This window comes from Zosterops lateralis, assembly GCF_965231275.1.
Source record: "Zosterops lateralis genome assembly, chromosome: 24".
Taxonomy (NCBI): domain Eukaryota; kingdom Metazoa; phylum Chordata; class Aves; order Passeriformes; family Zosteropidae; genus Zosterops; species Zosterops lateralis.
This window is the reverse complement of record NC_139784.1, coordinates 1,799,221-1,868,402: the sequence shown is the minus strand read 5'-3', so window position 1 is coordinate 1,868,402 and position 69,182 is coordinate 1,799,221. Positions and strand designations below refer to the sequence as shown.

At 49.1% G+C, this 69,182-nt stretch overlaps 7 protein-coding genes across 9 annotated transcripts; 4 read left to right on the top strand and 3 right to left on the bottom strand.

Annotated features, from left to right (window-relative positions):
- Positions 1-1,360: 1,360 nt before the first annotated feature.
- Positions 1,361-1,666, top strand: LOC310918577 (feather keratin Cos1-2-like; the record flags this gene model as incomplete). Its single annotated transcript, XM_083877478.1, has 1 exon — positions 1,361-1,666. The coding sequence occupies one exon, from the start codon at positions 1,361-1,363 to the stop codon at positions 1,664-1,666; it is 306 nt and encodes a 101-aa protein (XP_083733604.1).
- Positions 1,667-6,314: 4,648 nt separating this feature from the next.
- LOC310918718 (feather keratin Cos1-2-like) lies at positions 6,315-6,611 on the bottom strand (the record flags this gene model as incomplete). The annotated part of the gene is made up of 1 exon (XM_083877668.1): positions 6,315-6,611. The coding sequence occupies one exon, from the start codon at positions 6,609-6,611 to the stop codon at positions 6,315-6,317; it is 297 nt and encodes a 98-aa protein (XP_083733794.1).
- A 3,197-nt stretch (positions 6,612-9,808) lies between these two features.
- LOC310918524 (feather keratin Cos1-2-like) lies at positions 9,809-10,105 on the top strand (the record flags this gene model as incomplete). The annotated part of the gene is made up of 1 exon (XM_083877402.1): positions 9,809-10,105. The coding sequence occupies one exon, from the start codon at positions 9,809-9,811 to the stop codon at positions 10,103-10,105; it is 297 nt and encodes a 98-aa protein (XP_083733528.1).
- Positions 10,106-13,075: 2,970 nt separating this feature from the next.
- On the bottom strand, positions 13,076-13,372 carry LOC310918509 (feather keratin Cos1-2-like; the record flags this gene model as incomplete). Its single annotated transcript, XM_083877384.1, has 1 exon — positions 13,076-13,372. One exon carries the CDS (start codon positions 13,370-13,372, stop codon positions 13,076-13,078), a length of 297 nt encoding a protein of 98 aa, XP_083733510.1.
- A 3,380-nt stretch (positions 13,373-16,752) lies between these two features.
- On the top strand, positions 16,753-17,049 carry LOC310918492 (feather keratin Cos1-2-like; the record flags this gene model as incomplete). The annotated part of the gene is made up of 1 exon (XM_083877360.1): positions 16,753-17,049. One exon carries the CDS (start codon positions 16,753-16,755, stop codon positions 17,047-17,049), a length of 297 nt encoding a protein of 98 aa, XP_083733486.1.
- Positions 17,050-19,728: 2,679 nt separating this feature from the next.
- Positions 19,729-27,996, top strand: LOC310918639 (gametocyte-specific factor 1-like). Its single transcript, XM_083877565.1, has 7 exons — positions 19,729-19,865; positions 21,821-21,918; positions 22,184-22,310; positions 23,767-23,853; positions 24,528-24,588; positions 25,345-25,425; positions 26,209-27,996. Exons 1-7 carry the CDS (start codon positions 19,844-19,846, stop codon positions 26,258-26,260), a joined length of 528 nt encoding a protein of 175 aa, XP_083733691.1. The 5' UTR covers positions 19,729-19,843; the 3' UTR covers positions 26,261-27,996.
- Positions 27,997-34,924: 6,928 nt separating this feature from the next.
- Positions 34,925-47,588, bottom strand: GOSR2 (golgi SNAP receptor complex member 2). 3 transcript variants are annotated; one of them, XM_083877376.1, is made up of 6 exons: positions 47,456-47,472; positions 45,968-46,032; positions 43,843-43,951; positions 42,430-42,562; positions 39,576-39,716; positions 34,925-35,501 (listed from the first exon to the last, which is right to left on the bottom strand). In XM_083877376.1, exons 2-6 carry the CDS (start codon positions 46,005-46,007, stop codon positions 35,340-35,342), a joined length of 585 nt encoding a protein of 194 aa, XP_083733502.1. In that variant the 5' UTR covers positions 46,008-46,032; positions 47,456-47,472; the 3' UTR covers positions 34,925-35,339. The 3 variants fall into 3 exon arrangements, with proteins under 3 accessions (XP_083733502.1, XP_083733503.1, XP_083733501.1); XM_083877377.1 differs by lacking the exon at positions 47,456-47,472 and adding an exon at positions 47,406-47,416; XM_083877375.1 differs by lacking the exon at positions 47,456-47,472 and adding an exon at positions 47,506-47,588 and having other exon boundaries at positions 34,926-35,501.
- Positions 47,589-69,182: the final 21,594 nt, after the last annotated feature.

Genomic DNA, 69,182 nt, shown 5'->3' with positions numbered 1-69,182 from the left:
CTGTGTGTCAGCCTTTTTGGCATCCTGTGTGCTGGCCCACATCCCACACTGAATTCCCCTGCTGTCAGGGCAGCCCCACCATGTCCCAGTTAAACCATCTCTGAGCACTGGAGTACAACTCCAGGCAGCCCCACGGCCATTTCCCTCTCCATGACCTGGTTGTCAGCATTCCCTCAGCCCAGGGGGCTTGCAGGAGTGTCATTGTGTTTGCAAAAAGAGTCCAGGTCTTTGCTCTGCTCCTTGCTAAAGCTCATAGTGGTATCAGGAGAGGTCCAAGGTTTATTGAGGAATCAAGGAATTTGAAAGAGCAACATTTTTCTGCAAACCCAATGATAATATAGCTTGTGGACCCCAGAGACTGCCATGAGGAGGGATGACTTTCAACTGGCAATTGTTTCCTCAGAAGGAGATTTCCTTGAGTGAAGGCATCTGACAACAGCAGTGCAACCCACCTGTTCTTAGAGGCAATGCCCAGGGGCTCCTGCCATGAGCAGGGAAGCAGCAGGGAGGGAAAGGGATGGGCTTCATAGTCTGACACAGTGGCCTTTAGGTATCCAAGAGCCAATGTGTTGGTGGGACGATGTGCACGGTATCCTGCACAGGGAGCTGAAAACAGATCTGCCCAGACCCCCACCAGATCTCCACAGACCTCAGGCCCCTCCAGGGAGTGGAACACATCTTCTGCATGTGCTGATGTGTACCTGAGCAGGAAATCCTTGGGCTCCTCATCCAGGTACTTGAAAGGTGCCTCTGTGACCCAAAGGGTGAGTCAGAAATGACCAAATGAAATTGCAGCGTTGATGGAAACTAAAACACGCCCTGGGGCATTAGGTCAAATATTTTGCTTTAAAGATGAGTCTGTTGGAAAATTACTGTCCCCATGAAGTGACTATGGGCCCAGGGCAGTGTTGGGACAGTATAAAAATGGGCCCTTCTCACCACTCTCCCATCCATTCATCTGTTCTCCATCCTACTGGGAACAAGGTGAGTTTGGAGCCGTTTCTTGTCCTCCTTCTCACTCTCCTAATTCTTCTACTCCTTCTACATAATCCTCTTTTGAGACTTCTTCTCACATTCCCAAGACCCAGTACTGGGTCTTGAGGCTGCTTAGCACGGGAGAGGAAAGGTTTACCATGGGAGAGGAAAGGTTTACCATGGAAAAAGGATGGATATAGAATAACGTAACTCCTACCCTGTGGGCTGGCTGGGTTCGTCCATAGACTTGATTATTCTTGTTGGGGCTCACTGGGGCTGAGAGAAAGGATCTCTCTCATTTTGGGGTGACAGGTTACACTTCAAACCCCTCTCATGCCTTGATTCTTCCTTCCCTCTGTGCCAGGTGCATCTGCAGCCTCAAGCCATGTCCTGCTACAGCCCGTGCCGGCCCTGCCAGCCCTGTGGCCCCACCCCGCTGGCCAACAGCTGCAATGAGCCCTGTGTCAGGCAGTGCCAGGACTCCACCGTGGCCATCCAGCCCTCGCCCGTGGTGGTGACCCTGCCTGGCCCCATCCTCAGCTCCTTCCCACAGAACACCGTGGTGGGATCCTCCACCTCTGCTGCTGTTGGCAGCATCCTCAGCTCTCAGGGAGTGCCCATCAGCTCTGGGGGCTTTGGCCTCTCAGGCTTGGGCAGTGGCCTCTGTGGCACGAGGTGCTTCCCCTGCTAAAGCTGCTCCCTGCACTGTGCCCTCTTCCTGGATCCCCCTCCTCTCCCTCTTTTGACTCATTAAATTCTGCTGCAACCCAGCCCGTGCCTTTGTGTCATCCTTTGCCCTGCAGACACTCTCCCAGGGCAGAGAGATTGCCCAGGGCTGTTTCTGGGAGGGCTTGTTGGGGCTGGTTTTGCACTGGCTGTCAGCACAGGCTGGCATTGGGTGTGCTCTGTGTGCACTGAGTGAACCTCTGCGTTCTGAGTTTCCCTGTCCCAATGGATCTGAAAGGAATGAGAAAATCCCAGAATGGCTTGGCTTGGAAAGGACCTTAAAGATCACCCAGGCCCAACCCCCATGCCATGGGCAGGGACACCTTCCACTATCCCAGATTGCTCCAAGCCCCATCTCAGCCTGGCCTTGAACACTTCCAGGGATCCAGGGGCAGCCACAGCATCTCTAGACAAACCGTGCAAGACATCACAACACTTGCATAAAAAGGATTACTTCTTGATATCCAGTCTGAATCTACTCTCTGTCAGTGTGAAGCCACTCCCCCTTGTCCTGTCACTACATATTCTTGTAAACAGTCTCTCCCCATCTTGACTGTAAATTCAGGTTACTGCAAGGTCACAATTACATCACCCCAAAGCTTTTCCTCTCCAGGCTGAGCATTCCCAATTCTCCCGGCTTTTCCTCATAGCACAGCTGCTCCATCCCTCTGATAATTTTGGTTTCCTCTGGGCTCACTCCAACAGCTCCATGTCCTTCCTGTGCTGGCACCCCCGAGCTGGAGGCAGCTCTGCAGGTGGGATGTCACCTGAGGGTGTCAGAATCCCCTCCCTTGTCCTGCTGCCTGAGCTGGTTTGGATGCAGCCCAGGACACAGTTTGGTTTCTGGGCTGCCAGAGCACAGTTCTGGTTTGTGGCAGGCCAATCATCCCTCGGGCACCTCCCTCTTGGCAGGGCTGCATAGAATAGAATCAAATCAAATTGAATCAAATAGAATAGAATTACCCTACATAATCCATGGACAACCATGAACCTCTTTTCTCTTTCCTCTTTAAACTGATCTTTTGACCACAGCAGTGAATGTGTTACTGACAAGACAAACACACTGGCTTCCCATCACACTCCAGCAGATCCTATCCTAACCACTGGATTCCCCAAAGGAGGGACACAGTACAGTGGGCTGCCTTCTCACAGACCCGTGTTCCCATGGAATCACAGAATGGGTTTGGTTGTGTTGCCCACAATACAAGATTTGTTACCCACTGTGCAACAACTCAATAATCACACACTCAGAAGAGGCATTGATTGTTAAAATGTGCGGGAGATTATATTTTTCTCTTTAAAATGCCTTTATTGATCAGCTCTCAAAGGGATAGCTCGAGGGATGGTCAGCTCTTCCTGGTTCACCCTTGAGGACCAGGGTCTGTTATGGCTTTGCAGCCTTAGGTCACTGCAGAGCCGAGAACCCCACCCTCGCAGGTGTACCTGCAGCTCAGTTTTGCCGGGCCGATCTGAGGGTATCCTCCTCCTCAGGCACTTTTAATTACAGCGAGATACAAAAAAACTGTTTATCAACACTTTAGGGCATAACCAGTTCAGTACTGTCTTTTGTGGGTCCAGATTTTACATTGGTTTGTTTTAGCGGGGAACTTTTGGTGCTGAATATGTCCCAGTTCACAGCGGGGCTTTATGGGTGTTCTACTCATTTCCATGCCAATGGAACGCACGCGGTTAGGATGCGCCGGTGGGGCGCACATGGTGGCTGTGCTTGGGAACTTGGCGGGGCGCGGGGCAGGGCTTGGCGGCAGTGGGGGTAGATCCACGCCGGCGGTGGCGGCTGCTTCACAGCGGCTGTGGGGGAACGGGCCGCTCTCTGGTGTCAGGGCCAGGCCGGCGGCGGGGGCCTCTGCAGGGGTGCACGGCGTGGCCCCGGCGGCGGCGGGCTGGGGGCTGCGGTGGGGGAGCGGGGTCGCCGGCAGGGGCTCGGAGTTTCACGACGCCGCTGAGAAGGACGAAGAAGGAAGCAGCTGTGCTCTGGCCTTTTCCGAGGCAGCGGGGGGGGAGGCCTGCTGCTTTCGCCCTCGGTGGCTCCGCAGCGGCAGCGGTGGGGGGGGCGGCTTTGGCCTCCGGCGGCTCAGTGTCAGCAGCGGCGCTGGGCCGGCTCCGGCGGCCCGGGGGCTGCTCTGGCCCCGGCGGCGGCTGGGGTCTGCCGGTTTCTAAAGAGCAATTTTGTTCCCCGCCTTTGCAGGGAACTTACAGAGGTGGCCCCCACTGCTACTTCACAGGGACTTACAATTACAAATTGTTTAGAACATGAATACACTTGTTATACAACAATTAAGACAATTTTAACACTTTAAACTTTTAACATATACCCAGGAGGGGTTTTGGGGGTTTTTTTTGTTTATTTGTTTGTTTTTTTAACTTTATTTCTTTCATCGATTGTTTATGTCAGAGTGGCGCAAGTCTGGGTGCTTGATGGAATTCCCCAAATCAAACATACCCACTAGACTTTTCATGCCATTTTCTGTACACAGAAATCAGAGTTAGAAGCTTTCCAAGTACAGCCTCTCTATTGGGATTGGTTCCTGACTTGTACACAAGTTACAGCACCCCAGCTCAATTCTACACATGCTCAGGCAAAGGGTCTTCACCTGGGCACAGGGTCTTTTTGACCTGTAAGTGTGACTTTCTGTATTGCAATGAACATAATTCAGCTATAGGATACATGGTCCTTGAATATTTTGCCAGGTTAGCAACATATACATAGACACACATCAACATCTTGATTTACTACATCCTTAAAAATGAATTTTCCAGGATGTCCAGAGATGCTAACTGCAATCTGCTCCACTGACACACAACATCTTGGTTTATCACTGTGGTGGTTGAGGGATAGTATTCTCCAATTCAGTATTTCTGCTCAAAAAAAACCCAAACATCCACACCAACACTGGTTTCCCCTTTCCCTCCAGCTGGAAGCACAAAAGTCAAAGATCACAGTTGGAGAAAAGAACAATTTACTGGAAACAGCAATGAGATAAGAAAACAAACAGTAACAGCCACAATATTAATAACAAAAGCTATGAGACAAAGAAACTATTTACATGGAAAGTAAACCAGGTTTATGTGGTTTCACCCCTCAGGCTTTTTCCCACTGGAAGGAGCAGCCTTCTTCCTGGAAGAGAGAGAATCCTCTCCCCCATCTTGGGAAGGACATGAGATGGTATCAATGAACATGCAGGTCTTGCCCATGCCCCCTCCTGCTCACCTGGGCTAAACCATGACAATTATGACTTAAAGCTTGTTAGTTCCCAGATGTCCTTGGCTGGGGGAGGCAGCTGCTGCCTGTTCCACTGGTGAGGTCTCCTTGTTTGCTGATTAGGCTGCAAAGTACAGAAAGATCTCTGTCCTGGTTTGGCAATGGTATCCTCCAGTTCAATGCTCCAAATAAAACCATGTGCTGCTCTTACCCCTTCCCCACATTCTCCACTGTAGAGGGCTGAAGAGAAGAATTGGAGGCACAAAAAGCACCAATTACAGGCTGAGACAACTACAATTTACCAGAATGAGATAAGAAAATTAACTATAACCACAGCAAGATGCATAAAAAAAAGAAGAGCAAGTGACTCACCTGCCACTTTCAAAGCAGCACATCACCCTGTCAAACAGGGGCAACTGCCCCGACTGTGCCCTGGCACCAAGGGCTGTGTCAGCAGCATCCTGGGCTGTGCCAGCAGGAGTGCCACCAGGAGATGGGTGGGAGCAACGATGCCGCTCTGCTCAGCACTCGCCTGGTGCCATCCCTGTGTTGGGCACGGGCTGGAATGCAAGAATCACCTGGACTAAGTGGAGACACTTTGGTGTAACATGGCCAGGATGGTGAGAAGATCAGAGTACTTGGCTGGAGAGAAGCTGAAGGCCCAGGAAGTGTAGAGAAGGCCCATTGCTTAGTGTAGAGAAGAGAATGCTTTAGGGGAGACCAAAAATCATTTTTCTCATCTCATTATGATCATTGAAGAGCATTGGGCCATGCTGTCCAGCCCCAGGTCAGTAGAGAAAATTAGAAAACAGAGTTACCTATTGCATTACTGAGAATATTTAAACTGAGCCTGTGTTAACCCCCTGTGAACAACCATTCCCCACAACCCGTCCCACAACCAGCCGTGAGCAACATCCCTCTTTCTGGGCATGTTGGGAGAGGATCTGTAGGGAAATAAATGAGATGAAAACATGGGCTTTGATGCAAAATAATTTTATTGAGTCAAAACAGGAAAATTAGGTCAATCCAAGCAGAGATGCCAATGCAGAGAGCACCAGGGACAAACAACAGTTGGTTTTTCTCCAAGGCGTGTTTTCCAAGCAGGGCCCCACAGAGGGGAGCAGGGCCAGCAGGTGCTCCCCAGGGTGGCTGTGTGGGGCTCACAGCCCAGGGCAGCATAAGGCAACAAGGACACAGCAGGGAAAGGAGAGAGGGGCAGAGGGCAGAGGCAGGGCTGGGCTGTGCTTGCCAAGAGCCCAGACTGATCCCGTCCTTCTGCAAGGGCTGCTGGGGTTGCTCAGCCCCTCAGGAAGCAACAAGGCCATGCTGCGTCCCCAGGGCGGTTCCATCCTGGCAGTGCCTGGGTTCCTTCCCCAGGGCCATGGCAGCAGCTTTAGCAGGGGAGGCCACAGAGGCCACTGCCCAAGCCTGAGAGGCCAAAGCCCCCAGAGCTGATGGGCACTCCCTGAGAGCTGAGGATGCTGCCAACAGCAGCAGAGGTGGAGGATCCCACCACAGTGTTCTGTGGGAAGGAGCTGAGGATGGGGCCGGGCAGGGTCACCACCACGGGCGAGGGCTGGATGGCCACGGTGGAGTCCTGGCACTGCCTGACACAGGGCTCATTGCAGCTGTTGGCCAGCGGGGTGGGGCCGCAGGGCTGGCAGGGCCGGCACGGGCTGTAGCAGGACATGGCTTGGGGCTGCAGATGCACCTGGCACAGAGGACATTGAGGAGCAGAGGTGAGAAAGGGCTATGTCAGAGCCATTTGTTGGAGCACCATGACAAAGAAAAGCAAAGAGAAGGAGAAGAGAGCAGGAGGCTGCTTCGAGAGGCTCAACAGCCTCACTGTTTGTTAAAGCTCCCAAGGATCTCCTGAAGACTGGCCAAGCCCAGGGACTTCAAAACCTAGAACATGACCCAGTATACATCTCAGACAAAACCCAGCCTCTCTCCATGCACAGCTTCTGCCCATTCCCTCTCCCATAACAAGCTGTTCTCAACAATCCACATGGGATTAAAGCAGAGAAAGCCCAAAGGGGAAAGAAAAGGAAGAACTTCAGACTCACCTTGATGCCAAGGAGATGGAGGTGAGAGGAGTGAATAAGAGAGTGAGGAGAAGGTTCCCCTTTTATACTGTTCCTCCACTGCCCCAGGCACACAGGCACTGCACCAAGGCACTAATTTTCCAACACATTCACCTCCAAAGCAAAATATCCTCCCTAACACCGCACATTGTGGTTGGATCTCCATCAAGGCTGCCATTTCATTTCCTCATTTCTGACATGCTTGGTCAGTGCTGCAGCTCCTTTCACGTGTGCCCTGCCAGGCCTGAGCACAGCCGAGGTCAGAGCGTGTCCCTGCAGGCACAGGATGTGCCCCCCATGCCCCAGGGGCCCGTGCAGGCCGGGGATGTTGGCTCAGGGCAGTGCCTTGCCATTGTTGGCAGCTGCCTGTGCAGGGACAGCCCCAGCTCTGCCCTGCCCCACACAGAGCAGCAGAGCCCCCAAAGGCTCCTCTCCTCACAGCACGTCCTGCCTGCTGCTCTCTCCTCCCTCTCACCTTCATTCCAACGCCCACTGGACACTGCTTCTCCAGGGAAATGCTTCCCTCTCTCTTCCTCTTGATGCCCTTTGCTGATGCAGAAGGTTTGCCAGGCTGAGTATTCCAGGGCTGGGCTTGGAAAGCCAAAGCCCAACCTGGAGCTGAATCAGGAAATCGATCTTGTGGTGGCAAAGAAGATCTTCCCCACGGGGCAACAGGAAAAGGGAGGCTTGAGCCAAAGCTGACTGGGGCAGCTTCACTGGGGGCAGGTGTTACAGGGAAGGTTCTCCAAGGCTTCTGGGCCTTGGTCTTCATGGGCAACATTTCCTATCACAGCATAAGGCTCCTGATATTCCTCAGAAAAAGGGGTAGGGAAAACCTCCCCACAGCAGAGGAGGAGGAGGATCAGCTGTGGGAAGATTTAAACAGACTGGACTGACATGAGTGTGTGCAACCGGGTGATGGGCACACAAGCCTTGGTGTCAGTGAAATCACCTCCAAACTCCCTTTCGGAGATGCTGGCAGTGAGGGAATGCAGCTGAGGACAGACAGAGATGGTCAGGGAGGATACAAATAGCAATGTACAGACTTAGGTCTTGAAACACGCCAACTCTTCCACCCACTCAGGCATCTGGGAGATCAGATGTGCCTTCACAGGCACCTGTGAAGAGCAAGAGATCAGAAAAGCTGGCAGCATCTTAGAGGCATCTTGTGGTTCAAAAAACCATGAAAAGTCAAGGCAAAACACAGGAAAAGAGGATGACATGTGGATGGAGGGACAGAGTGGACACAAGGACTCCACTTATATATCAAAGGCACCTGGCTGTGGAGGGGAGCTCTCCGGAAGCCTCAGGAGCTGAATGAAGGGGTTTCAGAAAACACAGACCTGGTCACATCCTGGAGTCCAAAACTCTGTGGCTTCTGCAGGAAATTGTGACTGAAGCCCATCCCTTTCCAATGCTGCAAATGCCTCATCAGCCTACAGAACAACCCGGGACCTATGCAGAGAAGGGAAATGTTCTCCATTTCCCCAACATGTGAGAGATTTGGGGAAAGTGCAGTGCCACATGCCTGGGGATGCTCAGGGAGGGAATATGCTCAGAAAAGCCCTGGGTACAAAACCCTGTCTGAGACTACACCAAGGGCTGATGCACTTCCCTGCCCTGCAGACATGGAGGCAGCTGGGACGTGTCCCAGGAGGGCAAGGGAATGCCTTCGGTAGGCAAATCTCCAGGGAGAGACTCTCCCTACCTGTGGCAAGTCACACTCTAATTTTGGGTTGGCCTTGTGTCAGCCTTTTGGTGTGAGGCCAAGCCAGGAGTGTGTGTTGTCTGCAGGCCTGTCCAAGGCAGGGCTGAATCCCCCTCCAGGAAGGGCAGCTCCATCCTGGCTCTTATGGGAAAAAGGGATGCTTGGCAGCTCCCTCACATGTCACATGTGTTCTCTGACACATGTGTTCTCAGCACTGACAGCATGTGCTGGAAAAGTGGCCTGTGCTTGTGTGTCATCCAGGTCAGGCTCCACATTGTGCAGCCAAAGGGCACGGTGGGTGAGGAGAGAGGGAGGAACAAGGAACAGACCAGACACCCAACACCAGCTACAGATATTGAGGAGGAACCCAATGGCACAGGGCTCTCTTTGAGACTTGATTCCTGCCAATGATCATAGAATTACTGAATGGCAGAATCACAAGGATTGGCAAAGACCTCCATGGAGTCCAACCATTACTCATGTGTTCCTGCATGAAAAATCATTTGGCTTCTCATCTCTGACCATGAAAGGGATCTTCATGACCTAGTGGGGATGTCAGAAAGGAGGAAATTAAATGACAGCCTTGATGGAGACCAAAACACACCCTGTGGCATTAGGGAGCATATTTTGCTTTGGGGATGAGTCTGTAGGAAAATTGTTGCCCTGTGCAGTTACTGTGGGCCTGGGGCGGTGCAGGAGCAATATAAAAGTCGCTCCTTCTCCTCACTCTCTCATCCACTCTTCCCATCTCCAGCTCCTTGGGAATAAGGTGAGTTTGGAGCATTTCTCCTCCTCCTTGTCCTCTTCCAAATGCATTTCTAAGCACATTACTTGTCTCCAGCCGGGCACTGGGGCTCCTTGCCATGGGTGAGGGAAAGCGGCAGAAGGTGTGACAGACACTGGGGCTTGGCTGAGGTGTCTCCTGAGCTGTTGGAGAGGTGGGGATCTCTATGGACTCTGTCATGATTTGTGGAACCTTTTGCATTGAGAGAAACATGGCCATCCTCATGGTGGGGTGACAGTTGGATCCTCACCCTCTCCTTGTGATTTACTTCCCTCTTCCCTCTCTCTCAGGTGCATCTGCAGCCCCAAGCCATGTCCTGCTACAGCCCGTGCCGGCCCTGCCAGCCCTGTGGCCCCACCCCGCTGGCCAACAGCTGCAATGAGCCCTGTGTCAGGCAGTGCCAGGACTCCACCGTGGCCATCCAGCCCTCGCCCGTGGTGGTGACCCTGCCCGGCCCCATCCTCACCTCCTTCCCACAGAACACCGTGGTGGGATCCTCCACCTCTGCTGCTGTTGGCAGCATCCTCAGCTCTCAGGGAGTGCCCATCAGCTCTGGGGGCTTTGGCCTCTCAGGCTTGGGCAGTGGCCTCTGTGGCCTCCCCTGCTAAAGCTGCTGCCATGGCCCTGGGGAAGGAACCCAGGCATTGCCAGGATGGAACCGCCCTGGGGACGCAGCACGGCCTTGTTGCTTCCTGAGGGGCTGAGCAACCCCAGCAGCCCTTGCAGAAGGACGGGGCCAGCCTGGGCTCTTGGCAAGCACAGCCCAGCCCTGCCTCTGCCCTCTGCCCCTCTCTCCTTTCCCTGCTGTGTCCTTGTTGCCTTGTGCTGCCCTGGGCTGTGAGCCCCACACAGCCACCCTGGCGAGGACCTGCTGGCCCTGCTCCCTCTCTGGATCAGGCACATGGACACCTGCTGAGATCTCTGCCACAGTCATGGGATGGAGATTCTGCCCTGACCCTGGTGCTCTCTGTATTGAGGCCTCCACTCAGAGTGACCTTGTTTTCATCTTTTGACTCATTAAATGTCTGTTGCATCCCAGCCCATGCCTCTGTGTCATTCTTTCCCTGTTGTCTGTGTTCCAAGGTTCTCAGGGAAAGAGGTGTTGCTGTGTGACAGATTTAGGAAAAGGTGTTTGAGTGCCTTTTAAGATGCGAGAGTTGAATGTGCTTTGTATTGGTATTGCTGTTTTCTATCCCTCTCCATGTGTCTGTGTTACAACCCACTGCAGATAGTGAGGGGAAACCCAGGTCCTTGTTAATTCATCCCTTGTGATTGATTAGAGGGAACCAACACAGAATGATGGGTGTTTGTAAGTACACACAGAGGGTTTATTGTAGAACAATGTGATTGCCCAGGAAAACACATCAGTAACCATTTGGGTTATTGTTCGCTAAAGCAATACAACAACATGAAAGCATTGCAATATCCAAATACAACCACAGCACCCAGAGAGATACACGAGGCAAAAGAAAGGAGGAGAGATAAAGGGCAAGATTATGAAGATCTCTCCAGCCATAGCTCCTGTGATGAGACTTGGTTGCTGCACAGTCTTGGTCAAGGTGGTCACAGACTGGACCTGTCAGGTGGTGGGGGAAGTTTCCAGGAAGTGATTAGAGAAAATCCCTGGGAAAATCCACAGAACATACATTCTATTTGGTTTCTATTCACTCAGTTTCAGGTGGGGATACCCAGGTTCCTCCCCTGGAAGGGGGAGATTCACACTGGATCATGTAATGTTTTAGGTCATGGGACTCTTCAGGAGCCCTTGACACCTGCTAAGAGAACACAGCTGCTCATCACACCTAGCACAGTTGCTTTGGGTTTGGCCCAGTATGACCCATCAGCAGAGAGGAACGCTGTTAGGCCACATGTGAATGTCCTGGTGCTTCCCCTGAGGGACGAGAGGAAGCCCCACAACCCAGTGGTCTGTGCAAGGGGGGGCAGCTTAAGGTGACAAGAGGCACCAGCAGCCACCTCCCATCTCATTCAAAGCCCACTATTCACCCTCAGTCTTACTAGATTAGAGGTTGGCCAGTATACATCCAGAGCTCACCTTCCCCAGTTCACCAAAGCACCCTGATCTACACAAATGGGGAAATGTCATTACCATTAAGACTTCAGTGTCTAACAGTCTGCAGACAGATAGAATGAACCAAACCTCTTCACTGACCCTGTCTACTCCAAGGATGATTTTATCTCTCTGACCACACCATTCCTGTCTCCATGATCAGCAATCCTTGGGCCTAAGTCAAATGTTCTGATCTCCTCACTATCCTGGCCACCCTGGACCAAACTCACTCCACTTGGTTCAGGTGGTTCTTGCATTCCAGCCCGTGCCCAACACGGGGATGGCACCAGGCGAGTGCTGAGCAGAGTGGCATCGTTGCTCCCACCCATCTCCTGGTGGCACTCCTGGTGGCACAGCCCAGGATGCTGCTGCCAGCCCTTGGCATCTGGGAGCACCAGTGACATGGACAGTGGTAGTGGGTACACCCTCATAGCACTTGGTGATGTGGTTTGTTTGCCATAGGGGTATTATGTCAGGGTGATAATCTTGGAGGTCTTTTCTAGCCTTAGTGATTTGTGACTCTCAGCAATGACACTGAGGAGAGCAGTAGGGATGGGAGGGTTTAAATCCACAGGGATCTTGTCAGACTTAAGGAATTGTCCCACATGGGACTCAGGAACTTCAACAAAGCCAATTGCAAGGTCCTAACACTGCTTTGGGGCAATCTCAGACATCAATAGTGGCTGTGGGATGGAACAAAAAGGGGAGACACTTTGGTGTAACATGGCCAGGATGGTGAGGAGATCAGAGCACTTGGCTGGAGAGAAGAAGCTGAAGGCTCAGGAAGTGCAGGGAAGGCCCATTGATGAGTGTAGAGAAGAGAATGCTTTAGGGGAGACCAAAAATCATTTTTCTCATCTCATTATGATCATTGAAGAGCATTGGGCCATGCTGTCCAGCCCCAGGTCAGTAGAGAAAATTAGAAAACAGAGTTACCTACGGCATGACTAAGAATATTTAAACTGAGCCTGCGTTAACCCCCTGTGAACAACCATTCCCCACAACCTGTCCCACAACCAGCCCTGAGCAACATCCCTCTTTCTGGGCATGTTGGAAGAGGATCTGTAGGGAAATAAATGAGAGGAAAACATGGGCTTTGATGCAAAAGAATTTTATTGAGTCAAAACAGGAAAATTAGGTCAATCCAAGCAGAGATGCCAATGCAGAGAGCACCAGGGACAAACAACAGTTGGGTTTTCTCCAAGGTGTGTTTTCCAAGCAGGGCCCCACAGAGGGAGCAGGGCCAGCAGGTGCTCCCCAGGGTGGCTGTGTGGGGCTCACAGACCAGGGCAGCACAAGGCAACAAGGACACAGCAGGGAAAGGAGAGAGGGGCAGAGGGCAGAGGCAGGGCTGGGCTGTGCTTGCCAAGAGCCCAGGCTGGCCCCGTCCTTCTGCAAGGGCTGCTGGGGTTGCTCAGCCCCTCAGGAAGCAACAAGGCCCTGCTGCGTCCCCAGGGCGGTTCCATCCTGGCAGTGCCTGGGTTCCTTCCCCAGGGCCATGGCAGCAGCTTTAGCAGGGGAGGCCACAGAGGCCACTGCCCAAGCCTGAGAGGCCAAAGCCCCCAGAGTTGATGGGCACTCCCTGAGAGCTTAGGATGCTGCCAACAGCAGCAGAGGTGGAGGATCCCACCACAGTGTTCTGTGGGAAGGAGGTGAGGATGGGGCCAGGCAGGGTCACCACCACGGGCGAGGGCTGGATGGCCACAGTGGAGTCCTGGCACTGCCTGACACAGGGCTCATTGCAGCTGTTGGCCAGCGGGGTGGGGCCGCAGGGCTGGCAGGGCCGGCACGGGCTGTAGCAGGACATGGCTTGGGGCTGCAGATGCACCTGAGAGAGAGGGAAGAGGGAAGTAAATCACAAGGAGAGGGTGAAGATCCAACTGTCACCCCACCATGACGGAGACAAGGCATGAGCTGGCAATGAGAGCTGGAGGCTGGTTCTGGAGGCATGTGGGCTCTTCCCCTCACACAAACTCCACCCTCAACCCCGTGGGCTCAAGCCCAGGGATGTCCTCAACCAGCCCAAAACTGGGGCAATACTTCTGCCAAGTCCCAGAAGTCATCCACCTCCCACTCCTTTCCTCCTCTCACAAAAAGCATCTGCAAAATCCTGCATGGGACAAAGTCACAGGTATGTGCAGAGAAATCCCAGAGGAGAAGGGGAAAATGGGGAATGGGCTTCAAACTCACCTTGTTCCAAGGAGATGGAGGTGAGCAGAGTGAATGTGAGAGTGAGGAGAAGAACCTGCTTTTATACAGCTCTTGCATTGCCTCAGGCCCAGAGTCCTGCATCAGGGCATTAATTTTACAACAGACTCATCTTCAAAGGAAAATATCCCACATAGTGGCAGCATTCACATTTTGTTTCCATCTGTGCTTCCATTTTATTTCCTCATTTCTGACATTCATGCCCTGCATTGCAGGATCCTTTCATGTTCTGTCATGAGAAGCCAGTGGATATCCCAGGGAGAGCCATGTCAGTGAGGGCACATGACCCAAGGGCTGGATGAAGGCAGGAAATGTTGGTTTAGGGCAGTGAAAAGCAATTCTTTGCAATCCCTCTTGCAGAAAGAGGCCCTGTCTCACACTGCACATGGCAGAGGGCATCCAAGTAATCCACTTTTTACAGACATTTCACCTGCTTCTCTCTTTTCCCTTGTTCTCTGCAGCAGTCACGAGTTGCAGCATCTCCAGGCAGCCTGGCTGTGCCAATGTTTCAGCTCTCTTCTTCCTGATGCCCTTTGCTCTGGAGGGGATGTTTGCCAGGCATTAGAAAAGCCAAAGCCCACCTGGAGTTGAATCAGGCAAAGCACATGGAGGGGCAATAAGAAGTTCTTCTCCAGACTGGTCATCAGTAAAGGGAGCCTTGGACCCAGGCAGCCCCAGTATTCAACAGAACAGGGTAGCTTCCCTGAGGGCAGGGGGTACAGGAAAGTGGGACATCCTCAAAGGTTTCTGTCCTTGGTCTTTATCACCACAATTTGCTGAACTGAATTTCCTGGTACTCCTTGGAACAACTGGAACAGAAAATACTTCCCCAAGCAGAACAGAATCCCATGGGGGAACATTCAAACACACTGGTCTGAAATGAGTGTGTGTGAATTGATGCGTTCACTGGTGTCAGTACAAAGCCTTTCTCAACTCCCTTTGAAATCACAGAGACCACAGAATGCATCTGAGAACTGGAATAAAGCTTGTGAATATCTTGTCTTCAAGAAAGGCATGAAAGAGGAGTCAGGGAATAACAGGCCAGTCAAATTGTCTCGATATCTGGAAAGGTGACAGAGGAAATCACTACAAAATCCAACATGCAGTGCTCAGGGAGGAGGTGTGCTCAGAAGAGCCAGGGACGCAAAACCAGCTTTCAAACTACACCAAGGAGTGATGTACTTCTCTGCCTTGCAGACATTGAGGCAGCTGGGATGTATCCCAGGAGGGCAAGGGAATGCCTTCAGTAGGCAAATCTCCAGGGAGAGACTCTCCCGACCCACAGCAAGTCACACTAATTTTGGTGTGAGCCCAAGCCAGGAGTGCATGATGTCTGCAGGCTTTGTCACAGGCAGGACTGAATTCCCTTCCAGCAAGGGCAGCTCCATCCATAACCATGGAAAACCATCCTCAAGCACTGGGCTGTGCCCAGACCCACAGCTCCAGGCAGCCCAAATGCCACTGCCCTCAGCCTGACCTGCTTGGCAGCACAGCCACAGCTCAGGGTGTTCTCAGAATTGACAATGTGTGGCAGGACTTTATCCAGGTCAGGATGCAAAGGGTGCAGCCAAAGTGCATCATGGAGTGAAGAGAGGGGAAAGAGAAGGCGCTGTCCCAAGAGTCAACACATCCCTCGGTGTTATAAATGCACATTATAAAGCTGGCTTTTCACAAGTATTAAAATGAATGCTATATGTATAATGTAGAAAATTTAACTGTATTTTCTTTTTAACAGTCTTAGAAATGTGATGAATGTATGTTTTCTTTTTAAGTTGTAAAAACCTTTTTGTAAAGCCAGTCAAGCCAGTTGACCAAACTGAATCAAACCCCCACCAGAAGATAAGGGAAGAGAATCTTCCTGATTTCCTGAATTGATTAGATCAAGATAGCAGTGAACCAAAAGCTACAAAATATAATTCATTGATCTCCTGGTATCAGAAGAATAAGACATGAGAAGACTACCAGGAGCCAAAAAGAATTTTATTTAATAAAATGTTAATTTGGTACAATGGGACAAGTTTCTGGAGGGAGGAGGGGCCAAAAAACCAAGACAACATCTGAACCCAAGAAATGTTTGAAAATGCATATGTAAAAGGTTAATCCTTAAAAGCAAGGAATTTGAAGGAGTAGGGGTGCTTTTTCTAGTGAGGTACCCCAGCTGGAAACTTTTTTGCTTTTCTATCTCCTAACTGTCTATTTTTTACTTTTTATTAAACTTATAAATTCTTCTAAAAAGTGAAGCTTGTTTTTCACACTCAAGCAGTAAGGAAGTACCAAACTCCACATAGGTCAACTTGAGGCTTGGTTCCTGCCCATACTAATGTGTTCCTGCACAAGAAATCCTTGGACTTCTCATCCCACTACATGATAGAAGCCTCCATAACTTAATGGGTATGTCAGAAATGAGGAAATTAAATGGCAACATAGATGGAAACCAAACCACAATCTGTGCCATTGGATAGAATGTTTTGCTTTGAGGTGAGTCTGTAGGAAAATTACTGCCCTCGTGCAGTGACTGTGGGCCTGGGGCAATGCAAGAGCTGTATAAAAATGGGCCCTTCTCCTCACTCTCTCATTCACTTCTCTCACCTCCATCTCCTTGAGAACAAGGTGAGTCTGAAGCTTTTTCTCATCCTTCTCCTCCTCCCACGAAATTTCTCAGTCTATACAAGCTTTTTTGTGCCATATGGATTTTTGCCATGGGAATAGGAAGGGGGCAGAAGGTGTAACATGGGGAAAGGCTGGGGCTTGTCTGAGATGTTTCCAGCGCTATGGACAAGAAAAGGGACCTTCTTGGGTAGCTCTTGGCAGGGCTCTTCTGAGGAAAGGAGCCTGTGTGTCCTTCTATACAGCCCCCAAAGCTTGTCTCCAGTTCATGCCCTTGGTCTCTCACTGTGGAGTGACAGTTGGATCCTCACCCACTCCTTGTGCTCTGCTTCCCTCTTCCCTCTCTCTCAGGTGCATCTGCAGCCCCAAGCCATGTCCTGCTACAGCCCGTGCCGGCCCTGCCAGCCCTGCGGCCCCACCCCGCTGGCCAACAGCTGCAATGAGCCCTGTGTCAGGCAGTGCCAGGACTCCACCGTGGCCATCCAGCCCTCGCCCGTGGTGGTGACCCTGCCCGGCCCCATCCTCACCTCCTTCCCACAGAACACCGTGGTGGGATCCTCCACCTCTGCTGCTGTTGGCAGCATCCTCAGCTCTCAGGGAGTGCCCATCAGCTCTGGGGGCTTTGGCCTCTCAGGCTTGGGCAGTGGCCTCTGTGGCCTCCCCTGCTAAAGCTGCTGCCATGGCCCTGGGGAAGGAACCCAAGCACTGCCAGGATGGAACCGCCCTGGGGACCCAGCAGGGCCTTGTTGCTTCCTGAGGGGCTGAGCAACCCCAGCAGCCCTTGCAGAAGGACGGGGCCAGCCTGGGCTCTTGGCAAGCACAGCCCAGCCCTGCCTCTGCCCTCTGCCCCTCTCTCCTTTCCCTGCTGTGTCCTTGTTGCCTTGTGCTGCCCTGGTCTGTGAGCCCCACACAGCCACCCTGGGGAGCACCTGCTGGCCCTGCTCCCTCTCTGGATCAGGCACATGGACACCTGCTGGAATCACTGCCACAGCCATGGCACACAAACATTCATCTGCCCCTGGTGCTTCCTGCACTGCATTCCTGTTTTGGATTTAACTGTTTACCTCTTTTGACGCATTAAATTTCTGTTGCATGCCAGCCCATGCCTCTGTGTCATCCTTTTCTCTACAGGCATGATCCCAAGATGCCCAGGCAGAGCAGTGTGGACCAGGGGTGGTTCTGGCAGGATATTTCAGGGATGTTTGTACAGTGATTGTTTACACAGTGATTGCTAACTCTCCATGCAGGGTCCCTGCCTGTGTGGTCACTCCAGACACACACAGTCAGGAGGAAGAGCATTTCACTGGGAAGGTTAGGGGTGCATGGGGCATATGGAGAGCCTTCATTATTCCCAGCAGGAAGGATGGAATAGTGTATACTGAGCCGTTTTCAGCCTTTGTAAATGAGTAAAACACCAGTGCAGATCGTGTGTGCAGGGAGACACAATCCTTTGACAGATTTAGTCCATCTTAGGCTTCTGGAAATGAGTAAAACACCAGTGCAGATCGTGTGTGCAGGGAGACACAATCCTTTGACAGATTTAGTCCATCTTAGGCTTCTGGAAACAGTTTTTACACATTTTTACAAACAGAAGAGGAAAAGACAAGCTTCTCTGTGCTTAAAAATGTCTTTTGTTAGTATTTCCACTCAAGAGAAACCTACACTGTTTTCCTGTTGTACAGTTATGATTCTATAAACATACTATCTCTTGTACCTTAAGATGATTCCGCTCTTGCTGTTATCAGAGAACACTGGTAAGCCTTCAATCACCTTCTGGAATTAAATTAGGCAAATTTCTGGCTGCTGCCAGAAAAACTTTTTCCTGTAATTCCTAACCAGAACAGTGGGAAACCTTCTAGAGTATCTTCTTCCCCTAAAGGAAATGAGGGAATTGAGCACCAATGCCTTTTGTTCACATGTGTATGAGACTCCTCATTTGAAGTCAGTTCCAAAAGAGGGTGATTGCCCTGAAGAGAGGGGGGCTGTGAGTGTGGATTGTCCTGGGAGGAGAAGAAACAACTGGAGCACAAGTGTGATGAGGAGAAGCTGAAGGAGCTGGGGGGACCCAGCCTGGAGAAAAGGAAGCTCAGGGGAACCTTCTCCCTCTCCACAACTCCCTGACAGGAGGGGACAGCGAGGTAGGGTTCAGGCATTGCTCCAAGGGAGCAAGGGACAAAGTGAGTGAAAACAGCCTGAAGTTGTGCCAGGAGAGGTTTAGGTTGGCCATTCAGGAAAAATTCTTCACTGAAAGGGTGGTAAGTCATTGGAACAGGCTGCCCATGGCAGTGCTGGAGTCACTATCCCAGTGAGTATTCATAGAACACACAGATGTGGTACTTGGGGACACAGGTGGCCTTGGCACTGCTGGGGGAATAGTTGGACCTGATGATCTCAGAGGGATTTTCCAGCCTTAACAATACTCTTAATTCTATGAAGCAGAGGCAGAATGATGGGCCCAAGCCTTGGTTTCCCAAAGCAGAGTCTCAAGGGTCAGATTTATAAAAGCAAATAATTTAATAGCGCAGTGCACAGCAGGTGAGCTCAAGGCAATGATATCCCCGTGACTTGGGCACCTGCCCCCACATGTGCTCCTCTTGGTCCAAGTTTTGGTCTGGGGTGTTCTAACACCTCGCTGAGCTCTTTCCCCAGGTCAGTGCAGGGAGACGTTCTGAGCTCACAGAGCTGGAGCCTCCTGATCTCCTGCTCTGGCTCCTGGTGCACCGGGGGGACTAAAATAGCCCCAGACACAGGATAAACACCACTGAGCACCCAAACCACCCGCGTGTTATTGCTGCAAAATGTGGAGTATGTAAAGTTTTCTTAAGAAATTATGTTATTTGGTGTGTGATCTTTTTAGACTTTCAAGACTAATCGACAAGACAAGGTCTCTTCCAACCTCGACAATTCTGATTCACTGTTGGGGGTCAGTTCATAACCAATCCCTAAAGCAGCAGCAGTCCCAGTCAAAACAAGAATGAGTCCAAGCCTGGCTCGTTCTATCTAAACGGGTTTATCTCGGCTGGACATTCCCCAACACCTCAGGGCGGTTTCAGGATCCCGGGCTGGGGTCGAGCCCGGCCAGGCCGCGCTCGAAGGCGCCGTGGGCGCGGCTTTACCCCGGCAACCCCGGCTGGGCGGGAAGGGCGGCCCGGCCCGGCCCCACAGCCCGCCCCACAGCCCACCCCACAGCCGCCCCACAGCGGGCCCGGCCCCACAGCCCGCCCCACAGCCCACCTCACAGCCAACCCCACAGCGGGCCCGCCCTACAGCCCACCCACTGCCGGCCCCGAGGCGGAGTCGGACCCCGCAGCCAACCCCACAGCGGGCCCTGCCCGGCCGCACACCCGCCACCCTCCGCATCCGGCCCCGAGGCTCGGACCCACAGCCGACCCCCACCCCGTCCCGGAGCGGACCCGGCCCAGCCTCGCACCCGGCCCTAAAGCGGACCCTGCCCGGCCCCGACATGGAGCTCGAGGAGGATTTGGGTGAGGCTTGGCTGGGGAGGGACGGGGAAAGGGCTTGCTGGCTGCGGGCAGGGCCGGGACCAGACCCGCGCTTTGGGGTCTGCTCCCCCTCGGGCCGGGTCTGTCCCCTCTAGTCCCGGGTCTGTCCCGTGCCCGGTGCTCGAGCCGGGCGGGCCCCGGGGCCTCTCGATGATTCCAGCCCGGGTCCCCACACCACGTGCGGCTGGTGCCGGTGAGGTCCGGCCTGCAGAATTTTTCTGAATAAAAGGACTTTGGTTCGAACATGGCTTCCCCCCATGTCTCCAGGCGGGTTTGGGATCCGTTTCCATGCGGTGTGGACAGGGGCGGGTATAGGGATTTCCCTGCACGTGGCATTGTTGTGGTGCCTCTGGTGGTTTCTGACGTGTGTGAATTGCAGAGGCTCGGCTGCCCAGGGCGCTTTTGTGGTGCGGGTGTTGGTGCTGGTGTGCGGTGCTCAGGGCTCTGCTGCTGGGCTCTGTCCCCTTTCCCCTCACTGGCAACGTACTTGGTCTTGTGTGGAGCCAGTTCAGAGAGAGAAGCCCTTGGAAAAATCTCTAACAAATAGTGTTTAGTCTTCTGAATTGCTTAAACAGACAGTGCTTAGTCCTGTGTTTACATATAGCCGTGATTAACGTGCACAAGTGGGTATCTTAGCCATGAGAATACTGTGTGCCTGATAAAGGGCTTATCTTGGCCAGACCCCTTACCTGGAATGCATTCAAGGAAAAACCGTCCTCACAAGGAAGGACGAGATGTTTGGAGGAGCATCCCCCACACAGCCGGTGCCAGAATAGAGTAATGCTGCTTTCTAGTACTGAAATTACAGTGTTTTGTTTTTCACAACGTTTTTGGTGACAAAACCACTTGTGATTGCTCTTCCAGGGGCAGCTGGGCCAATGCAAAGCCGGGGGGGGGGGGGGGCGGTTTCAGCTGCTTTAATGCCCCGAGCGGACTGTTGAGCTGAAAGGGGCTCAGAGGCAGCAGCACTCCACAGCCCAGATGGAAATAAGGATCCTGTCTGTTCCTTCTCTTTCCAAGTGGCTCTCAGTATGAATTCTGCTCCTTGGGACTTCTGGAGCAGTGTTATAACAACTGCCAGCCTGGGGCCTGATGGAGCCAAAGTGTGAGAGAGGAGGGCAGAGGCAGCAGCAGCCAGGCCTAGAGCTGGGTTAGCTCCTGCATAATCAAACCCTAAATGTGCTGAAAGCCCAGGCAGCAAGAGTGGCAGAGCAGAAAGGATGGGAGCAGCCCAGGCTCCCCACAGGCAGTAGTGGGGCCTTTTGTCTCCTCCTGGCTGCCTCTCTTCCTCCCTGAGAATATGCATATTTATTAATATTTATATTTTAATATATTCTATAGACAATGGTTTATGCATGGATTCACACTGCTTCATGTTCAATATGTTTGTTCCTCAGTGTTTTTGCTGCTTTAGTAATGCTTCAGCTCCTAAATAATTACATGATTAAAAGCTTCATTCAGAGTCTCATGTACCATGTTAGGCACACTCCAGAATGTAACTCAGCTCCTTCACATTCTGCCTCCAGCAAAACAAGCTGATGTTGATGGAAAAAAGATTTGGTTCAGCTGCTGAAGGCGCTGGTGAGTGTGACATGATCCCAGTGATCCTCCTCCAGGAGAGCTGGAAAGTGCTGCTGGCTTTCCCTTGGAGTAAGGGTGGTTGCCTCCCTAATAAGGTAACATAAAGCATAACATTATGCTCAGTGGTGCTGACTCTCTGTTTTAACTAATGTCCCAGTTATGAGAACTTCAAGTTTAATTAATTTGGTGATGCAAAACAAGCGCCTGCCTTAATGAATGGTTTCAAACTAAGAGCAACTGGTTGAAGTCCCTCAGACCACAGCCCTGATGTGGTGGTGTGGGGTTTTCCCCAGTGCACTGTGAGTGATTCTCATCTCCCTAAGCAGTTGCTCTTCCCTGTTCTCCTGTTCCGTCAGATGTGTTGGATCCAGAGAGGTTAATCCAGTGCCCCTTGGTTAAACACCATCAGATCAGAGCACGGAGGTTTCCCTATCACCTGGTGAAGTGTAAAGAGGTGAGCTGGGCAGGCAGTGACTGACTCTGCATGCTGATACACCCTGTGTCCCCTCACAAGTAGCCCTGATTAACTTCCATTTCATATAACTTTATATAACTTTTGTATTTAGTGATTGTCTGATCAATACATTGCAATTTCTTGTTTATCACTGTATTTTTTAAAGCAACACCATAAATATCCTAGGTTTTTTTTTCCTGTGTATCAACAAGAGGTAAGTGAATTTGAGAGATGTGGCACACAATTTTGGTTTTCCCTTGTCCAGAGCAACCCTGAAATTGCAAAGAAATTGGCCACGTGCCCCTTCAACGCTCGTCACCTGGTTCCTCAGGCTGACCTCAGCGACCACATCATGAAATGCAATGACAAAGCCTTCATGGAGCAGGATGTGGGTAAGAGAGCCCCTGTGCACCCTGGGGGATGAGGTCTCCTCGTGGGATAAATAACCCAAAAGTGGGAGGCAAATGGTTGTCTGTAGTTTTGTGTGACATAACAGCTTTAGGGAAAGTTAATCTCATTTGCTTGGCTTTATTGGGCAGTTTCTTGAGAATATGTGTCTTGGTTTAAAAGACAGGTGTCTGCTAGGGAGGGCAGGCCTCCCTTGGAATGCAGAATTCAAACCCTTCCCTCCAGATTTTGAAAATTAAGTGGGCTCTCAGGCAAAGATATGGGGATAGGATTAACAGTTCTTTACTAGTATGTATAACAAGGCAAAACAACAACAACAACAACTACAGCATTAACTACAGAACAGAACCAGGAACCTCGAGGGGCTTTGCTCAGAGCAGTCTGATCTCAGTGCCCCTGCCGGACTCTGAGAGCACCAAGCCGGAACGGTGGAAAATTCCGGGCTGGTGGATGAGATAAATCAGAAGCTCCGCGGTGGTGGCTGGAATGGCAGGGAAGGATGTCCGGGCAGGGCAGTGCAGGGGTACAGAGTAGCAAAAAGAGCAGTGCTGAAGAAGCAGCAGCAGCGGGACAGGGCCGGCCCAACTCCAGCAGGGCAGAGGAGGGCGAGCTCAGAATTCCTGAGTGGTGGTAGATTTCCCAGGACCGGGAATTTCCCAACTCCTCCCGGGAATTTCCCAACTCCTCCCGCAGCGAGCAACAGCCTGGCCATCCTCTCTCCGAAAGGCCAAGAGCAAGAGCCAGCCTAGCTGCCCCCAGCCCCTTCCTTTCCCTGCCCCCAAAGCTCTCCTTATCTTCCCCCTCCAATTCCCAGAGACAAAAGAAGTGTAGCCCAATGCCGCATTCCTGTCCCGACTTTTGGCCACTTCTTTGTTTTGGTCAAGCACCCACAAGTACCCAGCAGTTAGTCTCCTAGCAACTTATGAGGGGAAAATAATCTATGAGTAAAAAAGAAATAAATCTAACCTCCACAATTTGGCAGATGCTCTGGGTAGATTTTGCATGTATTTTGTTACCAGGCTTGTTAAATAGAAAGGTTTTACCTAAAACTGTGCAGGAAGAGCCTCTGGAAGGAGGAGTGGGATGCATTAATGGCTACAGGGATGGGCTGCTTCTCTTGCAGAGCTGAGCTCCCTTTAATTCTTGCACGCCACAGGGCACACGGTTTTCTGTCTTCTGCAGAAGTGCACAGGCAGTGATGCCTACAGCCATGTCAGCAGGTTTCCTCTTCACTCCAGCATTCCTGCTCAAATTTCCAGGGAGCAGAATCTTCTCTTTTTCATTGAAAAAGGCAAATTTGAAGTTGCTGGATTTCAGCTGTTCCCAGCCTGTTTGCATTGGTGGGGCTTCCTCTAGAGCCCAGAGATATTTTACAGCTTGAGCCGAAGTGTTTAATGGATCTAAGGACTGCTGGTCACTGTGTTTTCTCTCTTCCTGAAGTGAACCGGCCCTCTGAGCCCCCTCAGGAGCAGCCGAATAATGGGAGCACATGGCAGGCACCTCCGTGTGATGAAGACTGGGAAACAGGTGAGGAACTTCCCCATCTGCTGCCTTCTTCCTGGCCGTGTCCTCCAGCTCCTCTGGGGACATTGTGACCCCAGGGGTGCTGTTCACTCAGGGCTGCCTTGTAGGACACTTTGCCTATGCTTGTTCATATGAACATGGATCTCTCCATCCAGCAGGCTTGGCTTGGTATAGAGAACAATCCAAAATGCCTGCCAGAATGAACATGGGGAGAGATTTCCAAGTATCCCTTCCTCTCTTAAGAGCTTTTGTACCTTATGTGCAGTGATAGCAATGGAAACATGTTCCTCAGTGAAGCAGACACATTCCTCATAAGTCAACTTTTCCTCCCTCTTGAACATGTGAAAATATGACAAGAGATATTCTTGATCGTAGAATCACAGAATACTTAAATGGTTTGGTTTGGGTGGTGCCTAAAAGTTCATCTCATTCCATGAGCAGAGACACCTTATATTATCACAAACTGCTCCAAGTCCCATCTCCAAGCGTGGCCTTGGACACTTCCAGGGATCCAGGGCCAGCCACAGCTGGGGATTCACCACCCTCACAGGTGTATTTCTTCCCAATATGCCATCTATTTCTGCCCTCTGGCAGTGGGAAGATATTTAAGCCACTGATCTCATGGTGGTTTCTGGAGTTTCTTAGTTCTGAGCCACAACATCTGCTTTTTTTCACAGAGCTGCTGGAGGGATCTGAGTCTACTTTTGTGTGGGGTATGATCAACTCTGCCCTAAACAGGTAGGGAATGCAAGTTTGATTCTTTATACCAGTGTTTGTTTAAACAAATATTGCAGCCATCTTCCAGCCTCACCCTGATGGCTGGACCAGAGCTGCCTTTGCTGCTACAACACTGGGAGGAGAGATGCTGCTGGTTCAGTGTGACCTGGACCAGAGAAGGAAACCCTAATGAGCACAGATACTGTTCTGTGTACCTGTGGCAGGCTGCTCTTCCTGCCCATGGCCTGTGTTCAGGGACTGATGGATGTCTGGGCATTGTACAGGGAGAAAGGTGGTCACACTTGTGGTCCCTTGGAGTCCTTGGGAGATCCCTTGTGAGCTCCTGGGGGCCTGGCAGATGTTGGGAGTTTGGCTCTATGTCAGCAGAATCCTCCCCTCATGCCCTTTCCAAAGTGTGGTCAGAGTTTTGGGCAGGGGGAGCTCAGAGCTCAGTGCCCAGCTGTGAACAGGAAGGGTGGCTGGCTGTGGGATGTGGTGGCACCACCAGAGCTGCCCGAGGTGTTTTAAGGTTTATTTAACCAGTTCATTTACAGTTCAGCAATAATCCTGTCCCTGGCAGGCTGAGTGTTCTGTGTGAGCTCTTCCATAGGGGCTGACAGCAGCACTTCCTGGTTCCACCTGTCAGACTCTAAAAGACCTTTGAGTGTTCAGAGCTCTTCTCAGCACCACCAGCATCCCCCAGGGCCTTGCTGCAGTAAAATGCAAACGTGTGAGGCAGTGCATTTGCCAGAAGTAGCCAAAGTCACTTAATTGCAGCACCATCAGTGACCAGAACAACTCCCTGCCCTCACGGATGCGGCCCCCTGAGACCCTCCCATACACGGTGTCTGCAGGACTGTGAGTACTGAGCACGGGGCTTTGCCACCCAGTCCAGGGCTGGGGACAGCTCCTGACATTTCTGGCTGTAGCAGCACCACTGCATGGACAGGAGGGGCTGTACTGAACAGCTGCTTCTTGAGAGCAGCTTCTGAGGGAATCTGCTGCTTGGATCATCCTCTGTGTCCTTCCTTTGAAGCATCCTCTGCTCTTTCCTTGCTTCATTCCTGTGGCCCAGGTTAGGCAGAGCTGCTTCCTGGCCACGTTTGCTGTCTCTCTAAACAGGCCCTTCCACAGCATCCCCATTATCCCCTTTCACCCCCCACCCTGCCCCTGACTTAAACCAAATTGCTTTGTGCTCTGTTCACTTTCAGGCCCAGCAAAGTCAGAGCTGGGGTGAAATGGGGTCCATAAATCAGCAGCACTGGGGAAAGAAGCTATCAAATTCCATCTGGGGAGGGAGAGAAGGAGCTCCCCATGGGGAAGTGTCTAATGCTGAAATCGAAGACTTTTATTTACCTTTAGCAGCACAGCAACAGCTTAAAGATGCTTTGAGGAATGATTGTCCTGATTCCCACTGGGAGTAACTAAACCTGGTGCTCTCAGGGCACTGCAAAGCTCCTGCCCAGCCAGGGACTGTGCAATTCCACAGTGTTGGGCTGAGTCTGGCAAACCAAACTGAAATGTCAGTTGTAGACAAGCCTTGTTGCCAAGTGCTGCCTCTGCCTCTGTTCCTTGGGGGAGTGGGGGAAGTTGTTATATCTTTATCCATCTCATGCAAAAGTTGTATCTTGTCCTTTCCAGGATTCGGAGTATTAATTCCTCCCCCTGGAACTTGGGTTTGCCCCAGCAGTAAGTGTCTCCCTGACTTGGACAGGAGAGCTCCTGCAGATGACAGACATGCTCTGCACCTGATGGCAGGACTCTACACTTGGCTTTTGTTGCATAAGGTGTTTCTTGCAATGTTTGAACGTGTGGAACTGTCCTTGGTTGCCAAATGTTTCCCCCAACCATTTGTTTTAAAAGTTGCCCTCACCTTTACTTGGTGAATTTTGTTACTGTTCTTGAAAAAAATAGACTGACAAAATTGCATAGACTCAGAAACCTTCCCTGCTCAGCCCTGGGTCATGGTAACTGCCTGTGAACAGGAAAAACATTTTAATTGGCAAGTCTCTGTTTTTTGTAACAGAGATCTTTGAGACTGTTCTGTGTGCTCCAGAGATTGGGAAACAGCAGGAAACCCTTCAGAAGGGTTTTTTTAAGGAGTGGGGACAGAGGAAGTTATTTTAAGCAGGGGAGGTAGGATCTGATTAGGTTCCTAATTAGAGAAGTGATAGTGGGAAACAGAACAGTTTGCAGGGCTGAAAATCTCCCCCCAGAACCTTGTTCCTTTGCTTGACACTTTAAAACCTTTGTGCACATGGAGGAGCCCCTGGGGAGCTGGGTGCTCATGGTCAGTGCTAACTGCAAGCAGAGGGATGCAGGAGTGGGAGGGGGGAATGTCCTGCAGGGATGGCAGATTTGGGAGAATTCAGGCCTGGCACAGCAGGAACTGCTACAGTCCCATTTCAGTGGAAGTCAGGAACCACCCAACAGTAACTTCCAGGAATTTCTGCCCTATGCCTTAAGCATCTTGCTGTTCTCAGGAAGCCTGGAGGGATTATGTGGAACTTCTGCTGGACATGCAGGAGAAGTTTTGGCTGTTTGCTGGGGAGCTGCAGCAAACTCCCTGCAACTGAGGCTCTAGGAGTCGTGTTAGAGGGCCTGTTACAGCCTGGAGAGCACAAAGTGCTGAGAGTTTCTCCAGTCTGTGAAGAGGCTGAGACTAAAATAATCTGGAGCAGCCAAACTTAGAAGTATTTTTTCTGTGTGTACACTTTTTGTTTTTATCTTGTTGAAATCTGAGTTTATCCACTCAAGGTATGGCAAGTGTTCAGGTTGGGTTTTAAACCGTGTTGTCATTTGCAGACTGCTTTAAGAGCATCCTGAGCTCAACATTTACACCCTCACACCTTCAGCCTTGCCTTTGTAACCTTAGGCCTTCCCTTTGTCTCCTCCTGTGTATGAGGGGCTTCCCCAGGCAGACCTTAACAGAGAATCTCTGCAAGTTCCTTGCATCACACACAACTCCAAACAGGGGAAGTTTCAGGAGGACACTGATGTGCTTTTCCATTTTCCATTAGAGTTTGCAGTTTTCTAATGCTTAAAACGTGTTTGAGAGCTCTCAGGTACCTGTTCTATATTGGGGGAGGGGAGGAAGGGGGTAGGAATGGTTTAAATCAGTAAAAATACATGTTTAGGCCAGAAAATGTTCAGATCAAGCAGTATATTTCTAAACATGCAAAGTATAAAATGGTATCTAAATATACAACTATAAAGAATTAAGAAGCCAGACATGATGTTTGTCTAGAAAGAGGTAATTGCCTTCATATTTTCCTCTAAAGCCTAGATTTCCACCATCTGTATACTACCGCTAGAAAATAATGCATGTTGACTGAAATATGCAAAATTAGGATTCTTTTAAAATTCTGTCAATTTCTGTCAAGGTTCTTGTTAGCAATTTAGAATAAAAATGTTTTAAATTCCCTATGACTGCTCGTCTTTGGAGTCAGTAAATGCTGATATGGGAAACTCTTCACCTTGATTTATTTTTTGTCACTTGAAATGCAAATGGTGACAAACACCAGCTGTGTGATTGTTTCTGGTTTGACAGCAGTAGCTCATTTATAGGATTTGTGGACCAGAGCACTACAATTTTACAGGTAAATGCCATAATTGGTCACCATTAGCCTGAGCTCCTTTAATTGGCAGTGGGTGAAAGCTGCTCCTCCTTGGGGCTCACAGGTGTCTGTGCTGTGGAGGAAACGAGCTCCTCCAGGTTATTAAATGTTCCCCCAGTCTGGGATGGATCCAGTAGCCTGGAAAGGACCAGGCTTGGAAGGTTGTGGCTGTGACTTCAAACACCCCCAGGCCACAAGAACTGGGGGCAGGGTCCATGGGGAGGGGGGGGTCTGTCTTGTAGGGGGGGTGCAGCTCAGCTGTGACTGACAACATCTGAGATCCCACACCCTTCTGAGCAGTGTCCTCAGGCATGTCCTGCACCTCCCACCTCCTGTGGAGGGCAGGGAGGCTGTGGTGGCTCTGCTGTTCCTGCAGTGCTTTGGGAATGCTGGGTGAGCCTCCCCCAGCACTGGGAATGTTTCCAATCCCAGCTCTCCCTGCTTTTGCATTTGTCACAGGACACAGAATATTTTTCATGTATGTCAGGGGGACCTCCATCCTGGTGCCAGAGTGAGAACTTTGCTGCGACATATTCACTCATGTGTTAAATCCTCAGTCTCTTGTGCTGGGTGGGTTGTGCAGTGCCAGAGCCTTCACCCCATTCCCTGTAGGCTGGATGTCCTGGCCAGGAGCAGATGGGATGTAGAGTCAAAATCACAGACTTGGTTGGAAGGGACCTTAAAGCCCATCCAGTCCCACCCCTGCCATGGGTAGGGACACCATCCACTATCCCAGGCTGCTCCAAGCCCCATCCAGTCTGGCCTTGGCCACTTCCATGGATCCAGGGGCAGCCCCAGGGGGCTCTGGGCACCCTGTGCCAGGGCCTCTCAACCCTCACAGGGACGAATTTTTTCCTAAATCTCCCCTCTTTGAGTTAAAAACTGTTCCCTTTGTCCCACCACTGGCTGTGTAAAAAGTCCCCTTTTTATAAGCCTTTAGGCACTGGGAGGGGCTCTGAGGTCTCCTGGGAGCCTTCTCTTCTCCAGACTGGACCTCCCCAGCTCACTGTCCCTTGCCACCATTTCTCCCTTCTGTTCCATCAGGAGGGTGCAGTCTCCTTGGCCTTTCTGTTGTGACCTCTATCCCTTACCAAGTCCTGTTCCTTCTGTGCCTTGGCTTTCCTGGCCCCATCCCTACACACCCGATGAAGACATCCCATAATGGCCCAAAGCAGCAGCTCTCTTCTGCTGTGTCCAGCACAGCCAAGGGCCTCTGCAGTATTCCTGCCCTGTATTTTCCAACTCCAGGATAATTTCCAGTCCTTCTGGGCTTTAATTTCTACTGCCCCTTTCCAGAACGTCGATATGACTGATGCCTTTTTCCCCTGTCCCCCTTCCTTTCTCTTGGCCCTTCCCCTCCCTAAGCCAAGGCACAAAGATATCCAAGAGTGGTGGAACAGAAGCCCAAGGATGCCTGAGGGGGAAGAGGGAAGCTCCATGCCAGGAATCCCCTGGGGCTGGGGAGGGAAGGGCTGCATCACCCACAGGCCTTGGGGAGAGAAAGTGAGTCAGGAGCAGGAGCTGACAGAGCTTTTCCCTTTACAGGGGGCATTTTCCTCCTCCAGCTTGTTTATAAACGATGTAACCAAATCAATAATTAAAGCGGATTTTATTGCAATATCAAAATCAGTTTCAGAAGGCCACATTAAAAAAAAACAGTGCCGAACCCGGGATCGGCGCTGGGTTAGATTCGAGCTCTGCCACTCCGAATCCCCCTCTGTTCACAAACTCTGCCTTTGCAGGGTCCGGTTTTATAGTTTTTCGGCCGAACAGGGGTTTTCTCATTCTTTTGTCATTCTTCTAACATATTCATGTATTTTTTTTACCTTGCTGCTGGTCTGACGAAAAAGTTTTCCTCCGAAGGGATGAATAGTGATTCAATCTGGTATTGGCATGCAGATTGTCTTATCCAAGATGCACATCTGGTACTCATCACCGGCTCGTTGTTGGGCCCATCCCTGGAGGAGGCTCATCTTTCATCGATGCCACCCTTTTCTATTGCAAATCAGTTTCTTCCCGTGGTTTTACAATTCTAAATCGGTTTCTTCCCCATCACCACCTGTGGTTTCAGAGTTCCTGAAATCTTTAATTCTTAAGCACGAATTATTTTATACCATGTATCACAAGCTGAGACTTCCAGCCCTGGGCAATGTTATCATGAGCTGCGTGTTGCACTGAAGGAGATGGATTATTAACACATCCCCTTGTGCTCAGACATTACAGAGTTAACCTGAGGAAGAGTGAACGGGGAGAGGCAGGCACAGAGCAAGCCTTGGGCCAAGTACAAACATCCTACGGTACTTATCTACACTATCTTCTTTCTAAGTTAATTCTGTCCCACCCAGTCATCATCTCTTATCATTCATTATCTCCCCCTCTATTCTGCACACACCTTACCCCCATTCACTGGTTTTAAGTGCTCACATCCTGGCTGGTTTAGTCTCTTTGTTTAAAAACGTTTCCCTCTCAGATTTGAAAAAGTAAAACGCCTGGGTTGACATAAGAAAAGTTTAATAATTGAAACAAAACTAGATATAATTATTAATAATTTAAATAATGACAGAGGGAGAGACGGGGAGACATAAAACCCAAGACAGACAAGTGCTGGCCAGTACAGTTGTTCCACCACCCTCTGACCCCTCCCAGCCCATCATTCCCAGTTATATGCTCAGAATGACTCTCTGTGGTGTGGAATATCCCTTTGGCCAGTTCGGGTCGCCTGTCCTGGCCCTGCTCCCTCCCAGCTTCTTGAGCCTCTGCTCACTGGCAGAGCCTGGGAAACTGAAAAGTCCTTGATTCGGAGTAAACACAAACCATCAGAGTGTTATCAACATTATTCCCTTACTGAATCCCAAACACAGCCCTGGGAACAGCTGCTGAGGAGAAAACTACAAACCAGGACATAAAAACCTATCCTGGATTTCTTCCACATGCTCAGTCACATTCCAGCACACTTCTGAAGCATCAGGCCCATTTTCAGCTGCTGCTCAGGTATCAAAGCCCCTCAGGGGCCCACCCTGGACAGGACTTGGTGCAGCCCCATCCCAGCACTGCCACAGGCTGCTCCCACTTCTGCATCAAGTTCATACGTACAGCACTGACAATTTCCTGCATTCTTTGCTGGGTATTTTCTCATTTAATAAATGTTTTGTAGCTGTGGGGACTGGAATTACTTCAAAACAGAACTTAAGAGCAAGAGCAAGATAATACAACGCCTTGATCTCACATTTTAAATCCACAATCTCTTTATCAACAGCCACATTTTGCCCTCCAAGCTCTTCATTCTCTTTAATTAGAGCCCCCTCACCTGCATCACTGGCAGGCAGAGAGGGAGAGGAGGGTCTGGCCTCTCAGGACCTCAGGGGGAGTGGGCACAGCAAGGGCCTGGATGTGCTTCCACTCCTGATCCATCACTCACCCATTTCCAGCTCCCTTTCACCACCAGCTCTGGGCTGTCCCAGCCTGGCACATCCCACCACTGACCAGCGAGGTCCAGCACAGGCTCCTTCCAACCCCAATGCAGTGGTGTTGGAGTATGAATCCCCCTGGGCCAAACCCATACAGGATTGCCCATGGGTGCCCAGAGATGTGAGGACTGAATTAGAACCTTCAGAGAAACTAAAAGACATAAATCCACTCAGACATAAGGTAGAAATGATAGTTTTAAAATAAGTTAAGGATTGTTAAAGTACTTTAGCTAATAAGAAACTGAGTTAGTTATTAAGAAAAGGACCTAAGATCTAAAGTTCAGTGGCATTGCCTTTTGCAACGTTAGTTAAACTCTAGCCATAACAAATAAGATAACATAGCCTTGCTGAAAATTCCTAGATAGAACAGATGGAGCTGTATGTGTAGAATTTGTGTAAGAATTTACAAAAATTGTCACACATCAACTTCAGCTTAGGATAGGTCCAACAGTATTGTAAGAAATTCGTGATCAAGTCTGATTGGCCAAAATTAGAATAAAACGTACTACTCTGAGAACACACACACAGAGGGCTCACAAAAATACCAATGCCACTGTTGTTGCAATGGCTATGACTACTACTGATAAGATACTCACAGGACACAGACTACTGAGGCTTCTGCTGCTGTTGGGGCTGCTGCTCCTGCTTGGGACATACAGACTTTATGGTACCAGGCTTCTGCATATACTGCTACAGACTCTGATAACTTTGCCTTCATGGGACTGATTTAGCCATGCAATAAAGGACTTCTTTTACAATTACCCATCACCATAGTCTTCAGTGAAGATGCCCCAAAAACTTGACACAATGGGACCCATTTCCTACTCTGACCCAAATGGGAGCCCCCCACAGCACACCCTCCCCTGCACAGGCCCCCTCTGCCATCCACAGTGAACCAGGATCAAATTCCATCCACAGTGAACCAGGATCAATCCTGGAACTGCTCCTGCTTGTTTATTTTGGCCTCAATATGTTTGCTAAGGTAAAAAACAAACTTCATTTTGGTTGAAAAAAATCTTTATTCACAGAACATCACATGAATCACATCCCACCCTTGCTCCTTTATGTATAAAATACTGGTAAAAAGTTTTATTCTGGAGGCAAGTGAATTCCCACTGAGTCCCCTCCTGAGAGCAGCTCACCCCAGAGCTGGAACTTGTGCCACAGTTTGGAAGGAGAAGTGTTTGGTGAGGAAGGAAACACCACCAAGCTACAGCAGCAAAGCCTCCAGGGCTCCAGCTCATTTCCCACTGCATCCAAAGGGGAGATGTGGGGCTTGGAGGAACCACCTGTGTCCCTGCCATGTCCTACTGCAATGGAGGTTTCCGGATTTCACACAAACCACCTGAGATGCCCTTGGGAATCTCTGGACTTCACAGGCACTACAAAGGTGTCTGATGTCACATGTTCCCAAATACAGCTCCCCAGGTGGTTCCTTCAAGCCCCTTGTGTCCCCTTTGGGTGCCATGGGCAGCAAGGACACTTGGCTCATCAAGGGGAAATCAGCCTGTGCAGGGACAAGGAGACTCCAGAAGGCAAAATCATTCAACAGGAAAACATCTATTAAAATGCCAAGCTAGGCTCAGAAACAGAAAAAAAATCCAGTTCCAAGTATGTTATGGCTCCTACCACAGCCCAAAAGGAAGGAGATTGGCCAGAGTCCCACCTTGGTGTAAGACAAACTGTTACACCAGGTCACAACTACAGAAACTTTAAACAATGACAGCCTTAAACCTTAAACCCAACACTGTAAAATTCAGTGGAATTGGATCAGTTCATTGGAACTGCGATTTGCCAGGGACCCCTTGCAAGTGCTCTGCTGCCCTCTCAAGGTCTGAATCCATCAGATTTCATATCCAAAATAAATTTCAGGCAAATTTGGATTTATGATTTCTATTACACAGCAAGACATGGTCCATCACTGCAGATTCCCTCTTTTCCTTTTAATTCTTTACTCCCTTGGGCTCAAATGAAAACCAGTTCCATGCTTGCTCTGCTACAGTATTTCCTTGGAAAACCTGGATAAATGGGGAACTCCAAGAGCAGGAAACACTTCAGAAGTATCAAACACATGGAGAAGCCCATGAACAGGGGTCACTGGTCACTCCTTATATCTGGCTGGGCCCCACCCCAGCTCTGGTCACCAGCATGGCCCAGTCTTATGGCCCATATTCCCTAAAATTCCTTCTAAATTTTTTTTCAATTATTAAAACCCTTTCTCCCAGTTTGCAACAGGGCACATAATGAAAGCAAAGCTCAGTGCAGTGAGCACAGAATGTAGAACTTGTGATTAGTTGCTAATTCAGAGACCCACAACCATTCCAGAGAAGAAAACAGGAAGGAATTGCCAGCACGAGGCCACATCATCTGGATATGAGACACCTGTGCTACTGTCAGACATCAGGGAATGCTCCAGACATGCCACACATAGGGATGGGAATGATCTGTAGGATGATTGAAATGGATGATGCCCAAAATCCCGGGATGGCTCCTCTATCAGACACCCCCAGGCTGCAGGGGAAGCAGTGCTGGACTGAGACAAAGATCTCACACTGGAAATGTTTCACTGGGACAGGGAATGACCCCAAGGTGAGAGTGAGGCAGCAGCACCCCCAGGAGGTGACACATCTGTGTCTTTCACAGTAACTGCACAGGTGCAAAGGGGACCACAGGGAACACCCTTCCCAAGGATGGGGACAGACCATCCCAAGGCACAAACTTGAAGAAACTCTCCTGACCAAGCTGATTTTCAGTGCCAGGCCTGTTGTGCTGATACTACCATTCCTGTGGGGCGAAGAACCTGTTCCAGCTCTGTGAACAATCCCACACCTCCAGGGAGTACAGGGAGATTCACCTGCCCCATCCCCTCAGAAGTTCCACCTCCCGAGCCCCAAACCCAACCAGCACTTCAGGAAATGAACACATCTCCCCACGCCTCTGTGCTCCAGCATTAGAAATGTCATTTTTGGGGTCTGGATTTGGCAGGAGGCCTAGGGAGATGCTACAGGCCTGATGTGCATACCAGTGGAAGCAGGAGGGGCGTGGCACTCAGCATCCCCTGGAAAGCAGCAGGGCAGAGAGAGGTACCAGAACATCCCTCAGATAAGCAGAGCAGCATTTCAGCCTAAAGCTGAGATCTGTGCTGGTTAATACTGTGTGAAGTTAACTGAGGTTATAACCGTGTTCTAAGACTCTTCCCCACACATCCTCCTCCTCCTCCAAGCAAATGGAACCACAGATGGGAGCCCTTCACTTCCCAGCTCTTTTTGCACACTCAGTCCCACAAACACTAAAATTTTCTGTGCCATTCTTGCACTGCAAAATGCAGAGCTCAGGTCACTGCTGGCACAGGGAAGACTCGCTGCATCCCAGGCTGTGCCTTTGCATCCTCCCATCCCTGTGTGCCCAAGGGGACATTCCTGCCTTGCTACAACTGGGCACAATGTTCACTTCTGCTTCCTATTAACCAGACCATTAAACCTGCAGGCTGAAGGGGAGAGCAGTAAAGGCCAGGGGGTATTTTCACAGGGCCATTCCCAAGCACAGCGTGCCCAGACATATCCATGTCCCATGTGACACTGTCCCAGTGGGATCTGTAAACTCTGAAGTCCACGGGAAGGGCTCATCCAAAGCAGCACCCAGAGGAAAGTCAGTCCTGGGGACAGTCCTCTCGCAGGAGGTGAGCAGCTCATGTCAGGTACTGCACCACGAGGAACATGATGAGGCAGGTCACGGCCATCCCCCCCAGCATCAGGAACTTGTCCTGGAAGGCGCGTTTCTCGATCAGCCGCATCACCGTGTTGGACAGGCCCAGCATGTTGGCAACGTCCAGGATCTTCTTGTGAGTGCCCTGAGGACAACAACACAGCAAAGACACAATCACCCTCCTGCTCTGAGCCCTCTCAGTCCACAGTCCAAGAGTATTTCATCATTGGTGGTGAGTGATGGATTCTAATTCATGGAACTTCTCTCAGCCAACCATCCCTACCATTTCACAGGAGGTGGAAACAACTGGATGTTTGGACTAATTAATTCATACACATGAACAGGAATGTGGTTAAAGACACAAACAATCTGTCTGGACAGAGACAAGATAAAAAGTGTCTCAGAAAAATGCACTCCTTAGGGAGGAGTAAGAGTTCTCCTGGTTCTGTCCCAGTCACAGTCTAAAAAGAGCTTTGACCAAGGTTTTGAGCAGAGCTCCCCTTGCTGAAGCACAGTCCATACCTACAGAGACTGAGAAGGTCCAGACACTTGCAAGGCAAATAGCAGAAAAAATGCAGATAAACATGTAATTAATGCAATTTCTTGAAATCCTTCCACAGAAAATCACAGGGTGCTGCAGGCAGGACACCTGGTATTATTAGGAATATGGATCCCACCATTACATCAGCAGCAGGTACACAACAGGAATCCTCCTGCTTTATTTCAGGACAGTGGTTGGAGGAAACAATATGGAATACAGGCACAGAGATGTGCTCCAGGCACAGGCCAGGGTGAGATATTGCCCTGAATGGGGAGAAGGGAGAGGACTCAGGGCTGCAGAGTCCTCATGGCACAGGGGGTGAGAAGGACCCTCCCAGGAAAGCTGGACACAGACCCACCTGTGGGCAGGCAGAGCACTGAGCCACAGCCAGACACTGGCCAGGACCCTCCTCACACCCACGTGTGCACAGGAGGGGCTCTGCCACACCAGGGACAATGGACAGTCCCTCACAGTGACACCTGGACTGTCCCTGACAAAACACCCCACCTCAGGATGCTGTAACACTTCCTTCATCTCTGAGCCAGGACAACAGCACAGATAACCAGCACAGTGCTGAATTCCATGGTTTGACTTTGAAACAAAAACTTCAGCCTCTCTGCTTTAGTCCACATTATTTTTGGTCTCAAAAGAGTGAAAATTGGGAATTGTTTGAGTATAAACCTGACTCAAGATCAAGAAGGATCCTTGGATCCTCTCCAAGGACAGAATTTACACCAACTATATCAGACCCACATGCAGAAGTTTCTTAGGAAACTTCTAACTTAGGTTAGAAGTTTCTTCTAACCCATGAAACACAGATGTGCAATGCCAAACTACATCATCAGTGTCTTGTGTTCAAAGCAGTTCAGGCCCTTCACTGAGGTCAGGTTGTGTTTCTGCCAGTGCCCCCTAATCCATTTTCTCCAGTGCCCACAGCTCCTGTTAACCCCCTGCAGACTGCTCACAGGCTCAGCACCTTCTTGTCTCTGCAGAATCCTTTCTCAGTGCTTCAAAACAAAACCAAACCTTGCTGGGAGAATAGAAACCAAATACAAAGCTTTAAAATGAAAGCAAACAACAGAAAGGGAAAACTCTTCAATTCTTGCAGTCATGGAACAGTGGAATTGTACAACTGGATCAGTTAAAGTGACAATCTAGGAATACTCATTCCATACCTGCCTATTTATACCCAATATACACAAAGTTACAGAGAATAAAGCTATGAGTGTCCAAAGGAGGGACACGAGGGTGGGGAAGGATCTGGAGGGGCCATAGGAGCAGCTGAAGTCACTTGTTCAGCTGGAGCAGAGGGGACTGAGGTCAGACCTCCCCAGGGGCTGCAGCTCCTCCCCAGGGGCAGCTCCAGTGACAGGAGCCAGGGAAGGGCTGGAGCTGTGCCAGGGAGGTTTACGCTGTATTTTGGGAAAAGGTTCTTCCCCCAGAGGGTGCTGGGCACTTCCCAGGGAATGGTCCCAGCCCGATGCTGCCAGAGCTCCAGAAGTGTTTGGACAGCAGTGCCAGGGATGCCCAGGGTGGGACTGTTGGGGTGTCTGTGAAGGGCTAGGAGTGGGACTCAATGATCCTTGGGAGGCCCTTCCAACATGGGATGTTCCATGATTCCACATTAACCCACTTCTCTTTGTAAGCTGTCTCTACACCAGCTGCATCTGCCAGATGTTCTCAGGCAACAAAGTCTGTGTCAGTGTAAGAAAAACTGACACAAGGGGAAAAGGAACATGAACAGACATTTCCACACCTGCGAGGGAGAAGAACATCCCCCTGAACACCCAGGAACATGATGGCCCTGAGAGCACAGACTGTGTGTATCAGCAGCCATGGACAGACACTCAGCAATTCCCTGCTGCAGGGCTGGCCCAGAGCTCACGGGCCTGGCAAAGGCTGGAGAAGAGCCCAGGGAGACCCAGCAGGAACCAGGCAGTCACTGCCAGCAGAAGCAGCCACAGAGGATTGGTGTTACTACAAGAAACAGAATTCCCTCATCCCTGCAGGGCACCAGGTCCTGCCATGGCTCCTCTATGGCACTGCTGAGCTCTCCTGTGGTGGGATGCACCTTCTTCTCAGGAACTCTCCAGAATCCCTGTGCTTCATCCAGTCCCTCATGAGAGACTACCCTGGATCAGTGATTTCCCAGCTTGGAGAATCAACTCCAACTCCCTGTGTGCAGTGCAGGGACACTGATGAGTGGATGATCCAGGCCAGTGTGATCAGCCACCAAAGAAACCCAGTGCTCAACATGGTGGAGAAATGTCTACAATCCTCCCAGGGATGCAGAAACTTCAAGGAAAGTGCCCTTTCCAAAAAACATTCACAACCCAAATCTTCTCCCAGCACTAGTAATGAGTCCTTCCAGCCTTTTCCTCATGAGCTGGCAGCAGAACTCATCCCTCTCCCCACCACTCCTGTGGCCAGAGTGCTCAGCAACGCCATTCCTCTGCAAGGAACACTGAACCACCCACTGAGTTTTCTTCAAAGTTTTTCTAGCAATGGGCCTTGTCTTAAAACAAATCCATATTCACCAGGTCAGTGAACAAGTGACCTGAACCAGAAGCTAAACCTCATCTTAGAAAGAACTCAGCTTCAAAGTCTCCATGTAAGATCTGTGGGTGCAGGGCCTGGTCACCAGACCAGGGAGCAGAGCAGGAGCTGCAGCCCTGCTTTGGAGCCTGTGCTGGTCCTGTGCAGGGTTCAGGGAACACCAGGCAGCCTGGAGCCCTGGGGGCAGGACAGCAAAGTCCCTGGGCACACCAGCTCAGCTCCCCAAGCGCCAGCTGGAGTGCAGACCAGCCCTGTACTGCCTGCCACGCCATGGAGCTGCAGGTGTGACAGACCTGATCAAATCTAGGATTTATGTCATTAAAAATGCCTAAATCTGGCAAATACATCCCAAAACAAAGCAGTGTCACAAAACTGAGAACAGCAGTTATGCCCATCAGAAGATGAATAAAACAGACAGGCATTTCCCTACATTTTTCACAAGTCCAGTTTCTCCCCACTCACTTTTTATTAAAAAGTTTTTTGTATCCTTGAGCTTTTCACTCAGAACTGACCATCACTTTGAGCAGTCTGCAAAATAAAAGACAAACACTTGCTATGAAGAGACATGCAGAACTGCAGCTGTTATCAGCAGGGAAGGAGGGACTGTTGAGGTGCACTATCTTTATTACTAATCTTAATCTCAAGTGCTCTACATCAGCTTTGTGGCTGCTCTGAGTGATGCTCATCTGAACCAACATTCAGTAATTAGATTAGTAATGAAATACATTATCTTATTACTAATCTTAATCACAAGTGCTCTACACCAGCTTTGTGGCTGTCTGAGTGACGCTCATCTGAACCAACACCTCCCTGCCAGCCAGTTACTGCTCCTCCTGAATCTGAACAAAAGAACAAGTCAACCAAAGAAAAACAAACATAAAATTCAGCACTCCAGATGCTGTCCCGAAGGTGAAGGCAGCCAGCCCCAAGAGATCTTAAATGTATTACTAACAGGATGGTAAAATGCAAAGATTTCAAGTTGTTTAAATGAAGTTTGGGCCTTTCCAGCATCCTCAGCTCGGAGCAATGTAGTGAAACAACACATATATTGATTGTACTTAGCCTGATCAGCATGACAACAGAAAAATGTGGGGTCTTTCTGGTGAAAAATGATGCCCCCACCTTTAATGTGACTCTCTGGTCCCTCAGGCCCTGCAGGATGTTGGTGCCACTGCCAATAAGCTCATCCATGCCTCGGTGGGCACTCTGCAGGTGCTCATTAAACTGCAGGGTTTCGTCGATCGGGATGGTGGTGTCAGAGTCCTGTGGGGAAAGCAGGGACTCGGTTACCTGCTCACTCAAAACACAACATGCACCAGCAGACACGGCCAAAACCCGACAGGACTGACACAACTGGGCTCACACTTGTTTTTTTCATAATGATCTTAAATACAACATTGATATTTGAGTGAGAAGAGTCATTTAGAGAAGATAGGGAGGAAGCCAAAAGGCAAAGCTGAGCAGCTGCTCAACTGCAATGAGATCCCAAGGATGAAAAGAGCAAAAGCAGAGAATTTTTATGATCTCAGTAGGAAAGGGTACTGCAGGAGAGAACATCAAAGCTAACAGAAGGTGTTTAACAAGGTGTTAAACACCAAGAAGGTTTTTAGTCATTGATCACTGCAAGTGAAAGACTTGTGGAAGATTTCACACATTTCTGAGCAATGAAAGGCCCAAAAAATGTTTGGAAATGACATTCTAAACATTTACAAAATAGTGCAAATTCTTGGCAGTGAGGGCAAACAAACATGGACATGATTTCCTGAGCTCTGGCTCACTCATCACCCACAGCCTATTAAAAAAATAAATTAATATTTTTCATATTTTTCCAGAAAAGATGCATTCACTCAACTAGCAACTGGGAATCTTGAAATGGAAATAATGGAGTAAAACTCTAATGTGGACTGCACAGGAGGGCAGGGATGGGATCACCATCCAAAGGCCTCCAGGTCACTGTTCTCTGGCCACCACTCCATCCAGAGGGGCAAGGAAATGGCTCATTATTCCCACATGGTTTAGGGCAGGGACTGGGGCACTGGGAAGGGGCAAGTGTTGGGAACACTGATCACCCGCTCCAGGTGCTCAGAGCAAGAACCACCCAAAGGCAGAATTCACAGTCAGTTGAATGAATGGCATTCCCTCTGCCCAGCAGCTACAGGTGACACACAGATACAGAATGTGCTCTGAACAGACTGTCTGGTAAAAACCCCAAATGTTCATCTGAAAATGCCATGTAGGACCCAAGGTGTGGTGCTGCCCTGCCTGGGCAGGGGTTCTGCTCACAGGGGAGAAGGAAGAATCAGTGACAAAGCCCTCAGGGCACTGGATGAAGGGGCTGTGACAGAACAAACTGGGCCCCTGTGAATGCAGCACCAAGGCTCACACAAGTGTCTGAGCAGAAGCACTTAGATTTCCATGTGAATGGCTCTTACTCCAGATATTTAAAAACCTTCAAAACAGCAGATTTCATTTCTGTACAAGGGGGTTTTTTTTATCCACTATAAGGCAGCAATAAAAATAGAGAAGAAGATTTGTGACCTCCCCCCCAAGGAGACGGGATGGCACCAGAGTTCTGTTTTGCTGCTTGTGATTTTCTCCAGGTACAAGAAATGCTTTAAAGATAAAGACCATTTTTAAATCTGAATTAAGGCAAACTGTTCAGAACACTGCCACAGCTTCCAAAACCTGTTCTGGATGTTCCAGTGATTTACTTACACACTCCACTGCCATCACTGATAGAATAGGGGAGTATATGAATAGGAACTGTGGAAAACTGTAACCAAGAGAGGCTGATAACTGATAAATAGATCATCATTTTCCTATTAAAGGATTATTTTAAAACCACTTTTCTGTAGCAAGCTAAAAAGGAATACAAAGTAATTGTATCATCTATTATACCTTTCAAAAGCTGAAGGAGAAAATAACCCATTTGCTCTGTATTTTGCATCTGTAAACCTGCTGTTGCTCTTTAAAACTATTCCACTCACACCCCTTTTGTTTCTGAACAGCAAATTTTCCTGTAGGAAAACTTGCCCCTACTTGCAGGGAAACATCATAGTGTTTAAAAACAACAAATTGCAGTGTTTCTTTCAAGCCTTGTTTATAATTCTGAAATAGCCAACAAAATACCAGACATTATCTTTATGGCAGGCTTTGAGAAATGCATCAAACTGCCCAAATCTCAGTTAATTAGGATTGCTCACATTCTTTCTTTCTTGCCCTGACAATGACTGACAACACAGATAAGGAATGTTAGGTGAGATGCCTTTAACAAAGAAGGGAAATAAAGAGGGAAATCAAACCAAACTTTTAAAATAGTATTAAACAAACAAAAAACAAAACAAAACTCACACCCCCCCCACCCACCCAAAAAAACCCCAAAAAAGACAAAAGACTAACTTTTCAGTTGCAGAAAAGTGAAATCTGAAAGCAAGCCTACATTATTCAGAGCAAAACTCCTCCACAAATTTGCACTGGGGGGACTTCCCAATGGAGGAACAAGGATAGGTGGAACACATCCATGTTATTACAAACTTCTGACTCGTTTCTAGGCAAAAAGCAAGGGCTTTGTCCCAGCTGTGTGATCTGTGGCTACACTGACGTTTGCTGACACCTGCTGCCAGTGGGGTGTGTTAAAGTCAGGCTTTTCACAGACCTCAGGATCTGGCAGACATTTTGACACAAATCCAAGTGAAATGCACACTTTGGCACCTACCTCACTGACCCTTTCACAACTGCTATGTAAATCCATGTGGAACTGCACTGGATAAAGCAGGAACAGCAGCTTCTGGAGCCTTTTCCTGCTGCCTTAAGAGCCCAGCTTTTCCTCCCGAGAGCTGTACTTTTCCCTACATATTTTGATTCCTCTCTACCTTTCCTCAGACTCCCAGCAGTGCTGTTTACACGGTGCCTGCCTCCCCCCTGCTGGATGTGAGCTGCAGGAGCCCAGGGAGCCTGGGCAGGGATGTTTATTTACGTTGGTGGTGAAGGTACGGGCCAGCAGCTCCTCGCGCTGCCGCTCCTGCTGCTCCCGCAGGTACCGGCGCTGCTGGAAGTTCCTCAGGGCTGTCTGCAGGTGCTGCACGTCGTATTTCAGCTGGTCCACTCGCCTGCAAAGCACCAGCAGCACAAAAACATTCTGCTTTTCCTTCACCAGCAAAAGAGCATCTTAAATTAACAGCAAGGAATAAGAAGGAATGATGGGTTCTACTTCTCCACACGATGCAGGACATTCAATGCGAGGCTGAAATTCCACACCTGCATCTTCCCTGTCTCATTGTTCTACCCCACTGGTGATTATTTCACAGGTGATTTTTCATTTTGATCAATTATTTAGCCTCCAGGATAATGACAGAATGTGAAGCAGAACTCCTGAGCTGTCTTGGACATCCTATCCCATGGATTGTCTCTTCAGGTGTTATGTAACTGTATCCATTCCTCATTTAACACAGATTTGGGAAGAGGATAGGATTTGTACAGGTTTTATTTTATGATCCCCCCCTTTCACATAAAAGATGATGCTTTCCAGTTTCTTTAATTAGCATCATGTTCTGAAGTTTGAGGTTTTATTAAAAGGAGCTCAAAAGCCAGTGGGCAATACAGAAGACACTTCAGACATCTCCACTGGGCTGAAATAAATCATGTCCAGAACTCCACTGGCCCTGATTAAATGATTGATAAAATTTAATGTTTGATCACCAGACTATTCTGGTCTAGTGGAAGGTGTCCTGCCCATAGCAGGGGTTGGAACTGATCTTTAAGGCCCCTTCCCACCCAAACCATTCCAGGGTTCTACAAAGAAATCAATGACTATTTGTGATACTGACCTCTTTCTTTAATACAGGTGACATGAAATCCACCCCTACTATCTGCAAGGGCATTTTGGACTAAACATTAATAACTGAGCCACAGAATTAATTAAGAACAGCAAGTCCTGATGTCTGTGGTCCAACCTCCTGCCCAAACTATTGCTCACTTTAGAAACCTCGTTATTTCAGTCACCAACAGCTTGGAAAATGGCCCAGAGAAAATGACACCAAATGGAGGAATTTCACTCTCTACCTCCACAAATGCTATTAAAAGCAATTGACAGAGAGAGCATCCAAGTGCATGTTCTGCTCATCTGAGAACAGAGCCATAAATCCATCACCAGTGTGGACTTGATGATCTCTGAGGCCTTTTACAACTTCAATGATTCTCATGATCCTGGGGTTAAATGTAGGAAAGCGATTTTGCCTCTGTGCCTCAATTTTGCTGTTGTAGAGCACAGAGATCAGTTATGCAAAGCATAAAGATTTCACACAAATCAAAAGGCAAAGGGCTTCAATAAATTTAATTAAAATAATTACAAAGACTACTCTGTACAATCACAGCAAAGCAGTGAACTCACAGTTTGGCATTCTGCCTCTTGTTGGGAGGTTCTTTGCTGGACAGGATTTCCAGACGTTCCAAGTTGCTGAATATGTTGTCTATTCTTGCCTGAATCTCATTTTCTACCACTGCAAGGAAATAAAAACAGGATTTGACTTGAATTAGACCACTGCAATCTGATGAAGGCAAATGCTCAAAAGCATTCAAAGCAGTATGTAAAACCTGAGAGATGCAAATCTTTACTGGATGAAAATAATCAGGTAACTGAGAACTATAAATATAATGAAATGTCACTCCTTTAGCTCAGTAATTTGATATTCTCACCTTTCCCTCCTCCTCTGAGAAGGCAGCTAGGAAAGCCCCTGCTCATTCCACACATCTGAGCCTCTTTCCCCCTCAGCTCCATGAATTAGGATTCCAAGCCCCCACATTCCCCCTGCAGCCCCTTCCTGCTCTCTCAGCAGGATTTGCTGTCACAAGAACACAGAGAAGCATCATCAACCACCTGCCAACTACTCCACACATCAGGACTTCCCAGGAAACACAGAGAAGCCAAGAGCACACACGACCTCATCTTTGCCCCTGGATCTCACACAGCCACAGAGTGACTGACTCACATCCAGAGACAAATCAATCAAATTGTCCTAATCTACCTCTCCAGCATTTACTGCAGCTGAACTCAACACAGGAGAGCTGACAGACAGCCACAGCAACTTCTGTCACACCAAACTGCACCACTACAAGTTTTTCTAAGTGAGAAGGGACTATTTGCTCAAAGCTGGAAAAGGCAAACTGCAAATTTGATTTCCTGGCCATTATTCCTGCTCTTCAACCATGGATAATCCTGTTTTCCATAAATTCTGAAATACACAGTAGTATCTTAATAGAGAGAAAAATATATACATGTATTTATTCATTTATTAACTATGTAAACTGGTCAACTGACTGTAAACTATGTAAACTACATAACCCTATCTCTTGAAATGCTCTCAAGCAATAGAAGCAAAATGAGAAATTATACTAATTTTCAGGACTTTCAAAACCACCCCCAGAGAACAGCAGTCTGGGAAGTCTGGCATTGCAGAAGGAGTAGTACAACCACCACAAAAACCACAACCAGAATTAGCAAGTTGCTATTTTTTGATAGGAAATTTATCACAGCCCTGCCTAGGGCCCAGTCATGCTCCACAAATCTGTTTAAGGTAAGAGAAGTCAGTGAACATGTGCAGAAATGCATCCAGTCAATGCAGTGCCCTTTCACCTCAGAAGTTCCTGGTGAAACCCATCATTAGTGACTCATGCAGGAATTAAGGGTTCAAGCACAGGTCCAAAATACATGTGCCAATTCTGCACTGGGGTAAAATGTACTGCCACATATATCAGAGCATTTTATTGTTACAGCCATTTATGAGCACAAGGTTATAGTCCAAATTGACTGAGGCAATTTCAGCTCTAATGGTTCTGCACACTTCCCATCGCAGGTGGAATTGCAGGTTCTGACTCTGATGCAGCAGGAATGTCAGGAGCATCCTGCTCAAGTTCCTGCCCACAAAATCACAGCACCTTCCACAGAAACCGCACTGAGCATCTTGAGGGAAAAGTTGCCCATTGGTGGGTGCTGAGGGAACAACAACACAGGCACAGTCACAGCTCTGAGCTTCCTAAGAAGGAGCAAACCAGCCCAGAGATGCTCTCAACCTGCAGCTCTATCCACACCAGGGTGTTCATTGATTCAGGGTGTTCAAAAACCCCCATGAGGGCATCACTGTGGGGGTTTGGATCTGTTTGTGCTGAAGGTGCACAGACTGACCCTGACCATGAGCTCCAAAACCTACAGCACCAAAATTCTGGCATTCTACCATGGCTTTAAAGAAGCACCCACAGCAATCACTCTCTGTCAGTTAAAGGATTATAACAGGAAGATGAAGCAAATTCTTGTCCTGTCTTTTCTGCTCTATCCTCATCCAAAACATCACCTTATTGAAATGAAACAGCAACACGATTTCAACGCATTCTGAATTGATGTCTCAGCAGCTGATCACAATGACTCAGGAGCTAAATCTGTTCCAATAATGACTGTAAACGCAATGGGAAGGCATACAAGGTTAAAGATGCAAACTAACTCAAGTTCCCTCATCACTTACAGTGCACTGACTCCTTGTCTGAGGTCTCCAGGCGCCCCATGTAGGACTGGACCTCATGGACCTGCCTGTCAGGAGAGAAAATGAACACAGAAATCAGTTATCAGCCATAAAATCATTTCTCAGCACCTCACTTTTCACTGAAATGCCCTTTTTAGAACAGCACAGGAATCAGCAGCACAGAGCAGACAACCCATTCCTGACCACCAGCCCAGGTCCTCAGCAGGAACCAACTCCAGGCTCTCACCTCAAGCACTGGCACCTACAAAGTAACTTTATTCTAAAACAGAAATCAAGATGAAAATTACAAAAAGCACAGAACAGCTTTTCTACAAGCAACAGCTGTTCAGCTTGGTCTGGAGATGACAGTGGGGAGACACCCAAGAGGAGAAGGGAAATAAGGAATGATTTTCACTGTCTCACAACATGTGAATTCACAGGCATCAAGTGAAATTAAAAGCTTGTAATTACAAGAAAAAAAACTACTGTGGCTGGACGAGCAGTAGCATAGGAAAAGGAAAAAAAAATACTGATGGTTGTTAAATTCTTCTGGAACTAGATGGGCTTTAAGGTCTCTTCCAACCTGAACCATTTAATGGTCACAAAATAAAGTACCACAGAAATGGGAACAGGACAACATCAGTGCCCATACCCATAAGAGCTGCTGTTCCATTCCTGCATTCCCAGAGCTCCAACAGGATCTCCTGCTCTTCCCTACAGGGTCACTCTGTATCATTATTCAATGACAGAGAAATGATGATTCAATGCAAGATTCAATTCAAGTCTCTTAGCACCCCACCTCCCCTAACAGAGCCCCACAAAGATGCAAATTATCACGGAAATTTGGAATATCTACTTAATTGTGTCCTTTAGCCACTTTCCCGTGAGTTATTCCATGTGGATTAGCAACAGAACCGCGAGAACTTTTGCCTTATTCTGCAATTCCCACAGCACAGCACTCCTTCCTCTCCAGACTGGCACTACCTATGAAATGTGGGATTTATCCTCACGAGACGATTTAAACTGCGGCATACAGACCCCTCAAACCCTGCTGCAAAAATCCCTATAAACGGGCGTGCTTTAAATAAACCTCCACCACTACGCGGGAATCCCCGTTCCCGGGCCCGGGGCCGGCAGAGCCCTCGGGGCTGACGTGGCACAGGCGGCCCGGGGCTCTGCTCCCCCGCTCCGGGAGGGGCTTTTATGGGGAAACGCTATGAAAGGGGGCTGGGATTTGTGGGGTGTCGGCCCCAGGCTCCCGCACACCGGGCCTGGCCCACAGACACTCGGTTTGCGGCTTCCCCCGCGATCCTTCAGACAACTGCTGGTTTGAGGGTACGGCCCCTCACACACCCCCCGAGCCTTCACACACCCCTCAGTCCCTCACGCACTTGTTGGTTTGGTGGTACAGCCCTCACGCACCCTTCACTCCCTCACGCACTTGTTGGTTTGCTGGTATAGCCCTCACACACCCCCCGAGCCCTCACGCACTTGTTGGTTTGCTGGTACAGCCCTCACACACCCCCCGAGCCCTCACGCACTTGTTGGTTTGCTGGTACAGCCCCTCCATCCGGCACCGGCTCCGCTCCGCACACGTCGCCTCCCGCCACTTCCGGTCCCGCCCCCTCTCGCTGCTTCCGCTTCCGCCACCCCCGGGCCGCGGTCCCGCCCCTGCGATATCCCGCGCGGCCGCCAGGGGGCGCTGCAGGACCGGCGTGGCGCGCGCGGGGGGCGGGGCCGGGCGGGGCCGGGAGAGGCCGGGCCGGGCTCGGGCAGCGCCGGGCTCGGGCAGCGCTTCCCACGCAAACCGTCCGTGCTTGTCTCTGTCCGCAGGGTTGGGAGCAGCGGCTGCAGTCACTCGGCACTGTCAGTGGAAGGGCGTCAGCTGCGAGAGCCGCCCGGGGTCGCGGGACTGCATCTCCCTCACGGGAGCGTGGAATGGATTCATAGTGCCACTGTGCCCTGCCATGGGCAGGGACACCTTCCACTATCCCAGGCTGCTCCAAGCCCTGTCCAGCCTGGCCATGGACACTCACAGGGATCCAGGGGCAGCCACAGCTGCTCTGGGCACCCTGTGCCAGCCCTGCCCACCCTCACAGGGAACAATTCCTGCCCAATATCCCATCCAGCCCTGCCCTGGGCAGTGGGAAGCCATTCCCTGTGTCTTGTCCCTCCATCCCTTGTCCCCAGTCACTCTCCAGCTCTCCTGGAGCCCCTTTAGGCCCTGGAAGAGGCTCTGAGCTCTCCCTGGAGCTTCTCCAGGTGAACACCCCGAGGTCCCACCGTGGCTCCATGCAGACAGGCTCCAGCCCTTGGAGCAGCTCCTTGTCCTCCTCCCCTGAGCAGCTCCGTGTCCTGCTGATGCCGAGGAGGGGCTGGACACGGCCCTGCAGGTGAGACCTCCTGAGGTCAGGTCACCTCTAGCACTGCAGGTGCCCAACACACTGGAGATGCAGACACTGAGCTGATACTTCCTTCCTCATAGGATGAATCCTACACCTAGATACCCCTTCTAAAAAAAGTCTTCATGTTCTTTCATCATCATTACACCTGTCCTGTGCCATGCCTTGCTGTCCCATTCAGTGTTTCCTTGCCAGGGAACTGCCTGCACTTCACAGGTTTGTTCACACATGATCATGGTCACTTTAGGGAGTCCATCCTGCAAATAGTTTTGCTTTCTTAATAATCCTGGTTTTTCTCCATACTTAGAGATACACTAAATTTTCTCCAGCAGGATGTGACCCATTCATGGTGGAACTGCAGGTTCCTGTCCTGTCTCACAGAGCTTTGCCCTGGGGCTGGATGAGGGACTGCTTTTCAGTTTACTCTTCATTGTTTGGACCAGATAATCCACCACAGTTGAAGCCACAACTCTTCTTGTATGTATGGGGCTACAACAACCAGTATCTTTATGATCAGAGTCTGCTGAGCCACTTGAATTCCTGTCACCTTTTACTTCATGGGAAAAGCAAGGAAAAAATGAATTATTAAAAAAACCCAACATGGTGAGGAGTTACAGCCCAGTTAGTCAGGGCAGCAGAACATCAGAGGCACAGGTACAGACACTGATGGATTAAAAAGCTCAAATTAGGACAATAACTCTTTCTTGTCACTGTTGTTTAATGAAAAATAGTTCTTGTCAACAAACTTCATGCTAATAAGAGCTTGATGGGAAAAAATTGGGAAAGGCTTGTATTCTGTAAAGCATTTAACTCTATACCACAAGATCAATAATTTAGAAGTCTGTAGCCTCTGTCCTCATGGTTCAGACAAGCACTCAGCTCTCTCCTTCTCCACTATTTCTTCCCTCTATTAAATGTAATTTTATACTTGTTCCTCAGGCTTTGAATTCCCCCTGATGTTGAGCTGATTCTGCCCTTTTCTGGCTTTGTGCTGCCTGTCCCACCTGTGGTGAGAAGGGAAACCTGCTTTATCAACAAGAATAATGTCTTAAACTGAGATTAAGATAAACTGAGATCCAGATAAAACACTCTAATACTATTGAATAAAATACACTGATTTAAATCCTAAACTCCCTTCAGAAATCTCAGCCTTGTCCTGCACTTGATTTAGGCAAAACCAAAATAACTGTACAGCAAAAATTCAGGCTACTGAAGAATGACAAATGTTGGAGGAAAAGTGAGAAATTATTTTCAGAGGTGGGGAAGCTGAAGGCAGACACCTCCTGATGTGAGACTGGGCAAATTGGGAAACCTGGAGGCCGGAACAGTCTCCAAAATGTTGGGTTCTTTCTGTTGTTGCTCGTTTGCAGTTCAGGGTGAGCACCTGAAGAATGCAGCCTTGTCACAGGAGAACACGTCCCTGAGCACCACACAGATATAAAGAGGGAAACAACAACACATCTTTAATTAATGAGCGATTCTGTCCCTGTGGGTCCATCTCTTGTGTCTCAGATGATGCATCAGACTTAGTCTGCCCTGCCCTGCCATGCAGCCATCCAGGCCTCTGGCAAGAGATTATCCCCTGGATGTCAAACAGCAACTCAAGCTCCAGAAATCACATCAGCCCAAGGATAAACAGCATATCAACAAAACCATTAACTGCAGCAGTAACAAACACATTTGCTCCCCGTGCTTTGCTCCCCCTTCCCTGAGCCATTAGACCCCGTTTTCAAACATTTCTGGAAATAGGTTGAATAGAAATAGACCCTGGGATTCCCTCCTGGCCAAGGCTGTGAGAGGTATCACAGGAGCCCTGATGAAATGGCAAGCACTGAAATACAAGAACAGATTTCTGTTCTTTTGTGAAGAAATTGATTTTTGCCAGAAACAACATGCTGCAACCCAGCATCTATTCTTGTTAGACTTCAAGTCCTTCCAGGAGGAGTCCTTCAGCAAATTGGCTCATTTAGACACAACAGCCAGAAGCATGGAGAGGAAAAAAAGGTTTTTGTTCAAGGAAAGCCTCTGTGTTGTAAACAGGATAAAAGGGGATGGAGAGAGTCACTTATCACTGTCTCTCATGTCCCCAGGTCATTCCTGTGTAGCATCTACTGGAGAAAAAGGATTTCATATTCCCTGCTCTCCCAGAAAACCAACTGGGGGATTTTCTCTATCACACAATCTGCAGACTCCGTGTACATTCAGCAGCAGCTTCCAAACCCCATTGCTCCTCCCCACTGCTCTCCTCTGCCTTGTGAAGCCTGGCAGCACCCAGGGGAGAACTGGATCCTCACAGGGTCTCCTTTGCTCTGCCTTCACCAGCCCAGCTCCCCCTCACAGCCTTGGGGTTCTCTCCAAAAACACTGATGCTCTGCTTAATATCAGACCCCAAAAACTCATCTCACCCTGTTTCCCTGAGCATGATCCCATCAGGCACAGAAACTCTCTGCCCCCCTCCCTCTTTCTCTTCCCCCTCCCTCTCATTTTGGGGCACTCTTTGCATGCTTTGCTGATACAAATAACTGTGGCTTTCAAAACAAAGGAGTGCCGAACCCCAGGGCATTCCGCCCGGGAGAGACGTTTGGATGAGTGCTTGATGGAGACTCCTGTGAGTCCAGCTGCAGGCCATGGGCTGCATGTCCCAGCCCTGACAGGCTCCTGGACACAAGGCAGACCTCACAGCACGCCTCTCAGCACTCCCAGCCTGGGGAAGGGGGCAAAACGAGAAGGGGAGACATGACAAGAATGTTAGAGACTCATCTATCAAATTTCTCGGGGTTTTGGGTGATGTGCTGGACCCAGGTCTCCCTGGGCAAGGAGCTTTTTAAAGACACATTGCACCTTCCTGCTCATCTTCCCAAATTAACAATGTTTCTGCACGACTGTCACAGTCAGGTTTGAGACTGAGCTGTGGCCATGAGAGTCACAAAAGCTCAGATCGTCATTCCCTTTGCATAAATATCCCAGGGAAAGGGATATGCAAAGGATGGGGAAGGCCAGGCCAAGGGAACAAGGAGTCAAGGAGCATCTCTGCAATTTCACTCGGTCCCTCCCTTCTGTAATGATGCCAGGGAAATATGTCAGGAATAGGAATAAAAACAAAATATACCCAGTGGTGAGGAGCACTGCAGCATGCCCCAGCCTGAGGGATCTTTGAGACACAAATGGCTGGAGGCTTGGAGAATATCCTGGGAGAGTGTATTTTCCTCATGCTTTCATCCTTCCCTGGCGGCAGCCACACAGGGCTGCTGGAGGTGAAGTACTGACCTTGATGGATTTTTGGTGCAGGCACCCCATGGCTCTGTTAGTAGCCCCACGTCTCCACTGCACTATAAATGTTATATTATCATAATAATGATTAAACACGACTCAGTTCGCCATGTAGGATTGAGTTTCTCGTGCCTTTTCCCTGCTGATCCTCCCTGTTTGACCTTATCAATGAAATTCAGGAAGCAGGAGCAAAGAGTCTCCTCCAACAGAGCCAAGGAGGCAGAAGGGGCAAGAAATTACATTGCCTTCCCCAGCCAGTGCACAAATGAAATTCCAATAATCCTGCCACTACTCCTTGCTATTGCCCAGCATCAGGAACCTGTTAGGAGTCTCAGCTGCCTTCAGCTGAAATGGCATCCCCCCCTTAATTCCAAATCCCACAGAAATCTCTGAGTTTTGGCCTTAAAAGCTCTGGCTTGGAAAATCTTTTGAATTTATTTACTAGGCAGCCCTTTTTGATATATAAGTGTATTACAGCAGATTCTATCTGGGCACTATTAACCCTGGACTGGATGCATAATGTAACACTTACACAGGAAAAATCTTAAAATCTGTGAGCAATACCATGTGCCATTATCCTGAATTTTCCAGGGGTCAGTTCCCTGACAGCCAGTCTCTCTGAAATGTGTCAGGTTAAGAATTCAATTAAAATTAGACAACATCATCAGCTGCTTTGGGAAATTTTAGGGGCAGATCTTTTACGTTCTCTTTCCCACTGAATAAACAGCCATTTCCTGGGTCTAATTTTGGCAAACCAATCCGGATAACTGGAGTTCATTAGCTTAATACGTTAATACTCAACTGTTTCCCAAGTCAAATCTGGATGTCAATCTGCCTCATACTCACATTTTGTCAATATGGGGGATCTTACAAAGGAAAAAAAAAGTGAAAATCGTTTTTATCTGCATTTCATCCACGGGGTAATCCAGGCATGGGGAGCTGGCCGTGCTGGGTCCCTCTCCCCGTGTCTGCCCTGGGTGCTGCAGGGGCTGTGCTCTGTTTGTTGTTAAAGCAGCCTGACACAAAGAGCCCCGGGAGCTGCAAGCACCCACAGGATGGATGTCGGCTTCTGTCAATCCAGCCCCAGTCCCCCAAGAGGGAAAACGGGATTGTCTGCAGCAGTGAGGGGGAGAGTTTTCTCAGGAATGTCATAGAGGAATTTTCCTAAAACCTTCCCCAGTAATCTGAACAAAACCTTCCCAAGGCTCTTGTGTTAATGGAGACCAGGAGAAAGTGTGGGGACGGATGGAGGCATAAAAGATGGAATTCACCATTTAGTTTTGCCTGGCAGCTCCTGTGCCAGAGTCACTGAATTATGGAATCCCAGGATGGTTTTGGTGGGAGGGAATTTTAAAGCCCATCCATTCCCACCCCTGCCACAGGCAGGGACACCTTCCACTGCCCCAGATTGCTCCAAGCCCCATCCAACCTGGCCTTGGACACCTCCAGGGATCCAGGGGTAGCCACAGCTTCTCTGGGTAATGACTGTGAGTCCACAGTAACTAGCCTGGTGCTGTTCAGTGTAACCACAGCAGGGTGGTGATTTCCAGGCCATTTCCCAACACCCAGGTAAGTCAGGTGCTCTGTGAGAGGTGTCCCAGGAGTTTCTGATAGCCCAGGATGCTCTGGACTGCAGTGACACTCGGGAATGCACAGCACAGTTGGAGACAGGGATCCCTTTGGAGTGGGTCTCTTTACCAAGCTTGCAGGCAGTACCCAACACACCCCACTGATGAGAAGATCCAGCTCTAGCACTGGCTCTCCTGATGCTCTTACAAACCTTTTCCTCAGGAATTTAATTTTGCCATCTTCTCACAGGTTGGTTTTGATACCTGTGGGTAACATGAATCGTATTTCCTTGGGGCTGGAAAACACCTGCCAAGGCTGTTCAGGCAGATTGTGTCTCATGAGCTTTTTTATTCCCTACAATGGAGGCTCCCATCAAAGGCTGAGGTTGGCAGTGGTTTGGCTCAGCCTTCCTGGCAGCAGGGCTGCACCAGGCACTGCTGCCACAGCTGGAGCTGCCCGTGTCCCCTGGGACAGGAGGTCACTCCTGGGTGCGGTGGCATTTCCCCACCTGCCGGGGTGTCTGCAGGGACAGGGACGGTGCCACAGCGGGGGCTGGGAGTCTGCCTGTGCTGCAGATCTTATCTCCGGTGATTAGCTGGCCCCGCCGCACTGCTCCTGCTATCCTGAGCCATCTGTCAATTTGCTGCTTCTATTTCAAATTCAGAGAAGGGCTTGTTTTCCCTAAAGCTTATCTGCTATTTCTGACCAGACTAAATGGTCTAATCACAAAAAAATCTACCTCCAGCAGCCAGCCTTGCACCTCTTACCTCACATTTCATACTCCTCCCAGGTCTAGTTGCATTTCCCATTCCACTGGCAGCAGGGTTTTATCTGTCCCACTAAAAGGCGAGTGGGTTTAACACCAAATGAAATCTGCAAAATTACATCTACCACTCTTCTCTGTTTTAATGAAATGGATTTCCTTTAAAGCTCCTTCAAGTTTGCCAACACTATCCCACTTCCCCAAGCATGATGGTGCAGCACCTGGGGATGTGAGAGGTGGCACAAGAGATCCAAGATTTATTACTCACTCCAAGCATTTTGGATTATCCCATAATCATTTTAATCTCTAGTAAACCAATGTGTCCTGAGCCTATTCAGGAGTGCTCACCTCCCTGGTCATGCTGCTCACAGCCAGGGCAGTTCCACTGACAGCAAAGTGACCATGCATCATTAGGAGATTGATTTTTTTTTTTTAATATAGTTCTTATAATTTTTTCTTCTTATTTTTGGAAAGGTATCTGAAATTCAAGAACACACTCTGTTGGTCACATCCACCACTAAATTGGCTATAGCTTGCTATTCTTGTCACTCTGAATTTTCCAAGATAAAGTTTTAACTCCTCCTGGATGATCTGATGAATTATAAAAATTATATAATATTATAAAAGTATATGCTATAATTATATTACTGTAGAATATTATAAAAGTGTGTTGGTAACAGGCACTCACAGTTTATCTCTACCTGTCCAGTCACAGATTTTTCTGCATCACTTCTCTGCAGCCTCCAAACCAAGTAAGTTCTTTGTTCACAGCAAGTGGTGCAAAATCAGCTCATCTCCACTGATGGCAAAAGACTTTGGTGCATTTCCACCTGCCAATACCCCTTTCCCAGTGTCCATAACATTGGGCTGGTTGGGAGAACCACTCTTGCTTCCCCCTCAGTCACTTTTCTGCTACAGCTGTTTTAAAACTCTGCATTTTTGAGTGTTTCAGATGGCACATCCTTCACTTGCATGACTGTGAGCTAAAATTAGAACTATCACATGTATTTTTGGGGAATTTTTATACTCAAAATCAAAATATCATTTGCATGGCAGGTTAATCGCTCTGGCCTGTGTCAGGTGAGGTGATGCCTCAAACCTGTGTGATAAATGCCATTATCTGAGCTGTCAGGCTGAACAAAGGATGCTCACGGAGTCCCCAGTTTGAATCACCAACCCTCTGTCTGAAGGGAGAGAGAGGAACAGCAGAAAGAGATGTGCCAATCTTATGTAATTACCAAGCACATCACCCTCATCGAGGAGAGCTGGGTTTGCCAAGATCACAATAATGATTGCACTGGCCCTCGAGCTCAGCCTTGTGTGGATTTGCAATGTAAATCCCTGTCCCTGCTCCTGCCAGCACTGCCTCCCTGGGATCCACAGCAGCAGCAGCAGGGGCAGCAGCAGCAGGACCATTCCTGCATTCTGACAGCTCTGCCTTCCCTGTGCCCCAGCTGACCCTGCTCCTGTCCACACTGCAGGGCAGGGCACGGAGAGGCTTTGCAGGCAAAGCAAGCTCTGTCTGCCAGGACTCTGCCAGCAGCGGGCAGGATGTACCTGGGGGTGATTCAGGATGGGGTCCCCCACTGCCCAGAGTGGAGTGGAGCTCACCCTGGGGTCCCTCAGTGGGGCAGAGCTCACCCTGGGGTCCCCCACTGCCCAGTGAGGCTCAGCAGGAGCCCACCATGGCAGCACAGCTGGATCAGCATCAGGAGACCGCATCTGCCTGCAGAACCATTCATGCCTCAAACTGGTCATGAAGGTGGCCAGGGACACCTCACCTTCCCTTCTCCATTCCTGTCTTGGGAAGTGGGGATGCTCCTCTCACCACACAGCCCCAGGGTGGGAGGCTGCTGGAGGTGGAGCTGGTCAGCACTGCCCTGACCCAGGTGATACAGTCACCTTCCCCCCAGTGTCAGCCCTGGGGGTGCCTCAGCATGTAAGAGAGAGGGACAAACAGAGCAAGCTCAAGGGCAAGGGGAAGCCTTTGAGAGGAGAAGCTGAGCCCATCAGCTCCATGAGCAACTGGAGACCCGTAGTGGGCTTGGTGCTGAGGGTTTTTTTGCAGGTCTCCAGCCCTTCTTCAGGTGCTGACAACTCCTGAGTGTTCCTAGGGAAAGGCAGAATCAGAGTAATAGAATCTTACAATTACTTGGCTTGGAAGAGACCTTTAAGCTCATCTACTTTCAATCCCCTGCCATGGGCAGGGACACCTTCCAGTAGAAAAAAATCCAGATTGCTCCAAGCCCCACCCAACGTGGCCTTGAACAGATCCAGGGATGGGGCATCCACAGCTTCTCTGGGCTTAGTTTTGGACTGGTGGTTAAGGCCTGCCTGTACTGGGTGGAAAGAACTCAGCAAAGTGAGGGAGATGGGATTTCACAAGCTGCCCAGAGCACAGGAACATCTCTGCAGTGTTCCCACTGCCTGCTCCTGCTATGCTGCTGCTGCCAGTGTCCATGAATGGTCCTGTACAGCCACACCTCCCCTTCCTCTCATCCTTACACTGCCCACTGCTATCCAAGTGCTCTCCCACTGATAGCAAAATTCCATCAGTTTGTTTATTGGAGGTTTTGAAGCAGAAAGAGGAGATCTCAGTTGCCCAATAGTAGATTTGAGGAAAGACTTGAGCACAACTCTCCTGGCCCAGCTGCTCTGACCACTGGTCCCCATTGGTGTCTCCTCCTCTCATCACTGAGGTGCTGAGTGTACCTGCAGCCCTGACTGGGATGTTTTGCCCCGTGGCAGACTGGGGAGAGCAGCGCTGCAGCTCCTCCCAGGGAGCTCAAGGAGCGGCAGTGCCTCGGGGCACTCGGTAAATGAATAAAAAAAACAGAGTCAGAACTGATTAGGGAGCTCAGGTTTTGGCTCGGACTCTCTAGAGCCTCCAAGGCATTGCAGAGGCTCAGAACCTCATTACTTCTATAAAGTGAATTCAGTAATTAGCTCAGGTCAAAAGTTTACAGCTTGGAGGCTGCTGCTAGGGCATGGTTCCTCCTGGACATCAGAAACCAAAGTGCAGAAAGCAGGAATTGGCATCAAGGCAAAACACTTAATCAAGGGTCTTTTGGATGGGATTGTCTTGCTGTATAGGCTGACTGGACAGTGATGTGCCCTCAGAAGAAGAGATACTGCAGTGGAGAAGCAGACAGGACATTGCCACAAATCCTTGTGAAGCTGAGAATTGTCTCCCTAGGTGTGTCCTGGGATAGCTGAGCCAAAATCCTGCCATGGCCAGAAGAAGGTTTATCAAGCAGGCTGCAGAAAGCTGCTGCAGGCTCAGCCCTGCCCTGTTCCCTCCACACAGCCCACTTCTGCTGAGGAGCAGCCAAGACCTGAAGCAGGAGCTCATCCCAGTGGGACAGGGCTGGCATCAGTTTAAGTAGCCAGTCATTGCTTAAATGTTTCTATGTTCCTGATTTCAAATATAGCCCAAAGCACCAATTCCACATCCTTGATTCATCTGACACACAAAAGCCTTCCAGTGACTGACAATTTTTTATTTTCCAATTTCATGTAATGTCCCCCACTAATATGTCAGGAGACAGGAAAGCCCAGCACCATTTGCTGTTCAATCATTTCAGTTCTGTTTAAATGATTCACCTGACTCACAGACAATTCATTTTCCTTGTAATGATCAGACCTCTGGGTCTCATCCCAGTCTTAGTGGCTTCTGCATCTCTGCTACATCCCATGGGATGCCAAGTCCAAATTGCCAGCAACCAGAGCTGGGCTCTGGCATGGAACTGGGGGATTTTCCATCCCAGCCTTTCCCAGGACTCCCAAATTCTGTCCACCTGGAGACCAGGACCCAGGGACTGCCACAGTGCCCAGCAGGGACCCCCTGCCTGCTCTCCCCTCTTCCTGACTGTGCCAGAGAGAAAGTGGGACGGGGAGGAGGGAAGGGAGGGGCTGAAGGATTAAACAAGACAGACCAGAAAGCTTTGCATTTTTCCCCTAATACTCAGCTATTTAATGACTAGTTTGATGATAAGCATGAAATTAAATAGACAAAGAAAATTCTCTTATGTCTAAGAAGTCAGCAGATAATTAGGCTTTGATGGGGACATTCTGAGGCAGTTTCTACTTATTTTGTGAGGCTGATTTAATGCAGGGGCTGTCTCAGCTGTCCCTGCAGTCAAGCTCTGCTGATCTTTCCTGGCCACAGCTCTGAGAGATGCTCATGCTGGCTGATGCCTCCTTACCCAGGAGGTGCTGATCCCCTGGAAGAGCCTTCCTCAACAGGAAAAAGCTTTCTGCCCCTTTCAGTTTCCATTTCCCATGTTCATCCTCTTTTAATCTCCATAGAGCTTGCTTCATCCAGAGCAATAGTAACACAAAGGATTTGTACAAAGGATTTGGAATTCAGTTTTGTCTTCTCTCCTTGTGAGGGTAAAAGCAGCAGCAGTGTGAGGAGTGTCTTTCACAACTTTAAACCCAAATTCATTCTTCCTGTACCTACTCACAGATGGAAGTCCTTCATTTCAAGTCCAAAAGTTTTGAAATCCAGAAAATAATCAGCTCAAAGTTTCAGACCCAAACCCACCAGCTCTGAGGGCCTGAGGACCTAAATAAGAAAACCATTGCACGAGATAGTGGGAATGCACAGCACCCTGGTTCCTCCAGAGGCAGTCAGAATCTGAGCACTCATAAGTGTCAGGGGGGAAAAAAAATCCCTTTTCTCCCATGTAAACACTCCTAAGGATACCTTATGCTTTATTTTCAGGAAAATACTGGTTTGTTATGGCAACACTTCAAGCCAAAAACACAAATGCAAAGTGTCTCCAAAGTAAGAGCCATGAAATCAGGAGTGACCAGCAAAGTGAGGCTCATCAGGCATCTGCCAGCCTCTAAACCTTGATATAGGACAGAGGTGGTTAAAGGAGGGAGAGCTGGAAAACAGGGGAGAAAGGGAAGGAAGAGGAAAACATTAGGAATCCCTTTTGTGAAGCTAAAAAGAGTAGTGTGCCTTTACACATGGGGTTTACAAACAAAGCAAAGCTGAGAGCACAAGAGAGTGAAGCAGGGCTGCTGCTACTGCACTGGAAACTTTGGGCTTGGAGACAAGGAGGAAGAATCCAGCACTGACAGTCAAGGGTTGTCTGAGGGTGTAGATGGAACAAGCTGTGATAAAATCACTGTCCTTAGAGCAACATCACCCCAGGTTTTGAGAAGTTCTTATCATTCCAGTTAAAATGTTGGAACTGGATCCAACTCAGTGTTAAATTCTTAATTCTGACTCTCCACAAGGTTTCTTTGTTTTTACAGGTTAGAGATTAGCATGTATTTTAATTAAACCATGTTTCTATTTCAACCAAAATACAACAATAATCACAATAACATTAATAACAGTCATAGCAACAAATTGTTGTTATTATTGCTATTGTTATTATAGCTCTCTTCAGGCCAAAGCTTTTGCTTTGTTGCCATACCCAATCCCATACAGTAAAAGGCTTTAATGGAGCCATAAGCCTAATCTTAAACATTTAACTCTGATACTGAGTCAGATCTTGAGCTTCTTGTTCAGTCCTGAGTGCGGCAAAGCGCTCCCTGAGCTCTCTGCAGTTCTGTCAGATCCTTTAGGATCTTTCTCAGAAGCATTTTCCTTTTCTCTCCTTCTCACTGCTGGACGCAAAGCACCGTCCTGATGTGCTTACCATCCACCAAGTTAAATTTAAATGACAAATCTGATAGGCCCCACTGAAAAATCAAACTGACACTCCATGATCTCTGCTTTGATCACAATATATGATGGGAAAAATTCCAAATCTTTGAAAACCTGCCCCGCAAAGGAAAGAAAACCCATTTAAAACTATTTCCTACTAAGCTCTGATCTCAAATACATTTTGCTGTTTATTTTCGGAGGGAGAAGACCAGCAAACTTGACAGTGCCCACAAGGAATGTCCAGCTGCCAGCAAGCTGTGCACGCTGTGGGGCTGCTGGAGGAGTGATGGGAGGCGGAGGGAACATCCACTGCTGGAATGCTGCTCTCCCAGCAGGGGCTGGACAGGCAGAGACCCCCAGAGAGGCAGCGAGCCCCGTGCATGGCCTGCAGCTATCCAGCCACTGAAAGCTCAAACATCCCACGGAAAGGTTAGCTTTTAATGGATGCTAAATGTTTGGGGAGACCTTTGACCAGCGCTAATACTGCAGCTGACCGGGCAGGAGCAGGGAGTGAATGACCTGCATTAGGCTGGGCTGCTCACTTTAGTGAACAATAAGTGTCAAACCTCCTGCCAAACCCCCCTGTCCGGGCCCTCCTGCCCCTCAGGTGCTCCCTGAACAGGTATGGACGGGGTGAGACCTGGCTTTGGGTCACCCTTGTCTGCTCAACTATCAGACCAGCCCAGAGCACCATGCTGAGTTGGAGAAGGTGCAGGAATACTTTCAGATGCCTCCAAAAATTCCTTTCTAACTGATTTTTCAAGCACCCAAATTTGTTTCAGCCCTGGACATTGTCAGTAGCTTCATCTGCTCTGGCAAAGATAAGAATGCAGTGAGTGTGGAAGACTTGGATCTGACTGGGTTGTTCTGAGGGAGGCCTGAATGGAGATATTTTGCTTCCTGTGTCCTCAGCATACACCACTGGGCTCAAATTCCTCTGAGAATCTCACACTTTAGGGTGTTCAGCATTCCCTGAAAATATTCACAGTATTCTCTGCAGCAAAGCTTTTTTTTTTTGTCAAACTGGAAACTCTGGAGCTCCCAGGTAAGACATTACTCACAGTAGTCCCCTTTTGGTGCTCTCTTCACTACTTTTCCATGTCAGACATTTCAGTATTTTCCTCTTTAAAAATTTCAACTCTTTCAAGAGACTTTCAGCTTGGCAAAAATAATTCTGATCATCTGGGGCAAAGCTATTGATGCAAAATGAGTATCCTCATCCCCACCACAAAGCACAGTCCCCAGGGCAAGGAGGGTCCAGTTGTGATCCTGTGGTATGAGGACTGACAGGACAGCAGCTTCCATGGCTTTCTGACCAGTGTCTTCCACAAGGAATTTCAGGGGAAAATATTTCACAGGAAGGGAGTTGTGAATGGCTTATTAGGAATGAGTGGGAAAGAAGGCACCACATTATGTGATGATGTATCATGGAGGAAATGAAAATGAAACAGCAGAAACAAGGCTTTAGACCTTGGGCCAGTTCCTCAAGAGCCCTTGAAGCAAATCCTGGATTTGTCCTCTCTCTGTGGTGACAGATTACTGTGTGGGTTCATGATCCTACTGCCAGTTTTCCATGATCCCATTGCCTTGGGAATAGGAGAGAGACTCTGTGAGTCTTCTGAAGTGCCACTACAGGAGCAAAAAGCGAAGGTTGGATTAGGGTCAGGGAATTCACCCAAAACTCCCAGCAATTACACAAGCTGTGGTTGAGTATCTCTGTTTTGTGAACAAGGAAGGAAAATCATCATGGCTTATTTACAGAGACACCCTGATGAATGACACCATAACCTGACACTTTGCATGGAGTGAACAAAAACAATAAACTTGTGATTTTGCTACATTTCCTATTGTCAGGTGGTATTTTCCCTTGCAGGCCCCTGGATCAACCCTGCAGGTTCTGCCAACTGAATCCTTGTGACTTTTAAAATCCCAGTCACAGAAATAATCTCAATTCTCATGGGAATTGAAGTATTTACTGTCGTGGCAGTGATGGAACCAAAGCTATGCCCAGAAGTTGACTGGAGGGGAGAAAAGAGCCTGAGGGGTCACTCTGCAAGAGTCACTGCAAGGAATGCACAGAGCTTTGTGTTGTCTGAGTTTGTTTTCTGAGTCCAAGCCAGATCTGACAGTGGGAGGCACATGAGATACTGGGAAGACAGAGGGTGATGGTCCTATGGGAATATCCCACATCAGGCTGTATCACAGTCAGAGGCCAAGCTGAGTCCAATTCAAACAGCTCTGAAATGCTTCACCTTTTCCAGCAGGAGTGTAGGTTCACCTTCCTTCACCTTCCCATGGGCTCATCATCACAGGTAGCTTCTTCCTTACTCCAGAGGTTCTCCACACAGATTGTGCATCCACTCTGGGACAGTGCACCTCTATCCTCAAGAGTCCAGCCACAGGTGTCACAGATCTTTAGCAAGAGAATGAAAGGAGTCACCAGAATCTTCACAGCTTGGGAAACTAATCTTTCCTCCAGGCAGTCAACAGGTCCCTCATCATGACCTTCTTTGCTCCATTTCCAGCTGAGGTGGCAGCAGGTCCTATTTGGATGTCCCTGAAAGGAGTAAACCTCTGTCAGGTATGGGAAAATCTGTACCTGGCCTGGACCTTGGAGCTGTGCTTGCAGGATGAGTCCTGGGGTGGATCCCTGGTGGCACACAGATGTCACCACACACCCACTGCCATGACACCTCTGCTGCTCAGGGATCCCCAGGGGCTGGATGCCATGGCCCTGGTCCAAACTAACTACAGCATAGTGAATAGATGACCAGGAGAAGAATATGTCCTGTCCCAGGAATCCCATGGGCATTGCTCCTGGGCATTGCTGCTGGACGTGTCACAGCAGGTTTGCATTTTAGTTCAGAGAAGAGAAGGATCCAGGGAGACCTTAGAGCCCCTTCCAGTGCCTAAAGGGGCCCAAGAGAGCTGGAGAGGGACTTTGGACAGGGATAGGATAAAGGAGAATGACTTCCCACTGACCAACAGCAGGGTTGATGGACATTAAGAAGGAATTCCTCCCTGTGAGGGTGGGGAAGCCCTGGTGCAGGGTGCCCAGAGCAGCTGTGGCTGCCCCTGGATCCTTCAAAGTGTCCATGGTCAGGTTGGACAGGGCTTGGAGCAATATGGGATAGTGGAAGGTGTCCCTGCCCATGGCAGGGGGTTGGAGTGAGATGAGCTTTAAGGACCCTTCCCTCCCAAACCATCCTGTGATGTGATACATGCTGAGTGCAGGTGTGTGGTGTGCACGTGTGTAAATATGTGTGCAGGTGTGTATGTGTGTGTCTGTGTGTGTGTGTGTGTGGCCATGCCTGCATTTGTGCACAGATATGGATGTGCACGTTTTGGAAAAGAAAAGAGGAGCTTTTCTGGGAAAAGGATGACAAGTAAAGCTCTCAGCAGAGCTCTCAGTGCTCTCAGTCTGGAGTTGCTCACTGTGGTGGGAGGCAGTGGGATCTGGCACAGCCCTGACCAAAGCCTGGACAGGAACAGAAGCCCAGTCTCCAAGCCTGACACAGGCCCTGGGAGCAGCAAAGCACACAAAGATCTGCAGAATGATGAAACAGGAGAACACATCTGGCTGGGAACAGCTAAAGAGGCTTTTGCATCATCATTCCCAACAGTGGCAGTGGCAGTCTGGGAAAATCTGGGCAGGAAAAGCAGAAAACTCAGCTGAACCTGGAGCAGACTGGCTGAGATGCAATCCTGCTGCCAAAGGCTGGTGGTGATGGAGGATGCCAGCCTGAAAATGAGCTGGCAGCCACTCACTGCAAACAAGACAAGCTGCCTGCTGAAGTCTGTGTGGAGGAGAGCAGCTGAAAGCAGGAGGAAGTTCTTGTCAGTGCTCAGTGCCCCTGGAACACTGTGTTCAGTGGGGAGCTGCCAGTTCAGAAACAATGGGGAGAAACTGGAGCTGGTCAAAGCCTGGGGCACATCATCTGCCATGAGAGGTGGAGGGAGAGGCTGGTTTGGCAGAGAGGTGGAGGGAAGGCATCACCTCTTCTGCTGGGTGAAAGGAGACACAGAATGTCTTAGAGCAGCCTGTGACCTTTTGAAGGGCCAATTCACAAGAGCCAAACTCTTGTCACTGATGCCAGACAGTATAGAAAGGGTCAACAAACACGAACTGCAGCTTAGGAGGTTCAGGTTAGGCATTAGGAAACATTCACTGTCCAGGAGGGTGGTGCAGCCTTGGGCCCATTGTCAGGAGAGTCTTTATCCCCCAGTATTTACAGGGTTCAGTTGTCCAAAGCCCTGGTTATCCTGATAACCAGGTTATCCCTGGTTATCCTGATCTGGTGCTGGCCTCATCCTGCTCCAGGGAAGGCTGTGCTGGAGACTCTCAAGGGTCTCTTTCCACCAGCCCTGTTTTGATTCCTATGGCTCAGTTTCTTTGAGGGTTGCTTTCCCATGGATGTACACTCTTCCCCAGGTTGCCACTTGTTTATGGAGGGGAAGCAGTTTTGTTAACACTCTTGCAAGGCTTCCCACACACTCTCCATGCAAGATCTCCACCCTGTCACTAATTCCATCTAAGATCCTTCTTACACAGACAGTAATGAGGAGCCACCAGTATCCTTGTCCTTCCTGTAGGCTTTTCCCACAGGTTTCACCTTGGTCCTGCACTTCTCCAGTGTGGCCCCACAGCAGCACCCACACATGAGACTCTGCCTAGATGTCATCAGGGAGCAGAATCCTGTCTGCAGGAGGTAAAAGAGGGATGTTTAGCTCACAGTGGGACTCACTGTGTCTGGGAGTGGGAATCTGGCCTGGGGAGGACACAGTGTGGGAAGGTTTGTTGTGTTGTGACAGTGGAGGTGGTGTGGCAGCACTGAGCCCACGTGAAGGTCCCTGATAAGGACAAGGAAGGTCCATGACAAGATGTTGATTATGCAAAGTGGAAAGAAACACAGAAGGCTGTGATCTATGTCTGGGGTGGGTGATGATGTGTGGAGGCAGCGACTTGAAGGTTCCATGGGTGGGAGGAGAGCACCAAAGGCTGATGGAAAGGCCCCCAGACAGGCTGAGCAAGGTCCAACAAAACTCTGCTTCCCTTTGCACGCTGATGGCACATCTGACATGAAACAGGCTGGCACAAAGTTAACCAATCAGCCCAGTTTGAGCAAACCTGAGCTGGCACAAGAAGTTTATTCCAGCTCAGCTCCCTGAGTCGGGAGTCTGGATCACTGAGAGCCCTCAAGTCAGATTTAGCTATCACTGAACTGCAGTTGTAAATCACAACCTCCCATGTACGCCTTCCTTTCAGAAAAAGCAATCATCAAAGGATTCTCTTAGGAGCTTCCCCTCCTACTCCTTCTATCTCATTTTTCAATTTGAGAGAAATCATTGTATGGTAATTTCACCTCCCTCCTCTCAGTTTCTTCCATTCCAGCTGATGCCTTTGGACACTGCTCCAGTGTCAGTGAATATGCAAATGCCATTTTGTTTGTCTTGCCTTGGGACAATGAAGGCTTTGAAATGTAGATGTGGGAGCTTCAATTTGTCTTGCTAAGAACCTACTTTCTCTTTAACTCTTACGTTTTTATACAATTCAATTGAAGGACTCTTCCCTTTCACTCTCACTCCCAACTAAGCCATTCACCCTCGTTTAGACACAGTGGAATATATTTCATCTGGTCACTGGTTTTGTTTGCTGAACTACATCACAAATTAGATGTTTTTAAAAGCTATTTCATTCAATCCTGGGCAGCATGACAGCTGTCTGCTTTGTCCCAGAATTACACGAAGTGTGTACATTACACCTAAATATAGCTGAGAGATGCACAGGGTGTACAGAGCCCTCCTGCTTTAGACATGAGGACATGGGATTGTCAAATCTCAATCAAGCCCAAGATCCTTTTAGCTCAGTGTCCCTGGCTCTGCCCAGCTGAAATCTCTAAGGAAGGTGACAGGAGCAAGTTGATAAGAGAATGAAGCCAGTCAAAGAAGTGCCAGGACACTTGTGTAGCAGGAAGTACCCGTGTTGTGCTTTAACCTCAGACAGCAAATAAATACCCCAGAGCCTCTCACTCTCCCCACATACACCCCAGTGGGGAGGAGAATAGAAAAAAAGTAAAAAATTCATGGGTTGAGATAAGAGCAGATTAATAATTGAAACAAAATAAATGTAATCAATAATAATGATAATAATAATAATAATAATAGTAATGAAAAGGGGACAAAGGAATAAAACCCAAGAAAAAACAGTGATGCAACTACTCATCACCCACTACCCACTGCCCAGCCCGTCACCCACAGCAAGCATCAGCTCCTGGGCAGTTCCCCCAGTTTATATCCTGGAAATGATGTTCTGTGGTGTGGAATATCTCTTTGGCCAGTTCAGGTCACCTGTCCCAGCTCTGCTCCTTCCCAATTCCTTAGGCACCTCCTTGCTGGCAGAGCCTGGGAAGGAGAAAAGGCTTTGATTTGAGGTGAGCACTGCTCAGGAACAGCTGAAACATTGGGGTGTAATCAACGTAATCCTCACACTAAACCCAAACACAGCACTAAGAGGAGAATCAAATCCATCCCAGCTGAAAGCAGGAGGAGCTGTGAGTTTGGTGCCCCCATAAATGCAGTGAGTGTGTAACTGGGAAAGGATCAGTGCAGAACAGGGCCCCGGGTGTCAGCACAGACCTGTCCCTGCAGGCAGGACCTCCAGAAACACCCACACAGAAGAACAGTCAATCCCTGTGGTGTGAACCATGCCGCACAGTGTCTGGTTATGGGGTACACCCTGGTGCCCTCTGCACAGTCCTGTTTGAATTAACAGCGGGAGCTGAATGGCTGCACTGAGACTGAAGTCTCTGTGCTCATACCATGAGTCTCTCCCCATTTTCATGTGGTTGTTTCCAGGGAGGACAATCCCTCTGTTCTGGGACACTTCTGGTGAGGTTCCTCAGTGTGGTGGAGGTTCAGGATGAGGAGCTGCTCTGGCACCTCAAGAATGAGGCTGGTCACCCACCCTGTTGTGGCTGCTCTGATCCAACCCTCCATTCTCACCCAAAGCCTGGCTGGTGACACAACCCCAGTGACCCAGGGCTGACCTCCTGCTCATGCAGAACTTGCTACAAATGATCTCCACTCGCCCTTCTCCACAGCCACCCTGACCACCACCAGTGAATAATTCAGTCCTTAACATCAACTTTCACAGGTGGTTTCACCCCGCCTGCCCATGTCTGATCATTGTGATCTATTTTGACTCTTAAATGACAAGGTTTCAGTTACTCCAGAAATGTTTTCCTCCTTGAGCCCCTCAACTGGAGGTTCTGGAGACTGGAAGATCAACCTGTGGAAGTCTCCTACATGCTGCCCTGATCACAGATTCATCCATGGTATCTGTAGTGTCCTTTCAGCCCAAGGTAACTGTTAGGTTCTTCTCTGCTTGGTAAACTCAAAAAACTTATTCTGACAAGCACATGTAGAAGTTGTTTTTAGTCCTTGGGAGAAAAATTTGTCTGTATCTCATCATCCCATGCAAAATAATTGTCTTAGGTTAATTGGGTTAATTAAAGAATGTCACAGATAGAATTCTTAGCTGAGTTTTAGCTGATTTTTTTTACAATTGCATTCCTCTGTGTGGCAAACCAGGTTTTATTTCAAGTGCAAGTTTTACTTGTGGGTTCAGATGTTCTAAAGCAAGTTTTCTTGCTTCTGCTTATGTGATGCAGTGTTTGATGAGGCTAGGGGAACTCAGGCATGGTCCAAGAAGGACTGCAAAAAATACACAGATTGAGATCCACAGCATTTATTATGGTTTGACTGCCAGAACTGAAGTTGACTCCCAAAATCTCCAACAGGCTGCTCTCCACCATGTTGATCCATCATAAAATCTTAGGTTATAAAAGACCCTCTTACCTTTGATTCCTCCATGAAGATATCCCTAAATTGAATTGCTCAAACCTTCCATGGTAAGCCTTGGCCCACACAACAGACTCCCCCAGCCAGACCTCTCAGTGATCGAGCCTTGGAGGATTTTTTTGATTGAACATGAAAAAAAAAACCTATTCAAATGGTAGTTTGTGATTGAGCAGGATGAGCCCAGAATCAAAAGGGGCCCCTATGGAAGAGCTGGGTGCAGATGTGATGGAGGAACCCCTCCATGTGTGGCCCTTCCACATCTCCATCCTGAGCCCTCTCAGTGGGTCCCAGCAGAGCCAGTGGAGCTCCTGAGGGCTCAGGGTTGTCCTGAACACAACTCTGCCCTGTCTGCAGCTCCTTCTCCTCACTGATTAATGGACACCCACTGCAGGGGCATTTCTGCTGCTAATTCACAATGATCTACTGGGAAATGCCAAGACAGTTTGTGGTTTCACTCTTGTCTTTCAACTCCCTTCTTGATTCCTGTCCTGACTTGGCTCCTGGTTTCAGTGCTGGTCCCACAGGCTGTGACCCCAGAGAGACAGAATTCAGCCTCACTTCTGTGCCCTACCATTGCCTCTTGCCTGATCCATGACCCCACAATGTCCTGCTTTGTGGGCAACTCCTCAAAAATGCTGCATTTGGGATTGTAAGTGACTGAAAACCCCAAATCACACATTGCACAGTTCAATCACCCCTGCCTGAGCCCCTCACAAATCTCACCAGAAGTTTACAAAAATACCCACGAGCAGATTTCCAACACAAGTCAAGTCTGGGGGAAACAAAGACTACAACAGGAAGCAGAAAACAAAATCTGACAAGTAAAAACGGCTTAAAATTAACATACAATAGCAGATTTTTTTCAAAGATAACTTAGAGAAAGTTTTCATGAGGTTGTTATCTTTAATTTCTTGATACATTTGTTCACTGTTGCTCCAAGTTCTCCATGATTTAAGGATGCTTGGAACACATTCCTTAGAAGAAAAGGAAATGCTCTGTATCTCAGAGTGAAATTACAAAACCTCTTAAATATACTTTCAAGAATAGAAACAGCCTTGTTAAAAGAATGAACTGCCAGTGCACTGAAGGGTGAAATGCAATAGGAAACTGACTTGATAAAAGGATAATTCCAGTAAATGAATAACACTTCCCATGTATCACACAAAATACATAATGCTCAGTTGATAAAAATAGTCACGGCAGCGCATGTTCTGAGCAGATTTTCTGCCAAACTCGGGTGGGAGCCTGTTGAGAGGGAGCTTTACAGTCAGCCCAGATGAAGAGTAAAAAGTGTCATGATCCAAAGAAATCCTACATGATCAGCAGAGCTAAATTTATTTTTTTTTCAATTAATGTCATTCTTGCTGTTGAAAACATCACCTCCTGTGGCAAGGGGAGGGTGCAGTGAGTGTCCAGGGCTGGCACTGTGGATGGGATTCAGCTCCATTCTGGAGCTGGGAAGTCAAGGGTCAGCCAGTGACCCTGGGCTCTGCTCATGCTCAGAGAAGGAAAAAGGCTAAGGGCAACTCAAATGGCCCTTCCTAGAGAGTGTTCATCCCTTGTGGGCCTGATTCTTCCACTGGCCAGAAAGGGAGCCCAGAGCTCAGGTGGGGCCATTGAATGAGCTGAGGAGGCTCTGACAAAGAGCCCTCACTGTGTGATACAATCACAGCACCACAGAATGTCCTG

What these genes read in the sequence shown, in the direction of transcription:
- GOSR2 (XM_083877375.1), bottom strand. Translation starts at nt 47,534, where the DNA reads ATGGAGGGGCTGTACCAGCAAACCAACAA. An exon ending in CTGTACCAGCAAACCAACAA is followed by an intron (nt 46,033 to 47,505) that starts GTGCGTGAGGGC and finishes CTCTCCTGACAG; the next exon opens with GCAGGTCCATGAGGTCCAGT. An exon ending in ACCAGAGAGTCACATTAAAG is followed by an intron (nt 35,502 to 39,575) that starts GTGGGGGCATCA and finishes TGTTGTCCTCAG; the next exon opens with GGCACTCACAAGAAGATCCT.
- LOC310918639 (XM_083877565.1), top strand. Translation starts at nt 19,844, where the DNA reads ATGGAGCTCGAGGAGGATTTGG. An exon ending in GGAGCTCGAGGAGGATTTGG is followed by an intron (nt 19,866 to 21,820) that starts GTGAGGCTTGGC and finishes CTGTTCCGTCAG; the next exon opens with ATGTGTTGGATCCAGAGAGG. An exon ending in CTTCATGGAGCAGGATGTGG is followed by an intron (nt 22,311 to 23,766) that starts GTAAGAGAGCCC and finishes CTCTTCCTGAAG; the next exon opens with TGAACCGGCCCTCTGAGCCC.